General features: G+C 35.0%; 2 protein-coding genes and 2 long non-coding RNA genes across 22 annotated transcripts in view; 2 read left to right on the forward strand and 2 right to left on the reverse strand.

Moving 5' to 3' along the window:
• The first annotated feature begins 481 nt into the window (after positions 1-481).
• On the forward strand, positions 482-59,136 carry LOC141377051 (uncharacterized). 19 transcript variants are annotated; one of them, XR_015506317.1, is made up of 9 exons: positions 493-562; positions 678-829; positions 20,640-20,843; positions 22,848-22,885; positions 25,555-25,642; positions 25,914-26,050; positions 53,631-53,894; positions 55,966-56,079; positions 58,051-58,973. It is a non-coding gene; the product is annotated as an uncharacterized LOC141377051 (long non-coding RNA). The 19 variants fall into 19 exon arrangements; XR_015506321.1 differs by having other exon boundaries at positions 20,640-20,694; XR_015506318.1 differs by lacking the exon at positions 678-829 and adding an exon at positions 9,695-9,833 and having other exon boundaries at positions 498-562.
• Positions 37,238-41,649, reverse strand: nkx3.3 (NK3 homeobox 3). The gene is given in 2 exon segments (NM_001013324.2): positions 37,238-38,300; positions 41,168-41,649. Coding segments are annotated over 2 exon segments (723 nt in total). The 5' UTR covers positions 41,433-41,649; the 3' UTR covers positions 37,238-37,842.
• On the reverse strand, positions 49,004-51,685 carry nkx2-3 (NK2 homeobox 3). The gene is given in 3 exon segments (NM_131423.1): positions 49,004-50,000; positions 51,154-51,499; positions 51,606-51,685. Coding segments are annotated over 2 exon segments (966 nt in total). The 5' UTR covers positions 51,494-51,499; positions 51,606-51,685; the 3' UTR covers positions 49,004-49,374.
• A 7,763-nt stretch (positions 59,137-66,899) lies between the features above and the next one.
• Positions 66,900-72,089, forward strand: part of LOC137487340 (uncharacterized) — a 5,481-nt gene continuing 291 nt past the window's right edge. Inside the window, exons 1-3 of the long non-coding RNA XR_015506349.1 lie at positions 66,900-67,231; positions 67,704-67,880; positions 71,815-72,089. The exon at positions 71,815-72,089 is cut by the window's right edge and continues 291 nt beyond it. This is a non-coding gene — a long non-coding RNA (uncharacterized LOC137487340). The remainder of the gene's footprint in view (positions 67,232-67,703; positions 67,881-71,814) is intronic.

Genomic DNA, 72,089 nt, shown 5'->3' on the forward strand with positions numbered 1-72,089 from the left:
TATAAAAAATAGGCCTATATATATATATATATATATATATATATATATATATATATATATATATATATATATATATATATATATATATACATATGTATATATACAATGCGTACAGTATTTTGAATCTAAAATAGATTAAGGAGAATAAATAAATGACTATGTGAGAATGAATAAAAAATAATAATAAAATCAATTTAATAAATAGACAATCTGTGAAATAGCCTAGCTGCCATCGCGCCAAAACAGTCGTGGCAGGTGATTTTATGTAAATATTGGGGAGCATCTCGTTGCGTCATAATGACGTAGTATATCAAACCTGCTGAGAATTTTTGAGTATTCTAATTTTGATTAACTAAAAACATTTAACCACCTGCAGCAAATATAGAGCGCGTCCTTTTTGTTCAAGTTTATGTCTATTTTGCAGTATATGGTTAGCGCCCGCGCCTGCGTTGTGAGGTTGTGAACAAACGCACGCGCGCGCGGTCATGAATTATTCTGGAGCGCGCGCGCGTGCGTTTGTTTACAACCGTTTGACCGTTTGCTGAGGCTGTGAATATTGAAGGTAATAACTGTTATTGTTGATTAACTTGCTTAGTCCTATCATTTTGTCTCATAAGACTTAAGTGTACATTTTAGACCCATCATTTTTTTTTTGTTTTGTATTTTTGTTATTGTAGGCTATTAAGTTTTTGCACTTGGAACAGTTGACAAACGTTACAGTTCTAACGTTACACGAATCACCAAAAACCACGAATTCAGCTAAAAAATATAACAATTCTACTGCCTAAGGGACAAAGAAACTCTCCTACACATTTTCGACGCACTGAGTGTGAGTAAAATAACAATTTGTGATTAACTATTCACTTTTGGCTAACGTTATAACTTAATTAGGCTACAACAGGTGTCATACGAAAAGTGCTTTGAATTTATTTTTTTCCTAAGTAAATAAATATCATACGTGTTTGCCATGTTTTACAGATGACAGTAACTAAAATGTTGTTTGTTTACTAAAGAATCTCATCAGGCATGTTTAGAAAATGTATTAAGGATGAATTTTAGGATGATGCAACCCCAAATAATATTTTTTTCTTTGCCACTTTCCATATTTTTATATATATGAAGAGTTTAGATGCAAAAACCTCTAAATGCCGTCTGAAATGTTCTTCTAAAATGAGAATTGTTCTCAGCCTCCCATGTTTATGTTCAGTTATTTCACAAAGCAATGAAAATAACTTATTCGTCACCATAAATGTAAAATTACCGAGCCAGCACACAAAAGTTAGACACAAATGCTAATTTTAGAAGGAACTATTAAATGGCTTTTAGATGTTTTTGCATCTAAAGTCTTCATATGCGGTCATGGCCGAAGTGATTCATACCCCTAGCAAATTCCGACTTAAGTTTTTATTCTCAAAGTTCTCAAAAGCTCAAAGTTATCTTTTTCACAGTGATGCCTCTTATGCAATACCCACAAGTGTGTTATTTATGTCAATAAAAGTAACTTTAAGTCTTTAATTTATTAGTAATTACAGGTCAGATTAGGTGTTTCTTTGTTGCATAAATAGCCTACGGTATATCTGTTAGACTGAATGAATAAAAAATCACCTATATTGTCATTTAATTTTCACAAACACAATTGTTTTGTTTTTTGAAACAAAAATAATAAACAGTTGCATTAAATATGCTTTCTATGAAAATCTCTTTGATGTGGAAATCAAAATGGAACATAAACATTACCTTGTGGGCTTGTAAAACATGAGAGTAAATAATAAGGGATTTTTATTTTGAGGTGAACTATCTTTTAAACCATAGAATCAATGGACACTGTAAACGGTTGGGCTTTAAAATACAAAATCTGGGTGGTTTCAATTGCAGTTGCAGATTTTTTATATTCTCTTTATACACTTTTCCAGACGTACGCTCTTGTCAGGTAGACATCTGTTCAAACAGTGAATGTTAATGAACACTCTTTGAATGTCTGAGTGTGTGATGGTGTGTTTCACCCCACCCCGGCGTTCGTTTATGTCTCTCCTCCCATCCGTGTCGCGGGTGGCCCGCACAAGCTTGTCCACAATGGTGCTGATGAGCTTCCTCAGCAGAGTCAGTGTAGGGATTATGCGGAGGTGTTTATGGTTCCTGATCCATCCACTGATCGACTTCTTTAGAGATGGTAAATGAGGTATTTGTAGGGAATTAGGTGATGTTATTGTTGTTTTAGAACATGTGCCCGGGCTGATGTTTGATCAGCTGAGTCAGACAGAGACTTGGAGTAGTTTCCTAAGTGGGAAAATGTGAGAAAGTGTGTGTTGCTTTAGTTGTTGGACTGCTGACAGACAGTGGAGTGTTTGCTTTTTCTTCTAACTCCAATAAAGAGCCCTCACAGTCTGGTGGAGGATGTGTCTCATGAGACACTTGTTTGTTTGGGTTTTTCTCCATCGCTTTACCACACACGCACACACACACATATGCTGAAGAGGTTTAAATTTATTGCATTTGATGTGAAGCATTTGATTTATGCAAGTTTCCATTAATTCAAAACTACAAAATACTTGGTGATCCATGATGTGTTCAGTGCATTATCTTCATTCTCAAAAGTGTCACTGGATTGTCCAGAGCTTCTTTAAGTGTCTTGTGCACAAAAGTCTTCAAACAGTTATTGATGCTCTGTGAGGCAATCTGCAGTATTACAATCTTCTGTAGGCATTGGATAGAAATGAGTTGAAGAACAGATGTACCTTGATGTAATATTGGAAAAATAAATATATTTTTTAATTTACCAAAGTGAATGCATTTAAATAAGGGCAGTTTTTGCAAAATAAATAAATCATTAAGCTAAGTATTATTTATTATTATTTCTTTACTTAATGTTTTACATATTTTGTTCATCTTTATTTATTAATTGCCTAACATCTCACGATTTTTTCCATTTTAAGTTAGTGTTTTTTTAATGAAGTGCAATAAAAAACTTGCAATGTTCATTCATTCGTTCATTTTCTTGTCGGCATAGTCCCTTTATTAATCCGGGGTCGCCACAGCGGAATGAACTGCCAACTTATCCAGCAAGTTTTTACATAGCGGATGCCCTTCCAGCCGCAACCCATCTCTGGGAAACATTCACACACACATTCACACACACACTCATACACTACGGACAATTTAGCCTACCCAATTCACCTGTACCGCATGTATTTGGACTGTGGGGGGAAACCGGAGCACCCAAAGGACTAACAATGTTTGCGAAAGTAAAACTACAGATTCTTTCAGAGTTGATCATTGAAACCTTACAGGGTTATTTCACCCAAAAATGTAAATGCTGTTATTAATTACTTACCCTCATATCATTTCAAATCCTGGAGACCTTCGTTCATCTTTGGAATACAAATGAAGATATTTTAGGTTAGATTAGCGCTACCTGATCTTTCATAGATCTTCCGAGCCCTGACTTCATTGTCCAGAAAAATTTAATGTGAGATGGGAATCAGTGAGTTGTTCGCAACTGTAACTGGGTTGAATGAGATTAAACTGATGTTGAAATCCTTTTTAAGTTTGAGTTATTCCAAAAAAATTGGCTTAAGAAAATAATTATCAATAATTAATAATTATTCGCATATAAAGTCTTGTAGCAATTACTGCAGTAAAATTTACATACCTGTACTCATAGAATGTAGAAAAAGTGATGAATGAACTGATTAAACTGAAGTATTTAAAAGAAAGAGTTAAATTTTTTTTGTTCATTTAATATGTAATATGTGTTTTAATAGGTTAATTCACCCAAAAGTGTCTTTTATGCGCACCCTATACTGACACTGAGGAGAAGAAGTTTTTTAAATAAGCCATTGGGCTCAATTTCACGATCTAAACACAGGGTTTAACGCACTAGTGCTCTTTGGGTATGTCTGAATTCCCTTTTTACATTATTAGAATGGGAAAAAGGGTTGTACTATTCTCTTATTGACTTATGGGTGTGTTTTGGTTATAGCATGCATTAAACCAAGCAGAGTCTCATCTTCCATTCCTTTTACATTTTACATTCACTTTACTGGAGTTATTTACATGGCAGACTTTCTAAGTGGAAAAGCTGAACAGAAGTGAGGAAATAGATCTGCTCATGCGTGAGGTTAAATTAAGCGGACCATCTACAGAATAAGCCAGATTCCACCAAAGCCCCCTGAGACTAAGGGTATACTCACACTAGGCAGTAGGCACAATTGCATTAAACCGTGCTGGGTGCGATTGTATCTCCTCTCCCCTCCCAGGGCTCGAAATTAACCTTTTTGCTTGGTAGCACCGGTGCTCCTAACTTTAAAAATGTAGGCGCATTAGCCAAAATTTAGTCCCACCCTACAATTATAAGCCTCGTCCCTACAAGTTTTATACAAACATATTTATTGCATTTAAAATTAACACTAATCAAACTAACAAGCAAAAAATTTATATACATGCAAGCGTAAGGAAAATGTGTCTCAACGAAATCTCGTTATCACAAGAAAATTGATTTTTATAACATAACTGAGTGACCAAAGCATACACGGAGCGCTCACCGGCCCTGCACGCATTGCTTGACATGAATGAATCTGTTAAGGATATAACTTGTGCTGCTCTCACAGGTGCTGTCTGATATTGCACTGATGCTTTTGACATATACAGTGCCTTATTATATACATATGTCATGTTAATAGCAATACCGGCCTTTTCATGAGTAGCGATATTAATTTACCCAGTGCAAGCCCGTTTGCGATGGTGTACGTGGTGTTAAATTTGACATATAGCTGCCCCTTGCACGGCGGACAGCATCTGGCGATTATATGAAGGATTAAATAGAAGCTCTCGTGCTAGATGTGGCAAACAGTTACCTGAAAATTCCATCCCAGACTTTTCATAGCAGACTCGAAGCCAACGTAAGTCTTTTATCCACTCTTCGAAAAGTGTAGATGGTGGATTAACATTCAGCACATGGTCACTAGTAAGATGTGTCATTATTTGTTACTTTAGATGCCATGGTTTCTAAAACAAAATCTGTCAGTTTTATCCTTATTCTCATCTTCAGCGCTTTACAATGTTTCGCGGTAGTAGTTCTCTCTGTCATCCCAAGCCAGAAGGCATTGACTGAGTGATTGACAGCTGATATTTCAGTGCTAGAGAAGTGGTGGGCCAATAAGAAGAGCACGAAGGCGGGGCAAGCATTACAGACTTGGGTTTGTTTACTGCAGCAAGTTGACATGACAACTGTTTTAAATCATTCCTGAAGGCTGCATTTTGCGTTTTCAAGTGCAGACAAAGAGCTTAGAGATGCATTCTGCGTGAATGTCTCCCGAATCCGCGCATGTGGTGAACTTTTTGGTCGCACACAACAATTTTATGAACTCGCACACATGCTCCCAAATATATTTTGAGGTCGCATAGATAAAAATTCAGGCGCATTTGCTACCAAAATGGTTGCAATTTTGAGCCCTGCCTCCCCTCCTCGGCCTGCACTCACACTGTATTTTACTTTCCGAGCCTGAGCCTGCTTACGTCATCAATGATGTGACTGTTCAGTTTACAGGAAGAGAAGCGATCTCGCTCTCTCAAAAAGTAATTTGTGATGCGGTGGTATACAGTCAAGTCTTTTGCTGAACAGATTCACCACTTTTGACGCTCATAAACTTTCATTAAGTCATCGCGCTGCACATTTATATAGAAAATACGATTTTTAAAAAATTGTAATCCTTTAATTTTTTATGTAAAGATGTTTGTGCTGCTGCACATCCCTGTGTGTGTAATAAGCAACGTGTGTAAGCAAAGTCGCCTTGCTGAACTTCGAATGAGTTGGGACCGCTGCTGTCTATCGAAGATCAGGAATTTGTGTTCTGGATTTGTTTTCTGAGGATGAATAAAGGTATCAGGGATTGAAACGACATGAGGGTGCGTAATTAATAACAGAATTTACTGTTTTATGTCAAGTAGAGCTGCACAATTCTGGCTAAATTGAGAATCACAATTTTTTGCTTAAAATAAAGATCACGATTTTCTCACGATTATGTAGATGTAAAATAAAGGTATGGTAAAAACAAACATACGGCACAACATCGATAATAATATTATGTGTAGGTCTACTGTTTTATATAAATAATTCTATTCTACTTATAATAGTTCTGATGTTGAATTCTTATGTTTGAGATATATGCTTGCAATCTGTCATATTAGACAATTCAATTCACTGGTAAAATCAGACATTTGCCATTATCAGATTATATTCAACATTATATAGGCCAGAGTAGTTATACTGACATTGTAAACATTTATTTTTTGTGCACAACTGTGTGTTCACTATGAAAGAAAAAACATCAAATGCTTGTCGTAATCATAACTCTAAAATGCGATATGATCATTTAAATGAAGTGCACACTTTCGGTTTCATTTTGACTGCTAAGTGCTTGTTCATACTCCGCGCACGGCTCCCAAACGATCACTCTGTCACAAACTGAATATTAGTTGCAACTGTATTACCTGTTACTTGCAACATATGCAGGTTCTGTTCATTAAAGTTTGTTATCACTCTCTGTGATAACAGCTCACGGTCAGCAGCTCATGTCACGTGTTTTACCGATCACGAAAACAAATATGACTGACAGAATCGTAGAAATGCTGGATTAAGATCATCTAGGGGGTCGAATCGCAATCTTTTAACGGTTAACTGTGCAGCTCTAATGTCAACTAAACTTTTAATTTCAAATAACAAAATATTCATTAATTTTCCTTCAGCATAGTCCCTTTATTCCGCTGTGGCAACTCCTTTATTCAGCGGAATAAACCGCCAACTTATCCAGCTTATGTTTTTACACAGCGGATGCCCTTCCGGTTGCAACTTAGCACTGGAAAACATCCAAACGCACTCATTCACACTCATACACTACGACCAATTTAGTTTATTAAATGCACAGTGCATGTCTTTGGACTATGCGGGAAACAGAAGCACCCGGAGGAAACCCACATGAACACAGGGAGAACATGCAAACTCCACATAGAAATGCCAACTGACCCAGCCGTGGCTCAAACCAGTGACCTTCTTGCTGTGAGGCGATAATGCTAACTACTGAGCCACCGTGTCGCCCCAAATAACAAACATTTCATACAATAATGTATAGTGCAATGAAAAAAATATGATACTTTGGTATAAATAAGAAATACTGTGACCAATTAAGAATACTTGTAATATGCAATAATGGAAAATACATATTTCGTTACTGTTTATGAGATAAATGGAAGCCGCTCACCTTAGATGAAGCCTCTTCAGCAGGTGTGATATGAAGATTCCTCTCCCCGAGGCTGATTTTACAACTTAAACACACACACACACACACACACTATCATATCATTTGAACTGACAGCTGCTTAACATTATCCAGAGCCCTCTGTACCATTGAAATGATCCACAACAGCCACTTTACCAATGCTGTCGATTATGTCCAGCTGTGATTTATACTAATTGGTCTGGTGTTTTGCCATTACCGATGTGTTTGCGTGTGGTTTGACCCAAGTCGAGACCACTTGACTGTGAACTCTGACGTGGTGGTCATCTTCTTGTGGCCTTTTATACAGAGGTCTCCACCTTTGCGTCTCTGTAAACGCACACTGTCTTCACTAATATAAACTATTTAGTCTGGAAGTGAAATCTTGTAGGCATCACTGCTATAATGCAAAGAATAGCAGCTCTTTGGAGGGTAAAACTATTTTATTGAAGAAAATATACTGTCAGTTATATGTCTGCATTTGGTGTGATTACTACTTTCTAGCTTTCTATATGTACAGTGCATAAATGAGTACCCTTAAAGATCTCCGTATTAAAATAATATTTTCTGTAGAATGCTATATAGCACAAATATATTTGTATTATTACATTTAGATTAGCCAAGTACGGAAACCAAAACTGGAGTTAATCTAACAAAATAACTTAAGTAATTATGGTGCAAAAATGAGTACTCCCAAATAAATATGTTATGGAAAATATTAAATAAAATGTTAATAAAGAGGAAAAACCAAGATAACCCAATTGTGTAGTATGTAAAATCACTTATAGTGTTACAAAAGACATGTTTCAATTACAGTATATACAGCGTATAAACTAAATTTTATACGCTGTATATGTAAACATATTCATTTACATTTATTTACACTCTTGATTACTTTATGGGACCTTAAACTCTGATCTGACATCTTTTGATGTTGAAAAATTGAACAAAGTTATTTTTTTTGTGTGTGATATTTGTAGTAGTTTTAAATGATATATTGTTTTGGTTGGTCATGTAAATAACCTTATAATAAGCAGAGAAATGAGCTGGCAGTATTTATTTATTTTTTTTGCTATTTTAAAGATATGTATATGTATTTCATGTAAAATATATGGTTTCAAACTACTAACAATGCCAATAAAATTCACTTTATAAAACTTGAAGGATTAAATGTTCCAACATTATAATTTGATAGAGCAGAGAACTGGTTCCATAAACAAATCTGAAATTGTGAGATCTTTTTAAAGTGTATATTTTAAAATATAAAGCCTATTTAAAAACATATTTAAGCATATTATCGTTTAAATGTACAGTGGTGATAATAAGTTTTGAACACATCACCATTTTTCTCAAAAAACATTGACAAGGAGAAAAAAAAATGAACACATGAAGAATGGGAGGTGTTGAATGGCTGTGAAAGCCTAGATAGCCATTGAAATCTCTCAGTAGTTCTTCAGCAACTCTCTGCCCTTCATCATTGCAAATGAATATTAGCTGCTTCAGTCTAAGACCTACTTTACCAGGATGATGAAGATGAAACCAGGGTGGACATTTCAGCAAGACAATGATCAAAACACAGCCAAGGAAACTCTCAAATTAATTCAGAGAAAGAAAATCGAGCTGTAGAATGGCCCAGCCAATCACCTGACTTGATCTAATATAAAATACAAATTAAAGATCAGATTTGATAGACTAGACCCACAGAACCATCAAGATTTTTACACAGTTGAGCAATACATATGACTTTATTCTACATATGAGAGGCATCTTTGAGCTGTCATCACCCAAAAAAACCCCAAAAAACTTTTATATAAAATATTGAAAATATTTCGGTGGTTCAGTGCTTCTTCTGCCATTTTATTGTTATTACACACAACTAATATTTCAGATTTTTTTTTTGTTGTATTTTTATGATTGTATTGTTTGGGTTTTTACTAAAATTTGGATAAATTCTGTGCCAATAAATATTTTTTCCCAGTAAAAAAAAAACATTATGTGTTCAATACTTTCTTTTCCTGCTATATTTTTAATAAGTTTTGGTAAATTTAAGAAATGTAATAGTATCAAGATAAAAGCATCTTAATTAATACTTAATGACTTACTTAATTACTAAAAAGTTTTGGTGTATATTTGATTAATTTGGTTGTATTTTTGAACAATGTTTCTGCTAGGATGCTCATGTAGGATAAATGCACATTTACTTTTTCGACCACAAAAGCCTCTGATCTTGTTTTTAGTATCAAGGAACCACTTATCAGTCCTGGTGAAAGGCGTATGATTAATCAGATAGATGCACTTACAGTTTTGACAGCAGTAACTGGCAGGCCTGCAGGCTTTGAGGAGACGCTTGTGTTTACCCAGTTTTCCATCACATATCTGCTTTCAGACCCACACACAACTCCATTTGTTTTTTTTCCCTACAGCGAACACCTCTCGGTCCCTTCTCCATCTCGATTTTTTGACGAACGCAAGCAGTTCTTCAGTCTCTTGAAAGTCCTCATTCCTGACTGTCTTGTGTCATTATTTCATGACGTTTGATTGATTGGGTTTCTTCTCTTCAAGGTAAAACAAAATGTGCCCCCCTTTCCTTGTTTTGAACCCCAAGCACAAATTAATTCATTAATTCTCAGAATACTATATTTGCTATTTGTGTAATAATAATAATCATAATAATAATAATAATAATAATTAATAGAATCAGAATGTCATACAAATTTTATGTATAATAATTAAAACCAAAAAAAAAAAAAACATGACGATAATTAAAAGATTTTCACATCCTTTGAAAACGTGTAATGGCACCTTTTTAATAGGAATTTTCTAAAAGCTTTAGATTTGTCTAGGCATTAATAGTCTTAAAAAAGCTAAATTTTAACTTCCAGCCAGAACGTACTATGTAATCTCAAAAGTACCATAATTACAACATAATTGCTTAATTCACACAGTTGACTAAAAATGGAGTGTAAATTGCATCAGTTCAAAATTGTATAGTTGAAAAAACAGACAAGTTGCATTGATGTTTTTAAAAGTCATGTAATATACTTCAGTTTTACAAACTAACCTTGCAATATATCAGTATTCAGAACAGAAAGATACATGAAAGTATAATAATATAATTATAATTTCTATTGGCGGTCACTATACTGTACTGATTGTGTGTATATATACCATTATTACACCCTTAAAACTGCTGTGTTTTCATAACCCAAAGTTGGGTCATAATTTAAATTTGAACATGAATTGAAAAATAGAATATTTGTAAAATATTTGACCCAGTGTTGGAATTGACAAACCAGCATTTAGAAAAGCAAATTTGTGCAAGCATATTTATTTGAAGTGAAACTGAAACGAGAAGCATGTGTGAAATTTGCTTTACAAATACCTCCAAGAGTCTTGTTTGGCTGAAATTCATGCATATCTTCTTTGTACAGGTTTTACTTGCAAACATTAAAAGCACTACACACAAAAATGATGTGTTAATTAAGTGTTTCCCTATTTTGTGATTCAGCGTTTTCTGTTTATTTACGGTTGTGAATTGCATAAGCCTTGATATTAGCTCTGTTGGCTTTTTATGTTGAAAATTCAACTCTGAATGAAAAAAGTGACATTTATTGTCATTTTAGTAGTTTGAAATCTTATAATTTATAAGATATAATATACAGTATAAAGAAATAAGTCTGTAAAATAATAGAAAATGTACTGGCAGTTTTTGCACCAACTCAATGTCTCAATGTGTTTAATGTTCAATTCTATTCAATATTTTCCATATTTTTTATACATATATAGCCATGTAAATACAGTTTCACAAGATGGTTAAATAGCTCTATAGAGATATATAGAGATATATATATGATAGTTTTTCTGGGGAGTCTAACAATATTCAGGTACAGAAATTGAATAATCGCAATGAAAAATGTTTTTCTTTGTCTCATTTCTAGTTAAAATATCTAAATAAAAATTCCTTAAACATGTAAAAAAAAATATTGTTTCGCTTTAAAATTCAGATGAAATAAGGCAAAATTAAGATTTTTTTTCCTTAAATGAGCAAAATGATCTGCCAGTGTGGTAAGTTAAATAATTTTATTTTCGCTTTGAAATGTAGATATTAGAAACAAGTAAGTTCTGTGTTTTTTTATTTAATTAAATCATATAAATTCTGTATAAATACAGTCATTGAATACAATTTTGTAGCTATAATCCAGACATTACGTTGCATAACTTTGCAATGTGACTATTGCGGATGCGCACATTGCGATATTGATGCTGAAATTATATATTGTGCAGCCCTTGTGTGTGTTAGGGTTAGGTGTGTGTGTAAGTATATGTATATTCTAGAAATACTGAATTTGAATGAATTTAGACTTGGCATCATGGTGACGCAGTGGGTAGCACAATAGCCTCACAGCAAGAAGGTCGCAGGTTCGAGTCCCAGCTGGACCAGTTGGCATTTCTTTGTAGAGTTTGCATGTTCTCCCCGTGTTGGAGTGGGTTTTCTCTGGGTGCACCGGTTTCCCCATAGTCCAAAGACAAACGCTATAGGTGGGTGGTGTACACTAAATTCGTCGTAGTGTGTATGTGTGTGAATGAGTGTGTATGGATGTTTCCCAGTACTGGGTTGCAGCTTGAAGAGCATCCTCTGTGTAAAACATATGCTGGATAAGTTGGCGGTTCATTCCACTGTTGCGACCCCTGCTGAATAAAGGGACTAAACCGAAGGAAAATGAGTTAGTTATTGTTATGTGATAGTTTCCCAGCTAACAAACAATATATTTAATCGCTCTAAAAATTCATAATTATATACTTTATTGTATAACATAGCTGTAATTTAAATGATCAGAACTTTAAATTCCAAGCTTTGGAGCTGAAATATTGTTGATTTTTAATTTAGGAATGTCCCATATTCATTCCCTGACCACTTATCTCGCCTAAAGTGCAGAAATATGATTTTTTTTTCTTCTTTTTCCCCCCGAGAGTGGTCACTGGATAATGTTTAGCTCTCACGTTAAATGTGATGGGTGAGAGGTAGTCTTTCCTTTGGCAAGGTTTTTGATCATATCTCCGTTCTCTCACAGCAAGCGTGTTTTGGATAGACAGTATGGCGCCCGGTCGCTTCTGTGTACATTACGGACAGACGTGCAGCTCTCGGCTGAGAGCAAGACCTATGCTGGATCTGGATTCTCAGAGTTCTGCTCTGCTGAAGAATCCCATTGTCTGTCTTGCCGTGAGTGGAAAGCGCTTCCCAGGACTTGCCTTGTCTAAATAAGCCATGACAGAGTGGACTCCCTCCTGCAATTGCCTCTTGGACTCACTTATCTCTGGCAGACGCACTCTCAACACAAACCAGTGCCGTCTCTCTCTGTCACACAGCCTAATCTGTAATGTCATGGTTCACTGAAACACTCCCACCGACTCTCCAAAAACTGGCACTCGGATTGTACATGGACATTTAAAATGTTTGAGTTCCTTTCCATTTTTAAAATGTTGTTTAAAATCCTTTATGATCATTATTTAAAATACAGTTAGTAATAAATATTAAGCAATTTTTCTAGTGATACAAAGCTCAAATTTAGTCCAGCCTTTAGAGTAACATGATCCTTCAGAAATCATTTTTATATAAGCAACATTTATTACTGTAATCATTGTTAAAAACAAATGTGGTGCTTAGTATTTTATTGGAAAATGATACACTTTTAGAATGCTCCATGCATTATTACAAAGTAACCAGTTACTATAATTAAATTACTATCTGCTGAAAAAGTGAAGTAAAGGATTACTTCTCAATTCTAGAGTGTAATTTATTTAATTACAGGTACTTGTACTTGCCTAAAACACTACATAAACTCAACAGTTCTGTATAAATCAATTTAGAGAAACTGAGTAATGGTATTTTTGGTTGCAGAGTAATTTAATTATTCAACAAAAATATTACAATTATCAGTTATTAATAATACCGCTTATTCTTAACACAATAAAAACGTAATTACTTTGAAATGTTTTGTGCTTTTATAACGTTTCAATTTTCAAGTATTAAAAACCTAAAAGGCCCTGTTTTACTCAAATCTAAAGTTTCTATTGTCTGTGCAATTGTCTATGCAATATTGTCTTTAAACAGTTTTCAGTGAATTTATTATTAAACTTCAAGTATATATATATATATATATATATATATATATATATATATATATATATATATATATATATATATATATATATATATATATATATATTTACCAGGTTAGGTTAGTAGCCTACTTTGTTCGGTGTGCAATCTGACACAATGACAATGACACAGTCATAAAAATTAGGCTTCTTTATTTTGTTCTCTTGTCAAGACAGATCTAAAACAGATCTAAGACGGTAGGGATTAAGCCAAAGATGTTTGTATAAGTCTTATTTTTATCCACAATATTTTAATCTTATTTTTATCTTATTATCTCTGATTTCTCTCCTCGGAGCATCTGACATCATGTAACGTTACCTCAGGACATGCATTAGGGCTTAATTCTACGGTAATACACCTAAAACACGAAATGACGTGAAACTCGTCAGTTACAGGGAAGTGTTTTCTCTCGTTAATTACAGGGAAAGAGTTAAACTAAATAATTTATCGATTTGACGCACATCATAATACCAGTCATACATGTAAAGTACAAACAATGTCCTTCAATTCGGTCTTGTCCAGCGGCCATCATTCGTGAATTAATCTCCGTTTGTTCCATTGCTCCGTTTGTTAGATGTTTGCTCAAGCTTTCTTTTAGCGAAAATTGGCGATTGTTTGTTGATTTTGCGTTAGAGTCAACAATCGCGAAATACTAGGTATTATGCATAAAATGTTATTACCAAGTCAAAAAGATTGAGAACCTCTGATCTAATGCACTTAAGGTTCCTCTGTAGTTTTGACCACATGACTGAAAAACATATTATTTAATGTCCAGGCAGAGTTGGGTTTAATTAAAGTGACTGTAATGAAATATAATTCACTATAGTTACTGTAATTAAATTTCTTTTCTGCTGAAAAAGTAAAGTATGTGTGTGTGTGTGTGTGTGTGTGTGTGTGTGTGTGTGTGTGTGTGTGTGTGTGTGTGTGTGTGTGTGGTCCACCATTGTCATTTTGGTTAACAAGTTTGCACATGTAAAATAAATACCATTTTCACTAATTGTATTTTACTCTTAAACCTTCTATATCTTAAACCTATTGTTTACAAATACTTTACCCCTTACTCTACTCGCACAATTACCAAACAGCCATTCAGCAATATATCTGCTCCATTACACAAGCCGCACGTGCACCCGATCTCTCAGACTCTCTCCGTCTGTTGAGTGCCTAAGCTCATGTTTTGGAAACACAATCTACAGGTCGAGCCCCTCAGCAGCAGCGTGTGCACCTGTGGAAGATACTGACAGCCCAGGTACAGACCAGAAGAGAAAACAGGCTCACAATCCTCCAGTGATGCTGTTCTTGCTGCTGACAGACGGCCTGTCTCGTCTTCAGTCTGCTGGCCTGTAGGCATGAGACTTTATTCACACCGCTTGTTTGCACACTAGTCGTCAAACACTTTTCTTTTGTACCTGTAGACAATCAGGAGACTGTGAATTATTTGGCTGAATATTAGGTATAAAGTTGACAGATTCGTTTATAATTCGTGCTGTAGCACGGGCATGATACTTAGCGGCTTCATTGTAACAGATGAGCTGGAGCTTTGTGGATCTGTGAGTCAGACAGAAAGACTGAAACACACCTGCCCTGCCTTTACCGTCCGTCCCTCACCGTGTGCTGAAAACTGCACTCTCTCTGTCTGTCGTTCTTACTGTGTGTATCTTGACTCTTCTTCAGTTTGATGAAGCTCATGGCTACGCTAAAGTACATGACAGCTTTTTGAGTCTGAATTGTCAGCCTTCTTGATTTATTAGCCCCCTGTATATTTTTTTCAACATTTCTAAACATATTGGTTTTAAAATCTCATTTCTAATAACTGATATATTTTATCTTTGTGTGACATTTATTAAAGGCTTAACTAATTAGTTAGGGTAATTAAGTCAATGCATAACAGTGGTTTGTTCTGTAGACAATAAAACATATTGCTTGAGGGGGCTAATAATATTGACCTTAAAATGTTTTTTTTAGTTTAAAAAAAATAAATAAATTAAATAAATTAAAACTGCTTTTATTCTTGCCAAAATAAAACAAATAAGACTTTCTTCAGAAGAAAAATTATTATCAGGAATACTGTCAAAAAATTCCTTGCTCTGTTAAACATCATTTGGGAAATATTTTAAAAAGGATTGAAAAAAATTCACAGGAGGGCTATAATAATAATAATAATAATAGTAATAATAATAATAATAGTAAGAATAATAATAATACGTTTTTATTTATATAGCGCCTTTCCAGAGCTCAAGGACACTTGAAAAAAAGATAATACAAACAGACATTGAAAGACACAGTAAACACGTAGAGACAACATTAGGCTCACAAACATACAAGAAGTCAAACATAACAAACTGGAAATACAGAACAAGACCTAGGAGACAAATATGCAGAGTACAGGTTGATCAAACAAAGTGGTCAGTTTATCAAATCAGAAGTGTAGCATTCAGAAAACAAGGGATTGCTAAGTAAAGATTATCAACAAAAACGGAGTGAGCACGGTAGAGAGATGCATTGTGTCCAAATTGCTTGTCCTGGAATCTTGTCACGTCACGTGTACTTAGGACACAGTGTTACTTTAACTATGGATTTATTCAATACAATAATACAGCATAAACAGTTTAGTTTTTTTGGAATTGTTTTAATTTTTTATCTTTTTAAAATTCTATTTATATTATATTATCATATTTTATTGGCTTATTGATATTTTTTGACTGTTAAACGTTGGCACTTTTTTTGATTGGCTTAGCATTAGATTAAATATCAAAGAAAGTCTTTATTTAGTTTTTAAAAATATTATACATTACTGTTTTACAGTATTATGCATTACTAAAAAAAATTCACAACACAAAAAGTGTTGTTTAACAGTAAAGAGTAATGTTTTTTCAACACATTTTAAAAGATAAATGTTTTAATAACTAATTTTTAATAACACATGTATTTTGTCTTTGTCGTGATGACAGTACATAATATTTTACTAGTTATTTTGCAAGATGCCATTCAGCTTAAAGTGCGATTTAAAGTTAGATTAATTAAAGAAGTCATTGGGCAACAGTTGTTTGTTCAGTAGCCAAATGGAACAAATTATTAATTTTGTTGTGCGTTTTTGTCAAATTTGAAATGTTTCTTTTTGTATTAATTCAGTTTTAACTATGCATTTTTATTTTAACATATGTTTTATTTTACTGAATAATTTTACTTTAATAAAAAATGGGGTTGTTACATTACATATCCCCTATAAATTATGGCCACCAAGAAAATATACACTGTAAAGCCCAAATAGTCAAGGTAACTTAAACCATTTGAGGAAACTGATTCCAATAAACCATTTAAGTTTAAAAACTAATCCTAATAAGTACTGTAAACTTAATCTATTTGAGTAAATGAAGCAATTGGAGCACAAAAAAAAACAGTAAATGAAGAGAACTCAACCCAACTACTGAGTTTAAAACTCTTTTCAAATGAGTAGAATTAACTTTCAGTAAATTTTTAATTAACTACACTCATTTTATTTGATAAAGTTGACTGTTGGCATATACAGTGTAGTTTTTAAGAGAAAACCTTTATGCTGGCATTTTTTTTTTACTTGAGATCACCTTAAAGTTTGTCTATAATTATGAGATATTCACACAAAAAAAAAAAAAATCACTTTTTTGTTCATCTGATGGAATTAGAAATCCCCACATTGCACATTAAGGCAGTGTTTTTTCTTCTTCTTTATCTGTGAGTCTGAATATGCACCCAGTGTGCACTTGGATTTTGTTTGCTCATGTTTTTGCAGTGTGTGAAGGCCTGTGTTGTATTGTGTCACTGGTTTAGACTTGTGAAACAGGATATTTCACACCTACCATGAAATAAAAGAAACTCATGCAAGGCTTGCCGTGAACAGAGAGCTTCCCCCAATAAATCCAGCTGTTTATAGTTGCGAGACACTCTTAATGGCCTCTAGTCTTGAGAGCACAGCTCACCGTCTTGCTCTCACAAAAGTGATATATTAATGCCACACAGAGAGTTGGCATTTACGCATGAAGACAGTTGTGAAAATGAAAGGAGGGATTGAAGAGAATGGGCTGGTCTTATTTATTTGAGCTCACCTACACAGAATCCCTAAGATGAAAATAAACGAAAGAAGAGGTCACGTGATCAGAGGTATGATTTTAATGTAAATATGCTGCTTGGTTGGTGATTTGAGAATTTAAATTAATTCGAGGCTTCAAATAAATCAGTTCACAGAATCGTTTACCCTGAAATGAAAATCTTCTCATCATTTACTGGCCCTCATGTCATTTTTTAAAAAACCCACATGATTTTCGTGCTTGAGTGGAACGCAAAAGGAGTTTTTTTATAGCTGAATGTCAATGCTGCTTTTGGATATGGACGCTTGAAACAGACTGAGATAATGCATTTCCACAATTGTACTTTCATTCAATCATTTTCTTTTCGGCTTAGTCCCTTTATAAATCAGGGGTCACCACAGTGGAATGAACCGACAACTTATCCAGCATATGTTTAACGCAGCGAATGCCCTTCCAGCCGCTACCCAGTACTGGGAAACACCCACACACTCTCATTAACACACATACACTACGGCTTATACACTTAGCTTATTAAATTCACCTAACTCATGTCTTTGGACTGTGGGGGAGACCGGAACACCCGAAGGAAACCCACGCGAATGCAGGGAGAACATGTAAACTGCCCACAGAAATGCCAACTGACCCAGCCTGGGCTTCGAACCAACAACCTTCTTGCTATGAGGTGACAGCGCTACCCACTGAGCCACTGTATTGCCAGTTGTACTTCATTTAAGCTAAAAAGATTTTCTAAAACATTTTACAATTTAAGTGACCTAAAAATGCTGTGTTGTCTCGGTCCAAATTTGGGAAAACTTGGACAAACTCAACCAGTGGGTAAAAATATTATTTTTAAAATGTAACCCAGAGATTTGTGTTTGTTTATTTATTTATTTTATTGTGTTTTTTAATCATTAAGTCTGCAATAAATTATAAAACAGTTTCAAGAGTTCACACTTAGATATTGGCATTAATAGCAGGTTTGGCATCCTGTCCCGGGAGAGAACTCTGAGCTCGGAGATAATTGAACCCAGGGCTCCTGCCTGATCAATGAGCATGTAAGGGGTACGAGATTAGGTAGTTCTCAAGAGCTCCCCCGGGTAAAGAAGGAAAAGGGGAGATGGGGTGGACAGGGGGATTCTTCAAAAAGTAAAGCTAGACTGGCTATTTTTAGTGAGCTTGGAAAAATCCGATTGGTTTATTATTACAGATGAGAGACCAGCCGCGATTAATCATATCAAGTGCTTCTCTCGAAATTAAGCCGCAGTCACACGCCACTTTTCTACCCCATGGACATCTATTCATATGCATGCGAATGCGACAGACTGGAAACGCAAGTTTGTGCGACAAGTTTCGCAGTTTGCTGCATTGGAAAGTTCAATCTTGGTCAATTCTGACCTGCGAAATCGCATCACGTGACTGCCTTAGACCAATCAAAGATCAAAACATGACCTCTCTGTACAGAAATTTAAAATCGCTCACTTTTTAAAATGTCTAATCATCTTGTTTCATCCTGCCTCTTTTCGCTGCACCGTACTACAGAATCTTGCATGCTCAAACTCGAGTGTGACTGTGTATTAGTTTGTGAAACTGAGACACTGACTAATAAAGTGAACTAAAACCAAAACCATAAAATAAAAAGCATTTTGCTTCTTGAATAAAATAAATAATATAATTATATTATAAGAAATAAAACAAAATAAATAATAAATTAAATAAATAATTATTGAAATAAAAGTAAATATAATTTTAAGTTAGTTGTCAAGAAAATATAATTCCTTTTCATTCAATTTAACAACTACAGAAACCACGTTAAAAGCTTTAGACATAAAAAATACTCAAGATAATGCAAAACAAAAGCCAAAGAGGAATTAAAAACTGTTAATAAAAATATATACTAAAATGTAAGAATGCACATTTTATTTTTGATGTTCCTGTTCACCACTTTAGTAGACAATATATTTTCTGCTTCAAGCTCAAGTCAAGCAGCACTTTCAGAGTGAAAAACAAACAGATGAAACAGAATGAACAGTGCTGACACACTGAGTTCTTATGAGGAGAAACGCAGCCAATGCAGGAAACTAAACATTAATTACACCAGTATCTACAGCCTCAATAAGCTCGCAAAAACATATCCACATGCACGATCTTAACTAGGGTGGTATTTTTATTTTACTTGAATTATTTTCATGTTTGTGTTTTATTGACTCTCAAAGCACTAGTAACCATTGACCTGCATTTTACAGATCTCCAAAGACCAGCGGTTAAGCTAAACATATTCTTTAATGTTTTACATCTAGAATGGCCTATGTACAGAAACAGCAAGTTTTTGTGTAAACTGTCCCTTTAAGGCCGCACAGAAACTGACATTGAGCTGATTTTGAGTGCAGGTGTCCAACACTTTCTCTCTTCACCCCTCCAGCATGCCGTTTTTTTTTCTTGCTCTCTTCACAAATAACTCTCAGAAAGAAAACAAGCACACACAATCTCTGTCAAGAGCCTGAAAGAGAAGCGTGTCTGCTCTTCTGCAGAGCGAGCTGGGCTTCAGGTGTAGAGGGGTCTCAGCTGGATGGACAGAACAAAAGCACACTGGACACAGCTGTCGGCTCTGTGTTGACCTGCAGCAGCAAACCAAAGGCTGTCTGTCATTGACACATTTCTTTGCTTGCCTCGACGGGTCATTCCTGATCTGTTTAGTGAGATGCAGTAAAATTCCCCGCTTGCCTTAGTCCACTTTGCAGTGATTCCCAAAACTTGTTCTTGAAGTATTCCAGGACTGGACATTATTAGTGTCTCCCTTGTGACATTTCCAGGTTTCTCAGTAGAAGAAGTGGTCATAGTTGGGTAAACATAGAGCGTAGTGAGCGGGAGAATACAACAATTCTTTTTTTTTACAATCATATTTGCTGAAATAATATAATACAATAAAGCTCATGATCCGGGCAAAGCAAGGACATCGGGACACCATTCCAGACTGTGGAGGAGCGGATGTGTGCCAAATCAGAGCTGGTGAGCAGCCCTAAGAGCTTCTAAGTGGAGGGCCTATCTCTGCTCTGATAAGTCAAGTTGTCTTGTGTCAGTGTTTTTCAATGCACTCCTTGTTTTTCCTTATCTGCGATAATTAAAACATTGAAATTCCTTTCACAGGGCCCGGGGAGTGAGAGACGGACCTGTTGGGAAGCATCTTGTGGAAATGTAACAGGTTGGAGCATATCAGAGCCCTTAGCAACCCATCAATGGCCAGAGGAGTGTAGAAATATTCGCCCGCGGGTGCCAGAAAACACTGTTCCCACACTCACAAACACATCACACAGCCCAAAAAGGCTAAATGATTTTCTCCAGCTTTTTATGGTAAACAACCAGTCTGTGTGCATATTTTGAACTCAGCATGTATAATTTCATATTTGCTTTGAGGGAGATTTTTGTACACCACTGAGGAGTAGTAAGCATAAAGAGAAATCCCTGATCTTTACAAGAGGTTTAGTTTTGTGGGTTTTCCATGGATAGAGGTTTCCAGTTTGTGGAAAGTTATATCTTTTTTTAAGCAAAAAGTACTGTTATGCTCAAAGATGTACATGGGTACATATGAACAGAAGTCTCTACCTTTCTGCATTTGTTTTTTTGCAAACAGACAAGGTTTTCACGCTTCTTGAAAGTACGTAAGACATACGGATTTAAGGCCTGGAAAGTACTTAAAATAAACAGACCCTTAAAAGTTCTTAAATTATATTTGAAATTAAATGTGTTCATGGTTTTATTTCAACAATTGTACTCAGTTGTCAAAAACAGAATGAAAAAAACTGAGAAATTCTTAAATTAAAAATCTTACATTTAAATCTTCCACAATAACACTGACAAGTAAGTAAAGTTTATTCATAGACTAATTTCGAGAGGAGCACGTTATTGTGATTGAACATGGGTGGTTAACTACACATGATTCACCAGACAGATGATTCCTAACTGACTAAAAATAGCCAGAGTTTCTTACTACAGTTATCTTTACCTTAAAGAATCTCTTCCACCGCTACTTCTCCACCTTTCACTTTATAGGGTGGTACGGTGGCCTAGTGGTTAACACTGTTGCCTCACAGCAAGAATGTCACTGGTTCAAATCCTTAACAACCTAGTTGTTGTTTCTGTGCAGAGTTTACATGTTCTTCCTGTGCTCGCATGGGTTTCCTCTGGGTTCTTCGGTTTCCTCCCACAGTCCAAAAATGTGTTAAAAGTGAATTGATCTATCTAAATTAGCACTATAGTCGAAATCTTAACCAGTAGTATATCTCTATATAGAAATTATAGTCTGCCATCAACCCTTAACAAAGGGGGGAGTTCTCGAGAGACCTACCTGAGCTCAAACTCCCCTCTCGCCCTGCAAACGAGAGGAAGCCCCGAGCTCAAGGATCTTATGAGCTCAGGGCTCTCTCCCGGGACAGCATGCAAACACGCTGTATAATCAGTAATCAGCTAGGTGTGAACTCTTGAATGCACATTTTATCAACAAATCAGAAACCTCAGTTGGACATCACCAGTATTGAATTCAACACATTTTTATTAAGAAAATTTGTTCTTTGAACATAAAAACAAAAAATGACTACTTTTAATGTAAATATTAAGTGTAGGTGAAATGTTAAGTACGCTTGGGGTTTGAATTAAAAGGTGGTTGGTAAAAAATTAATGGTGCTTTAAAAGTCCTTGAAAGTCCTTGAAACTGCTGTTCATGAAAGTGTGGGAACCCTGGACAAATATCCGCTTGTTTCTGTAAGTGTGATGTCACGCACAGCGGCTTCTGGATCCAAGCACTATATCAAACTGTATGGGGAGACTCAACAAATGGTAACAATAAGCATTTACAAAGCAATGTAATAGTTTCGAAAATCTTGATTGCAATATATATATATATATATATATATATATATATATATATATATATATATATATATATATATATATATATGTTTATATATATAGAGAGAGAGAAAGCTGATGGCTGCTGATTGCTTTTTTTGATTAAACCAGCTGATGTAGTCAGCTATGATGTGCATTCTGGGATGAGAAAAAGGTTTTTGACCGCAATTATGGCAGGTTGTGGACAAATGTGGAGTTGCGAGGAGGTCCATACTGCTTGCTGACTTTTCCTCTGCTTTTTCTCTCTGTGTTTCTCACGCTTTAATTTTGACCAGTCAAAATGCAGTTCAGGAACTTGGCTATCCAAAAGTCTATTGGTGTGAAAGCACCCTAACCAGACTTTAAAGCTAGCTGAAAAAAGTCGTTTTTATGTGCAAAATTATTTGTAAAACTATTCTAAGGATTGATTGTGTTATCAAAAATGTGACCAGAAACAATTTTTCTCTGCAGATGATGCCATAACACCCTCCTGTCCTGACTCAATTTTGGTATAATAAAATGATCAATAAAAAGTAAGCCCTGTTCCATAATATGCATTTTAATGTGTCCTTTACACCTGACAGGACTGTTTTGGTTAAAACAAATGGTGATGTGGTTGTTCTGTTAAGTCCAAAGGGCCAACACTGTCATCAAAATCTTTCTGCACACTTAAGAAGTGAAAAGATGAAAAACATCTCAACTAACTAAAAACTGGACATAATGTCACAAAATGTGGCTACAGAAAATACAGAAGCATACCTGTCTTAATGATCATAGTTGTTCATTAAAGTTCAAAACAAGAAAAATGTCTGCTTTGTGTATAATTTTGACTCCTATAAAGGTTCCATGAAATTAAAATAAGGTTTTCTAGATGTTAGTATCTTTATTATTAGTTTTTAGGACATCTATAAGTTAGCGCGCACCAAAACAGTGACTAAATTTTGACGTTTACAAGATATAAAACTGATATAAACATGTAAAGCTATAAACATGTATAGTTTGTCACTCCTGTCTGAATGGATTAATGGTTTTATTTATGTCAACTCATACTTCATTTTCTCATCAAATCTTGCCCAATCAAATGCTCTCTAGCATCTGACATGCCCCACCTCCTTCAAGATGCTTCATATTTGATCCACTTGAGTTCAATCACTCTTACTGGCAGAGCGGTGATGAAACAAAATCCTATTGGCTGCTTTTTAAAAAGGGGAGGAGGGACACTATGTCCCACATTGTCTTTGTTTTTTGTTTGAGATTACGCCAAACATCAAATTAAGATGTATATTTCAAAGCACTTCACGGGACTTTTAAACATATTTTGTTAACTATTTGTGAGGAATCAAGAAAGGGTGCTTTCACACTAGCACTTTTTGATCCTCACCCGGATGGATTTGTTTGAGGTCAAAGTTTGGTATGTTTACTAGTGTGAACAATGTCTTCTGAATACTGGTGCGTACCCGTGAATCATACCCAAGTCCGCCTAAAAGAGGCTGTCTGGGGTACGGTTTGTATGAACTTTGTATGAACCGGTTCACCTCTAATATGAATGTAATCGTACCAAATATTAAAACTAATATTAATTAGTTTATATTAATATTAATTAGTTAAAACTATTGTTTTCATAACGTTCATTCATGTGTGTATGTCTGTGTATCATGTACCGTACCTTGGTATCAAGCGGGGCTGACCCAGTGCAAATACAGTGATAATGCCTCTGTATGTTTCTCCTTCAAAAATGACTTCTGCAGACATTGCATGTTGTTCTAAACGTTTTAATATTTTTTGCGGCAGAGAGACGCAAGTGGCTCTCTGTATGTAACTAAAACAAAAAGATTCAGTAAAAGCAGACCAACTGCGATGTGCGTACATCTCTTCATTTTGGCGCCTTGGCTTTTGTAGCCATCAACAGCTGTACACACAACAGCAGCTTGATGTGTACCAGGGTTCAGAAAAAAAAAAAAAGATGGTGTGTACAAACCAGCTGAGAAGGTGGCAAGGGGGGACAATCGAACTGGGACCAGGCAATCAACCCAAGTGTGAAAGCACCCTCATAAAAATACCATCACATGTGCACACAAGTGTTTAATCAGGCCCACAGCATTGTTCTAGATATTTAATTGCAAAATCACTATAATGAAAGTTGTTTTTTGTCTTTTGCTTTGGTTCTATAAACAGGTTTCCTACGGTCATGGTAAACCTGGAAAAGTCATGGAATTTAGACATGGCATTTTCCAGTCCTGGAAAAGTTTTGGAAAAACAGTAAAACCCACAAAGTTTTGGAAAAGCCATGGAAAATAGATATCTGAATACTTGAATATAGGTTATTTACTTCTTTTCTGTCATTGTGCAACAGAGGCCAGCTAGTAGGTGCTCCTCTGACCTCTAAAGATGCTCTATCGACAGATGCTAGAGACCATGGTTTTCAGCCTCCTTGTTAGAGCAACAGACTCCCTTGCGGAAGGTTGCCGGTTCGATCCCAGCTTGCAGGGGTATGGGTGGTGTAGGTCTGGCGGGGTTACACTTGGCCAATCACATACTCTCGCATTATTAGTGCAGTGTAAGCATTATATAAATCAATTTTAAACATATTTAAATATAAATTGAAACTAAATAGATTGTTGCGTGTTTTACCTTATGCTGTAATAACTTTGAACATGCATTGTTTTTCTTTTACCATGCATATGTAGACATTGCGGGCGAAGCAGTGGCGCAGAAGGTAGTGCTGTCACCTCACAGCAAGAAGGCCGCTGCTTTGATCCTTGGCTCAGTTGGCGTTTCTGTGTGGAGTTTGCATGTTCTCCCTGCATTCGTGTGGGTTTTGTGTGAATTGGGTTGGCTTAATTGTTCGTAGTGTTTGAGTGTGTGTTAATGAGTGTTTGTGGATGTTTCCCAGTGATGGGAAGGGCATCCGATGTGTAAAAACGTGCTGGATAAGTTGGCGGTTCATTCCGCTGTGGCGGCCCCAGATTAATAAAGGGACTAAGCCAACAAGAAAATGAATGAATGAATGTAGACACTGCATAAAACATGAAAATCATGAAATTTACTTGCAAGTCTTGGAAAAATCATGGAAAGTCATGGAATTTTAGTAGTAAAAATGTGAATGAACCCTGTATAAATGACTGTTTGAGCACTAAGGGAACCAACACCAAATGTTTTATTTCCTTCTTTTATTCAGACCACAAGGACCAAATATGTCAGAAGTACACGTGTGAACACACCCTGAAAACATCCTGAGCGTTTGAGCTATTTTGAAACCACATTAGGTGAGCTTTATCATAATCACTGCATCTACAACATTCTCATCCCTAAAAGAGAAACATTTATACATTGAGGACTTTGACATTAATTTTTCTTAACCACACACTTATAAAGTGCCATACATTTAAACCTGTGGAATTACACTGTCGTACTTGCCGTTAGAAAGCTCAGTGTGTGTGTTTTCACAGAAGAGAAGCAGAGCTGATGGCTGATAAATGCATTACACTGGAGGAGAGTTCATCTCTTATGGTTTTACTGTAAATGTTTACATTCCAGCATGCCGCGATGTTATCAGCTAATCGTTTTTGGAACAGTCTGTGGAGTCCTGTGGGTCGGATTATTGGTGGTGGTGTTGGGGGGGATTCGCCTGAGGAGACAAGGTCAATGTGAAGCTTTACTCACTCCAAACAAAGGTATTAACTTTGGGCCATTTCTTTCCTCTTTCATGCCCTTTCTGTAGACTAGGTGAATGCATTAGAGTCCACTTTTCAAATGTGAAAATGAAGCTTCGTGTTACGTCCACCTGCCTGACAATTATGCATTTCATTGACAGTTGTCTTTTTAAATATTTAAGACACTTTTCGATCCCAGCTTTTATAGACAATACTGTTTTAGGTTAACCAACTTGAGTAGGTTGATTTCCATTAGAAGTGAGTTCGCCTAAAATCAAAATGGATATTTAATTTGTTAAATTGGAGTAATTAGTTTGTGTGGATGTGTGGATGTGGGTGTGTTTAACAAACAAGAGACCACTTGAAAATTCTCAGTTTCTCTTGATTTATTTGTTATAGGTTTTGGTAAAAACAGATTTTTATTCTATAGATCTGATAACAGTTAATTAAATCTTTTTTTCTTTAAAAATTTATGTTCGAAAAATCTGGATTATTTTACCAAATATTGTTATCTTAACTCTTCTGAAATAAAACATTGGTAACTAATATGTTGACACTACTCCGATGATTTGAGGAAAGTAATTCCCTCAGTTCATTTGAGTTGACCAAATGGGGTCTCTTCGTTGGATTAAGTTAAATGTTTAATTGCAGATAACTTAAAATAGCTAATAGACTAAACTTCCAAATTTTTTTATAGGAAACCCACGTGAGCACGGGGAGAATGTGTAAACTCTGCACAGAAACGTCGGCTGGCTTTGTAAGGACTAGAACCAGTGACATTCTTGCTGTAAGGCAACAGTGCTAACCACTAGCCCACCGTGCCACCCATCTAGGAAAGGAGGAGGAGTAGGAGTGGGAGGGGGGATTCTTCAAAACAAAGATGGCTGTTACATAGAACTCAGGGTATTTATATTGGCTTAGGAATCGTCTGATTTGTGAATCATAAATTGAATAATGCGGGACCGGCTGGAAACAATCATGAGCATTTGATCCTCTCGAAATTAGTTTATAAATAAACTAATGTTAATGTTAATAAAAAAATAATGTTAAGTTCAGATAACTTAAAATATTAATACAAATTTTTTTTGCTGCCTAATGAATAAGTTAAACACACCTGTTTATGTTTTGATGACAAAACTTGGTATTTTAATTAATATCTAGTTATATTAACTTAATATCTTTAGTATTGACAACAGCAGGGTTTACAGTGTACTGGGTTGTGGCTGGAAGGGCTGGGTTGCGGCTAGTTGGCAGTTCATTCTGCTGGGGCGACTCCTGATAAATAAGGGATTTAGGCGAAGGAAAATGAATGAATGAATGAAAGTAACACATTGGTTGCATGTCTTATACTCTAAATTACATTTTTTATTTTTAAATTTGGAAGAAATGGCATCAATAATTTACAGAATAAATCAAAAATCATGTCTTATTCAAACAATTCACTCCAAATTGTAAATCCAGACAAACAAAATCAAATATGAATCTAATTACTTACCCTTTTTTACAACAACTACATCAGTAAAGTAGTTTTTACTACTGTACATCAGTAAATGTGTGAAGGCGGGGCGACCTGTCGCTCACATAAGATTGACCTGTAGCAAACCACAACCATGCAGTCAGTCCCAATAGGCAAAATCGAATCCCACCTTATGTTTGGTTATATTCGAGAATCATTTTCACTTTTATACATCACATATTCAGTTTCATGCTAACTTTTTATTGTTATTATGTGTGAATGGCTATCCAGAAATTATTCGAAACAACCTGTTTGAAAACACTCATTACCTTTGCAGTTCCTTGTATGTTGACAGGTTTTATGATGTAATGGTGAAAGTTAGACCTGATTTCTGTCTTTTCATTGATATTGGATTAGGTTGACTCTTTTTGTTATGGTCTTTATTCATCTTTACACAACTAATTGAACCTAAAGTGAGTACTTAGAATTTAGTGTAAAAATGCTAGGCCACATAAAACAGTATGTGTAAATGTAAAAATCCGAAAAATTATGTCACTTCAGGTTTGGTTTCAGTGCCACTTTGCTATTTTAAGATACTTTAGTGAAGTAAAAACAAAATAAAAGAATACCACAAAAATAATTATGCTTTTAATGTTGCTTATCAATAGTGGCTCAGTGGTTAGTGCTGTCGCCTCACAGCAAGAAGGTTGCTGGTTCGAGCCCAGGCCCAGGAGTTTGCATGTTTTTCCTGTGTTCGCATGGTAGTTTACGATTTCCCCACAGTCCAAAGATATGTGTTATAGACTAATTGAAAAAACTCAATTGGCCATAGTGTATATATTTGAATGAGAGTGTATGGATTTTTCCCAGTACTGGTTTGCAGCTGGAAGGGCATTCGCTGTGTAAAACATATGCTGGATAAGTTGGCGGTTCATGACGCTGTGGTGACCCCTGATGAATAATGGGACAAAGCCTAAGGAAAATGAATGAATCAATAAATAATTGTTGCTTATCAAGCAAAATATGTGTAACTCTGGAAGTGTTTACATCTCTGAGAAACCTCTACATCTACTTTTCCTCTCAGACTCTTTGTTCTTCAGAAGCTGAACTGGGAGGATCCGACTTAAGCTTGATGTGATTTGAATGAATACTTTATCTTACCTGCTTTAATATCCCCACAGATGAACGCCAGCGTGAAACATGGTAAAATAACAAATTAGGTTTTTTTTTCACGTCAGTTTGAGGCTTAATTGCTGAGGGGTTTTGTTGTAGCAGGTAAAAAACGAGCATGTTGTGGGCGAGCTCTCCTTTTGTTTTCTTTGTGAGGGTTTTTGAGTCTGCACAAATCGTCTGCTTTACTCTGTTTACATACTTTTTCACGATACATTTTTTTGTATAAACACAGACGTCCGTATGGTGCTCAACTACACCTTAATTCCTCTTAAGAAGCTGATGTATTCACATGTTTGTGTTGGGGACTGAAGTACTGTAAGCCCTGTGCTTATAAAGGCCATCAACATTAAACAGTTTCAATCATAAATAAAAGACTAGTTAAAGTAGTTTTACATATCCTGCAGTTTGGAGTGTTTCAGTTCGTTTTCATTTAAAAACTGTTGGTTGCAACAGAGGCTCATTAATCATGGAGATCATGAATTATGTAGGCAGTAGTATCTTTGGCTGCATTTCTTTTCTTTTTTAAAATGAACACTATGGGACGGTATGACTACTTTTCGCGCTTACTAGCTGACCACTTACCTTCATGTGGACGGCTTTCAAACTGTTGTCCTGTAGCTCGCCATGTATGTCAGCAGGTAACTACGACAATGGGGTTCGAGTCCAGTGAAGAACAGTTCCAGAAAGTGGGTAAGACAAAACAGAAGCCAAATAATAAAATAAAAGTAAATAACAGAGTGAAAATGCGGTAAAATCTGAAAACATGGTAAAAATCAGGCGAGGGCTTTATGGATTGCTTTTTAAAACTGTCGGTTGGGTTTAGGGAAGTGGGTGAGTGAGTCAATCGATGCTTTTGAAAACACTATTGGTTGGGTTTAGAGGAGGAGGAGGATGGGTCAGTCGATCAGTCAGTCAGTCAACAGTGGCCTCTGGTAGATTTAACCGAGAACAGCAGGCACAAAGGGCACTCGCGGAAGAAATTTGAGAACTGACGCAGCAGTCTCTAGCGGATTCGCAAAAACCAAAAATGCAAAAAAAAATAAAATAAATCCAAATTCAATTCAGTATGAGCTGCAGAGGCTGCGCGGAGCGGGAGTCACCATTAGCGAGTGGTGCGGACAGCTGAAAGCATTTGGATATGTTTTGTAGAAAATGCCTTTTGTACAATGCACTGTAATCATTAATAGGTATGCAACGATTTGCTGATTTCACTATTAACTGCACTTTAATTCGTCACAGTTAATTAATCGTAAAGGCTTCTCTAAGCCGCATTTCTGTTGACAAGTTGCCAACTGTACGCTAGTTTAAAGTTCAAAGTATGTACACCGAGGCTAATACACACGCACACCGGATTAACTACAGCATCGGCCATTCCCATATCACATCTTTTCCGCTTGCAAGTTTGTTATTTCTAATGTAAGAATGACAATATGCGCGCACAAGCGGAGCAACGCGCTTGTGTCTTTTCGGGCACACGCAGTAGAAAACATCTCACGGTGAGAGTTGTGCATGCCTTTCAGTGCAATGTTAACAAAAGATTTGTTAGACGAATTATTATTAAAATTATTATGCATGAACCCAGATGATAACAACAGTTAATTTAAATAGCCATAATTGATAATTCTTCAAACTATATAAACGTACAACCAAAATCTATATTGTTGCATCACTAATTGTTATGCTGTTTAAAACATAACATATGAATGTGTCTGAATGTAGAAGAAGCCTACTTCAGCAATGCACTGCTTTTGTAGTGCGAAATACAACATTTTTAATAACAAGAAAAAATTGGACAATGCAGTTGTTTTAAAATACAATATGTTAACATTTTAATGTAGCAAAAGTCAACGTGGGTGCCTTTATGAGCACAAATACAGCTTATGGGCTCTTATATGCAGTTGTGTCATCACTCATATAGCAAGTCATATTTCTCCGGCCCTTCGTTTCGGATGCTTTTCATGAACCAGCCCCCATGCCAAACTAATTGAAAAGCCCTGCTCTAGTGTGAAAACGGCTTTAGTCACAGTCAGCAATGCATTGTATTTCCCATAATAAATGTTCACCTTGATCTGATCATTCCTTAATTCATTTTCCTCTCACTTAGTCTCTAATTTATCAGAGGTTTCCACAGTGGAATGAATTGCCAACTATTCCAGCATATGTTTTATGCAGCGAATACCCTTCCAGCTGCAGCCCAGTACTGGGAAAAACCCATACACACTCTTATTCACACACTCGTACACTACTGCCAATTTAGTTATTTAGTTATTATAGTTATTCCAACATTTTTTTGGACTGTGAGGGAAACCGGAGCACCCGGAGGAAACCCACGATATGCAAACTTCCCACAGAAATGCCAACTGGTCCAGCCGGGACTCGAACCAGCGACCTTCTTGTACTGAGACGGCAGTGCTAACCACTGAGCCACCGTTTCACCACAAACAACGCTGATTACAGTAAAACAACTGAAGTCACATAGGGATATTTTGACAATGAGTTTGGTTCCTTTTCCAGTGTTTACAAAAGATATTTATTTTGTTGCTAACAAGATTCATCACAATGCTAGCATGATTGTAGCACATTTGAACACATTGATCAAATATTTGAACACTGCTAGAAAGTGTTTGAGCATGATTTTTATGCATCTATGACAAACTATGTAGTTTTTTTTTTTGTTAAAGTACTATGCTGAAACTGATATTGTAGACATTATTCAGATTAGAATGATCTGCATGGTTATTTTTTCTCTTTGCAGTTTAGCTGTTACTAAAATCCATGGGTTGAGGGGTAAAACAGTTTATTTTGGTGATGGTTTTCTTTCATAGTTTTCCAAATATTGTTAAAGCATAACAGTTTATTACATTTCATTACAATTGATGTTTTATTTGGGCGGCACGCTGCGCTGCCAGCCATAAAATTAACTGATGACACACAGGTGGTTGAATAGCAGATAATTAATCTTATATCCCATATTAAAATCTGATATTTAGCCATATATGAACACACATATATACATATATATATATAATTATAGCTGATATATATTTGAACGTACAGGTGAAGTTAGAATTATTAGCGCCTCTGAATTATTAGCCCCGTTTATTTTTTTTTCTCAATTCCTGTTTAACGGAGAGCAGATTTCTTCAACACATTTCTAAACATATAGTTTCAATAACTCATTTCTAATAACTGATTTATTTTATCTTTGCAATGATGAAAGTACATAATATTTTTTCTAGATATTTTTCAAGACATTTCTATACAGATTGAAGTGACATTTAAAGGCTTAACTAGGTTAATAAGGTTAACTTGGCAGGTTAGGGTAATTAGGCAAGTTATTGTATAACAATGGTTTGTTCTGTAGACTATCGAAAACATATAGCTTAAAGGGGCTAAAAATTTTGACCTTAAAATGGCTTCAAAAAAATGTAAAACTGCTTTTATACTAGCCAAAATAAATCAAATAAGACATTTTCCAGAAGAAAAAAATATTGTCAGATATACTGTGAAGATTTTCTAGCTTTGTTAAATATCATTTGGGAAATATTTAAAAAAGAAAAAAAAATCAAAGGGGGGCTAATAATTCTGACTTCATCTGTATATGTAATTCCAAAAGCTGAAAAAAATTTGCCATTTTTTTAAATATTTTAAAATATGTTGCTTATATGACATATTTTATATCTGTGAAATCCAATTATGAACTTGTAAGTCATGTGTGTAACTTACATATATCACCACATATCTGATTTCTAAATGGGAGTTATTCTTGTATTAATTAATACTAATAAAATTAGTAATAATTCTATTTTTTTATTTTGTATTTAATTTCTGAAGTGACTGACGCAAAAACGGAAATCCACATTTCTCTCTGAAATGTCTGTCAAGCTATGAACAATATATGGCATGTTACTCTGATTTCATCCATGAATCTGAACTGACAGTGTCAAACACATGACTGCGCTGGATGCAGGTCTCAGAGGGGATGGATGCTGTATTTTGGTTATATTGAACCACTTTCTCCTGCAGTTATGAGGGTGTTTTCTCCTCAAGCGCTCATGATTAATGTGCTCTGGGCTTCAGCCAGGTTCTGTTGTGCAACATAGACATGGTCTATTGACAGTATCTGAATCATGCAGATATCAGGCAAGGGCTGCTTAAACTCATGTGAACTGCTTTATGTTGGGATGGTTGAAGTAGAATCCATGCTTATGCAACTCATTTATAAGTGCGTTAAAACAGCTGACTAACCCTTGAATGTGTGTATGAAAGCAGTTTCAGTAATGGAAAAAAAAAGGTATATGTAAATTCCCAGTTTTTCGTGTCCATTTATGTTTTAAATTGCATTATGGGACTTTGATCTTTCATCAGATAACTTTTGATATAGAACAGTTTTTGAAAAGTTGACATTTATTAGCATTTTTAATAGTTTGAAGTAATGTCTTGCTTGGGTTGTTGTTGTAAATTATAATACAAAAACCCAGTTATAAACTTTCAGTACTTTTTTAGTTATTTGGTGGACTTAATACTATGTATTATTTATTATACAATTTTAAAACTAAGGTGGCATGGTGGCTCAGTGGTTAGCACTGTCGCATCACAGCAAGAAGGTCACTGGTTCGAGTCCTGACTGGTCCAGTTGGCATTTCTGTGTGGAGTTTGTATGTTCTCCCCGTGTTCAGGTGGGTTTTCTCCAGGTGCTCCAGTTTCAGTCCAAAGACATGCACTATAGGTGAATTGGGAAAGCAAAACTAGCCATAGGGTATGAGTGTGTGTGTGTGTGAATGAGTGTGTATGGGTGTTTCCCAGAGCAGGGTTGTGGCTGGAAGGGCATTCACTGCGTAAAACATGCTGGAATAGTTGGTGTTTCATTCTGCTGTGGTGACCCTTGATAAATTAGTAAATAAGCTGAATGAAAATGAATGTTTAACACTACTAAAATGTCAATAAAGGTCACTTTGTTAAACTACACAGTTGAATTTTCAACATCAAGAGCAAACAGAGCACAGATCAAGGTCATGAAATAAAATTCAAAATCGTAAATAAAACGAAAAACATTAATATATCACAAAATACAGAAACTAATAATACACAGATATTTTTACAGTCGACATTTAAACATATTTAAATGAACACTTTACTTGGAAATCACTTCACATGTTAATTAACAAGCTAATTTGAATGGCTGAAGTTGTTTAGCAAATGCAAAAATGATCAGCAGATGATCAACATCAAATTTCAGTGTTTACTTCAATTTTTTAACAGATCATGCATGCAGCTTTGATTTCATGTTTATTTCAGTATTTGATATATTTATTCATTCATTCATTCATTTTCCTTTGCCTTAGTCCCTGACTATCAGGGGTCACCACAGTGGAATGAACTGCAAACTATTTATATGTTTAACTAGCACATGTTTTACGCAGCGGCTGCCCTTCCAGCTGCAATCCAGTACTGGGAAGCATACTCTCATACACTATGTCTAATTTTTAGTTCATCCGATTCACTTATAGCGCATGTCTTCAGACTTTGGGGGAAACCGGAGCACCTGGAGGAAACCCACCTGAATATGGGGGGAACATGCAAACTCCACAAAGGAATGCCAACTGGCTCATCCGGAACTCGAACTGCTAACCACTGAGCCACTGTGCCGCTCTGATACAGTATATGTATTTTAAGAGTTCACACTTAGCTGATGATTGATTATAAAGTGTGTTTGGCTGCTTTCCGCGAGAGAGCACTGAGCTCATAAAATCCTCGAGCCTGGAGCTCCCTCCTGTTTGCAAGGCGAGAGGGGAGTTTGAGCTCAGGTAGATCTCGGGAACTCTCCTGCTGTAGTAGCTAATGAACAGATAGTGATTGCTCTTCAGAGATAACTACTTACTAGGAGCATGTCTATTTGGATTAGTCAATTAACTTAAGTTGCAATCATAAGCACGTGATCCTCTAGAAATTAGCTGGTAAATAAACTTTGCCTAAAATGCAATTAATAGACATTTCTGAATAAAAAACAGATATTTGCACATATTTGATTCAAAATTCCCCCATGTTGCACACTCTTTTGACAGCATGTTATCTGGCACGTAAAAGCACTTCATTTGTTTGACCTCAGAGATACTGTCATTCTCAAGCACAAGACTGCAGACTTTTCAAAACAGTCTGTCCAGCACTGTTGTTCTTTATGAAAATGAACTGCACAGTCTCGTATGCTAGGTCAGAGACAGGGTAGATTAAAGATAATTTGATATTTCAACTGTATCTCTAATCCCATATTGGCTGTCATTCAGTAAATTATTGTAATGCTATTTCAAACACATTTGTGGAGTGTTGTAGCCTCAATGCTAGATTTTGCTCTTGATTTATTTCAATTGGAATAATTACGTTTATGTACCCAGGGTGTTTTCACTGGCTTTTATGTACTTGTTAGCATGTCAGCTGTCAAGCTAGTATCCACAAAAAACGTTTTGATAATTTCTTCCTCTCACATTATTGCCTTTAAGTCATTAAACTTCACATGTTGTGTTAATAAAACCTCTTTAAGCTTTGTGCTTCTGCGGTTAGATTGTTTCAGACACATGCAGTTTTTTTTTTTTTTTTTGCTTTTTTGTAACTTCATGATGTGTGTGTGTGTGTGTGTGTGTGTGTGTGTGTGTGTGTGTGTGTGTGTGTGTGTGTGTGTGTGTGTGTGTGTGTGTGTGTGTGTGTGTATCTACAGTGCTCAGCATTTGTGAGTACACCCTCCACAAATCTCTCATTTAAATAAATATTTTCCATAGGATTCATTCATTTTCTTTTCGGCTTAGTCCCTTTATTAATCAGGGGTCGCCACAGTGGAATGAACCACCAACTTATCCAGCATATGTTTCACACAGCGGATGGGAAACACATAAATTTAGCTTATTCAATTCACCTATAGCTTTAAATTGTGGGAGGAACCGGAGCACCCGGTGGAAACCCATGTGAACACGGGGAGAACATGCAAACTCCACACAGATACGCCAACTGACATGAAGCCAAATCTGGAGCTAAACTTGCATAACAATTAAGATGATGGCCCACAAGTTAGTAGCCCAAATTTATGTTATGGAAAAATATTAAATATATATTTTTAAAAAGAGCAAAAATCAAGAGGAACAGAAATATATAAAATTTTGTTGAAATGTTGTAGTTTGCAATTTTTTGTGCAATATTTCAATAATTAAATGTATTATCTTTCCATTTCTAAAGATGTTTGGTGACTAAAATGTTATTTTATTAAATATATCCATTTAATAAATCTGCTTCGTTCAAATGCACCAAATGATATGACCTGTATTCACTGAGAAATGCATATATATATATATATATATATATATATATATATATATATATATATATATATATATATATATATATATATATATATATATATATATATATATATATATATATATATATATATTTATTTATTTATTTATTTATTTATTTTTATTTATTTTTTTTTTATGTGGTGTACTCTTTTATACTGAGCACTGTGTGTTTATGAAAAACCACCTAAAATCTGTTTTTCTGGATTTGTTTGGATGAAACTCTCTCTGTGTCTGTAAACTACAAATAAAATTTCTTCCAAATAAAAAAATGTTATTAGCTGATTTTTTTTCTTTCTTTTTTTTACATAAATGAACAAACTAGGATTATGTTTAGTTTAAGACACTATTGTCAATATGTTCAAGTTGTCTGTTTAGAACATTTTATATAATATATGAACAAATACTATTATTAGGAATTTGTTAGGAATTTCTATACAGTGTTGAAGGTAACGCATTACAAGTAATGCGAGCTATGTAATAATATTACTTTTCTAAGTAACAAGTAACGCATTTCTTAAAAAACCAAACAAGAATAATTCAGTTACTTTTTAAACAATGTAACTTAAGTTACTTTTAGATTAATTAATACACTTTTAAAAATAGTTTGCTGAATTTAAATTAATGTGATCACTTTAAATCACACTAAATGAGAGAATAAGCTCCCCATGGGAACAGACAGAAACCAAGATGTCAGGGCCTTACATTTCTGTGACGGAAATTTGGATTTTAGTCTCAATGGACAGTGATTTTACTGAACTAATAAGACAAAAATACAAAAGTAGCAAACACATTGTTTTCAACTTTCATTAATCTGTTTATATGACATGTATAGTGTCAGGAAGTTCTCAGACGGTAACGTTATTCAAATTTTTAAATTAGCTTTTTTTAAAGGTAAACGGGGCTGTAGGTTATACAGTGTGTTGTTAAATGCAGAGCTCCTCTATTAAAAAAAAAAAAAAAAAAGATAAAATTCCTTTACAGTTTTGAATCAAGCCTTAGGCAGGTATGAAAAAGTAACCCAAAAGTAACATATTGCATTACTTTCCCTAAAGAGTAACTAAGTAATGCAACTAGTTATATATAACTATATATATATAATATTTGAATATTTTTTGCTAATTACCTAATTACTTTTCTGAGTGAAAATTATTTGAGGTAAATAATTTAAGTGACTTTGGGACAGGATTTGATTAAAATATTTTAACAAATAATGCACTATAGAGTGGATTTTCCATGGTGATGGAAATAAACAACTTTAATCAGTGAAAAAATACTAACAGAAAAACTCCCCAAACTATAGCTAAAACACATTCCATAACAAAACGATTCACCTGCACTTAAAAAAAAAATCTAACATTTGAACATTTTCAGCCACACTTAGAAGTGTAAGACTGCCTTTGAATTAATGAACAAATATCAAGTCATGCCAAACAACATTTTACAAACAGAAGCTTGTTAGGTTGTAAATTATCCGTGCTCTTTCTGACTTTGTCAAATGTCAATAAATCACGTAGATCCACCAAATTTGTTTGCAGCCACTCTTTGGTTTTCATATTTTGTTAGCTAAAGCAAACACGCCTCAAATTTTAAGTGTGCATTACCTGTCCAGATACATTTTATAGGCCACCGTTCAACAAATGACTAACAATATAATAAATTGTCTTTGCTTTGGCTTAATGATCATTTGTGGAAATTATTGATATCGATCATCAATACACCCCATAGCTCTTTTATTTGCATCTTGTTCAGTTTAATATTCAGCATTTTTAATCCCTCTGGATGAATAGCAGTTGTTTATGACTCTTTGTGTCTCCAGAATCATTCATAACTCCATTAAATCAGTACATCCCACCGCTTAAAGTGTTTCCCGAGATCCATGGCTGGAAGCAGAACATGTAGGGATAATAAGGGAATGATTGGTATAAAGGAGGAACAGAAGGACTGGGCAGATCTTCTGTGTTATATTGCCTTTGGTCGTTTCTCACTAGTACCTTCACGGCCACTCTCTTTGCAAGGGTTGTTGTGGGAGTTGTGGCGAGTTCAGCTGCCATTTGTCGCCGTTTGGTTTTGTATCTCCTGTTCTGGAACCAGATCTTGACCTGAGTCTCGGTCAGTTTGAGGGCTCCAGCTAGGTCTGCTCGCTCTGGGCCAGACAGATATCTCTGCAGGTTAAAGCGTCGCTCTAGCTCGTACACCTGTGCGTGGGAAAATGCTGCCCGAGATCTTTTCTTGCTGGATTTAGGGTTGCTGTCTTCAAAGCTGCAGCTCTGGGGTTTCTGTTGGTCCATTTCATGATCTGGATAAATGGATAAATTAGGTTTATAAATCTTTATATAGGCTCTGTTTGGAAGAATAATCAATAGTGCATTATAAAGAAGCCCATACTAGGGCTGAACAATATATCATTTGAGTATTGATATTGCAATGTGTGTAGCTGCAATATTCACATCGAAGGATTAGATTATTTATTAAAGATTAAGAGATTATTAAATTTTCCATTTTTTTATTATTTATACATTGATGACCATGTTATTTTACATTTGATTGTTCAAGTTCTGTACTTATATACTGTTAGACTCCACAGAAAACCATTAAGCACAGTTTTTTTTATTTATTTATTATAATTTATGCAAATGCACAGAAAAAGTCTTGATAATCCCTGTCCATCTAAATTACTAAAGTATTTTCAAATTAAGCTATTCAAATCATCTGGTGGAATTATATTCATCTTGCACAATATATATTGAAGCACAAAAATAAAAATAACGCAATGTCAAGTTTTTCCAATATTGTGCAGCCCGTATTGGTGTATAGGCATGGAACGATAACTGGTTTCAAGGTTTATCGTGGTTTGGAAAATAAAGGTTATAAAACTGACTAAAATGTTCTTTTATGACATTTATGCCGTTCTTTTTGTATATGTAATAATTATGTTGTATACAGACTATTATTTTTTACATGTTTTTACAACTATTTTATTTAGTTTTTTTAGGGCAACTGTATCTTAAGGAGAGACAAACAAAAGCTACTGTTCCAAAATATTTTAAATGTTTCTTAAAATAAAATATATTGTGTTCAATGGAAGCTGTTGTTTATTTTACCCAGACATTAAAAAGAGCATATTTTAGAAGAGAAATCCCAATATCATAATACCGTGAAACCGTGATATTTTTATCCAATAAGTTATCATACCCTCTGAATCTTATACCAGCCAATGCCTTAATTGGTTTATATATGTAGAGATATTTACAATAATCAGAAATTTTTCCTTTGATTCTGAACATGTTTTTGTGTTATTTGTCTTACGTTTTGTTATAATACTCTGGCGTATGTGTCAAAAAAGAAATAGGTACTGTGGTAAAAATGAACTAAAAAAAGATTTTACTGTGATTTATTTAAAATACCCACTAAAATATCATTCAGTCTAATAGTTTATTTACCAAAAAATCTTGTCAGGCATATCTAGAACAAGAATTGTTTGATTACACACTAAAAGACAACATATAAAATGGCAAGCAAATGATTTTCAACTATTATTACAAATAGATCAATAAATACATTCATTTGTTTAGATATAGAAGTGAATAGTGAAGTTTAAAAAAAGCTGAATTATTTACAGTGACTTTAAATGATTATGAAATAATTTCATCAAATAATGCATAATAGAGTGTATTGCCTATGGTGATGGAAATAAACAACATTAATTAATGTAAAAATGCTAACTAAAAAAAAACTCCCCAAACTATAACAAAAACACCCTCCATAAAAAAACAATGCACCTGCACTAAAACACAAACAACATTTCAACATTTAAGCCACACTATTTATGAATTACAACCTCTAAATATTAATTTATTGTTATTTTAAATTACTTTATTGCTTATTGCTTATTTATTTATTACTGTTACTTTATTATTTTAAACTACTGTGTTTTACTCATTTTTTTATTATAATATTTAATATTAATTGATAAGAGATGATTAAAAGTTGTAAATAAATTGTTGTAATCATTTTTTTAGTTTAAAAATGTATAATTAATTTAAGTAGGCCTATTAATTGAGAAGTATTATAAAAACATTGACCACTTATCACCATCCACATTACACAATTTTAACCATTTTGTAATCATTTTAATGTTTTAATATATAGTATATGCAATTGGAAACAAAGAAATACAAATGTTGCAAATTTAAAATAACAACAATGATTGGTTGCCTTTAATTATCATTATTCTTAAATCAATTAGACAGGATAACCTACTGACAAGTGTTGATCCTTGCTAATGTAATCATAAATACATTTTTGTGCAAAATATTTACGGGTAATTATTAGACGAAACCAAATTTGCAAAGTATATAAATTCAGGATTATATGGCCTACTTTGTGATTGATGGATGTTATATCACAGAAGAGAACATGTTAACGGTTTCTGTTATTTAATTTAGTTTTATTAGATACACAAATACTGACCTAAATTAGTATTTAAATGTTTTTTTTTTCCAAATCCTGACCTACAATTTTTAAATCTGGTTAGTTTATATGTTTTACATATTTATGCCGGTGTATATTTATATTACTTAAAATGATTTATAGGACTCTCTTGAAAAGAGATTACAAAGGTTTTTCTATAAAATAATGTTATAAGTTACGCAAGCTGTTTCAGCTTAAAATTTTAAGGCAACAAGGATTTTTTTTACATTGTTCAATGCTTCACGCCGTTTTCAATTGAATTAAAACGCTAAATCAAGTGAGGCATAAATAATATTATTGCAAATAAAATATGTTAAGTTACCTTTAGGAAACATGGCATATGTCAAGTAGCCTACCTAAATCTAATTTACTTTTAACTTTTTATGTTCAAAAATGTATTTAATTTAATCGATGTGTGTTGGGACAAGATGAATGAGTTTGTTTGCTTTATTTAGCGTATTTAAAAAGAACAAATGTTGACCAAAGTGCTTTACAAAACAACCAACATGCAATATATATATGCAAAACAATTTAAAATTAACAAATTACTACCAAAAGCAAGAGACAGAGTTGTGCGGAACCCCGGTAATGCGATGTGCTTTTTTCTAAAAAATACTCATCTGTAGAATGTGAATATAAAAAACGAGTTTCGCAACATTACATCGTACACCTGAAGTGATGTTAATGTCTCACCATGTCGCCTTTCCAGTGAATTATCTTCTCCTGTTGATTCTTCCTCGCATGAATGCTGGTCTGATGATAAAGACTCGAGCACGAGCACGCAGGAAGAGATGCGCGTCTGTGCGCTTTCGGCTCCGCGGTTCACCGGCACAGATGAGCCTGAGTCCTGTGTCCTTTTCTCTCCCTCGTATTCCTCATCAAAACTGCCGTTTTTCCCACATTCATGTCCTTGGTTTAAAATATTGTGGATGGAAAAGGAGGTTCGGTTATTCGCCATTTAAAACATTTACCTATCCTTCTCGCCGGTTTTATGTCGATGGAGTTTTGCGCGTCTATCTGGGAAGCTCCTGCGCGTTCATGACAATAAATTAGTCCGCAGTGTAATTGCTTTCCTCTCTGCGTGTCATTTAATTGCGGCAAAACTTCTTCCGACCCAATCAACAGGCAGTGTCAGAGAATGTCATGTGCACATCAGTTCCCTCTCTTCTCTTTCCAGACGTTTTGCCAATAGGATTTTTTTTCTGGATCGCTTCGCTCCTCCCTCTGAAATAGACGTGTAGAATTGAAGAGCCATCGACATGTGTTTACTACCACACGTTCTCTGGCTTTGTGATATTATTCACTTTTTATTCGATGACAAATAAGGATGACCGCGAATATTAGCAATTTTGTAGATTTGTTTTTAGGCTAATTGTTGGCTACATTTTTACATTAAAGTTGCTTTATTGTTTTTTTTTTTTTTACTTTATTTTCTATTGTACTTGTTTTTGTATTGTAAAAACAGTATTTAGGCCTATACTATTTTCTAAAAACATGTTTTTTAAGTGTTTAGAAAAAGTGGCCAAAAATAATTGCACGTTGCATTTACGATTCAGAAACCTATTTACGTTCATTCATTCGTTCGTTTTCCTCTGGCTTAGTCCCTTTATTCATCAGGGGTCGCCACAGCTGAATGAACCGTCACCTATTTAAAAATTTCTTATATTATACCGTCCGGAATGACAGTGTGCATTTTAATACGTGTATAGTGATTCTACCTGACACTGAGTAAACGCGATGACCTTGAGGGTCTAAATGAACCCCTCTGTTTTATGGTTATCTGGTCCTCCCACTTGTCGGTTACACCACAATGACATTGGCATAATTTCTCAACATTTTGTCAGCTGAATCAAACAGAATTGTGCTACGTTTTACGTTACGAGATTCGCGGCCTTTAAGTATTTTAGGTATACGCGTTTAAGAATAAAGATAAATTAATTGCATATTATTTTGAACTTCAGGGCAAAACAGCCTAGCCTACACTTCTGACACACCAAAAATATTAGCCTTCGGTAAGATCAGAAATCCCCCAAATACATCTGTTTATTTTGTATAGCATCTCAAAATCAGCATTTATCTAGTAACATAAATTTAGCCAATGTTATTTTTTAAATGTTAAACACAATCGATGTCTAGAATTAGACGAAATTTCCGAAACCTTTTAAAAGCGTTATTCATAATCCCTATTCACGCAGGTTCGTGTTTTGTTTGGCTATTTGTTAGCTTAATTTCATTTTCTATCAAATACCAAATAAAACTGATGTGATTAGACAAATAGTTTTTATAGCCAATTTTGGCAAACATAAATACATAGCCTACTGTAATTTTCAATTTGTTTCGTGTAAAACCAAAATATGAGTAGCCTATTTTTCCAGCTTTTCATTTCCCTACACTGTAAAATAGATATGTTAGTCAATTAATCTTGACAGCATATGTTTTAGGTCATACCTTATTAAACTAAGTTTATATAAGCTGTTTAAGGACACGTAGTAAAATGGATTTAAAAATTAAGGCAATCAGGATTTTTTCACAGTGTAAAAGTAATCCTTTGTCAAATTCAAACATTTCCTATTCTTTTAGTCTACTTCTATTATAAACAGTTTAAATTATAATATAATATAATATAATATAATATAATATAATATAATATAATATAATATAATATAATATTTACACTGGTTAAATTTAGCCTGCCAAGCACAGTAATGTAATGAGCTTTTAAAATCTAACTTAAACGTATTTTAAACATGCATGTTGCATTCACGAAGGTATTCAATTATGATTACAAATGATAACCTGTAAATCACATAAAGCATTAGTCAATTCAAAATGCTTTAGCGTCTCTTAACGCTGTTTGTCCTATATCTGTAATATTCATAAATCCGTCAACACCTTTTGTGAAATCTCACTCGATTCCTGTCAAGGACTAACACAGCACGGAATAATAGATGACTGCGGAAACGTAAATGTGCGTATGATGGTTACGTTTGCCACTAAATCTCGGTTTTAGAGAATAAATCTCTGTTGTAAATCTGACTGATTCCCAAAGCAATTGTCTACTTTCTCTGTGTTGTCAAGAAATACGATTGTAGCGCCTCCATGTGGCTATCTGGTGTTTATCTGCTGTCACTTATTTTAATATGTGGTTGGCCTACTTTAACCAGCTGCTAACTAGGCATATTTTCCGAGAGCTTATAGGCTATGAATTTTACTTAAATCCGCGTTTTATTTTTTTATTCTTATTAAATAATCATCCTTGATAAAGTACAGTCAAAAATGACTTTTGCTTCTTGTTTGTTTTACTTATTTCAAAGAGTTGAAACAACAAATTTCTTAAGTTGTTTTTGGGGCAACCTATTTGTTTCAAGTTCAATTTATTTACTTTTGTAAAAAAGGTTAAATAAACTTAATCGATTTGTGTTGGGACAACATAAAGGAATTGCGTGGAACCCAACATTTTGTGTATAACATTATCGGCAAAACTATAAAAAAGCAGGGTACCACAAGATTAATTAAAGTTGTCCCAACACAAATGTATTGTTAACTTAACAAATTTAAGTGGATTAAACAAAACAATTAAGTTATCACCCAAAAATCTTAAGAATTGTGTTGTTTACACTCATTTTAAATAAGTAGTTTTAACAAGCTGCAAAATAAATATATATTTTTGAGTGTATTGATATTGTGAATGGCAGGGTGCGAGTTATACATTGACAATCAGGGGGGGGGTGTTCGTCAGGGGGGGGGGGGGGGTGGCTGAAGGATGTTCGTTTGTGTAATACATGGGTCAGTGAATCAATTTTTGTATTTATTTAAATTATTCTAAATCGAAGTAAACGTATTAAGCTTTTAAGTTTATGCTGACCTAACTGCTAAACTTCAGAGGATAGCCTACTTTCGGTCAAACTAAAAAAGGCATCTAATTTGACTACTTTTAGGTAATATCTAGATACAAACAGCCATTTTACAGTCAAAGTGTCATTAGAACTTATGAATTTCTTCTCACTGACGGATTTGCGATAACCATTTACTATGATTTGTTATTGGGGTGGTCAAACAATTTATATGCTTTTATCTATTATTTCAATTAAAAATATTCTTATTATTTAAAAAAAAAACATATTAGCATTTGGCAGAAAACCATTTCTTCCTGTTAAAGGGCTGACCCCTATACACCTTGTTTTGACATCCTTCAGGGGGGTCAAGCATTAATTAGGGGGTCAATCTCCCCCAAACCCCTTGTAATTCGCACCTGGTTGTACATATTTCATGCTTTCAACAAAACTAAAAATTGTAGGATATTGAGCTTTTACACTTACCCTACTTTCTGATTGGAGTCTAATAATTTAGATCCCGTTTTCAAGATTTGTATAAAATACCCTGAGACCACGCTTTAAGAAAAAAAAGACAGAAAAAACTTGCTTGTATATATTTAGTCTATTGCTCCACATATAAGAGCTCACAAACTAAACGATGTTGTAAGTGGTGTGTTTAAAACGTTTTTAAAACAACTGTATACCGGATGCTTTTCTTTTGTTTGCTCTTCCACCACGGTTAACCAAATAAATATTACTCTGCTCTTGTTTATGTTAAGTAAACTTAATCGACATATTGGGAGGTCTGAAATGTTGTTAATGTTTTTGTCTATGAAGAAGCTCTCTAACTCATCAGGTGAGTAACATAGATGAAACATCGTGCCCGGTTGCTTATAACACTGTTATTTAGACACTTTTCAGTTCTCTTCATTTGCGAAACATAATGCATTATTGGTCAACTGAGTGGATAGATAGATAGATAGATAGATAGATAGATAGATAGATAGATAGATAGATAGATAGATAGATAGATAGATAGATAGATAGATGGATGGATGGATGGATGGATGGATGGATGGATGGATGGATGGATGGATGGATGGATGGACTTTTAAGGGAAGTGTGTTTGTGATCTTTACCAGCAGGGGGCGCTCTCCTTTGTAACACCCAGTGTAAAGGTGTTGACAGTATAAATTACATTTAAGATAACACCTAAAGCTTTGGTACTCAACCTTTGTGGATTTATTGTAAGATATGCCATTTTTCAAACAGAGATTTATGACTAAATCAAGACATTTTAATAGACCTTCATTTGCAGGCCTATTTTCCTCCACAGAAGAAAGGAAACGTGTTTATTGTCTTTATCACACATGTTGTGATGTTTGAGATCAGTAAAATAAGGCCTACAATGGGATTTACAAGCGTAACATTCAAACATGCTGTCATTTATGCTTTATAGGCTATACACTCTTAAAATAAAGGTTCCAGGAACAACCCAAAAGGGGCCTTTACAGCGGTACCATGAATAGGCTAACCTTCTTTTAGTTTCCCATGAAGCTAGTGAAAAAGTTATTAAAGGGACATTTTTCACAGTGTGAGGAACATTTTATAATATTAAAATGAAATTATTCAATAAAGAATCGTTTGTGAAGGAACCCAGCAAGCATTTTTTGTTCACTTTTAAAAGATGCCTAGATGTTGTGTTGGTGTAAACATAGTCGTTTTGGCTAAAACAAGGCTCAATTTGGGCTGTCAGTGAAAATCTAATAAACGTCTAATAAAAGGACAAAACTAGACAGTAATCAAATAAACAGAAATGAATCACTACACATAGAAAGTCTGTCTAATTTGTATATTTGACGACTAGTTGAGTTTTGGGATATTCTTCGATGTTTATGATATTTTCACTGACAGTTTTAGCCAAGCTGTCTACGTCTTAATGTCAATTAGACGTCTATTAAACACAAAATTATTTGCTGGGACACGTACTGTTAAAGTTTTTCAATAAAGACCCTTTATTTTTTTAACAGCCCATGTTTATCTGTGTTCATTACAGGTTCACTTTTTCCATTTTCATTTCTTTCATTGAAATTAAAAAATACGATGCGATGTTAATAAGTTATTCACAAACTTCCAGGTCGCTTCGCTTCTCTTTCTTACACAGTCTACCATATATTTCAACCCAATTGGGTGTAATAAAGACTAATTTTAATTAAATTTATAATTATAATTAAGTATTTTTAATAAATTGTATAAGACCAAATTTAACCCAGTGTTTTAACTAATTTGGGTTTAAATAACCCAGTACTTTAGAGTGTATATTTCCTTTTATTCTCATTTAATATTACGCTAGCAAAATAAATAAAAACTATAGTAGATAACCACAAAACCTATGCTTATTCTGGCAAGCGGATTGAGGCCAATTTTCCTGTCTTTTCGTTCGGCATATAGCCTATTGTCGTCATTTTAATATTTTGAATTTTACACATTTTTGCCCGCTGTGTACTTCAGAGGATGAATCCAAAGGCCTTATAGCTTTGACCTCATGTTCTCTTCAAATAATTATTGTTTCCAATCATCCTTTTTCCTTCCTATTTATCTCTACAGATAACCAGGCTAAATAGACGCTTTCCTCCTCCGTATTTGAATAAATAATGCACTTTTAATGTAGTGATTTTTTATAATGATAAATAAGTGCGGAATACTACGCTATTCATTTGAAAATAATATTTGAACAGCATCCAATCCAACAGATTTTCATTAAGTATTCAAAAACTTTGCGAATCTACCCATCGAGCTACTAATATTTGGCCTATGACACACTGTTTAGGGGAACTAACCACACCCGCTTCTGATATTCGTCCAGAAATCCTCTCTATAGATTCATATCTCTAGTCCAGCACTCTCATCCTGAGGCATCGCCGCACTGTCGCCATGAGTATTTACACTGAAGTGTCTGGGCCACTTACCCTGACAGCAGGTATGTCCAATGGCCTTGCAGTAGCGAGGGGATCTGTTCATCCTTGCTGTTAGTAGAGACAAAACCCCGATGACTCTGTTTACTTTTCTATTAATCTTCATTATTGGAGTGGGATCTCTGGTGGACTCGTGAATGGGCTGAAGGATAAACGAGTTACGGCCGCGCGTAATGGCCGATAAACTTGTTTCCATCAGAGCTTTGTGTTTATGAGGGAATCAAAATGATTAATTAGGTACAGGAAATAAAATTGAGTTACTCCAATGAACCACATTTTTTGGTTTTGTTTTGTATGATTTTTATATAGGCAACAAATCTATCTTTTAAATTAATATTTTAATTGGAAGCTATTTTCTATATACAGATTAGACTAAAGCCAAATCGGGAGCTTATCTAACAAAATAAGTTAAGATAACAGTTCAAAAGCTAGTACAACAAAATGTACATGTTATAGAAAAATATTTAATATAAATTTAACAAAAAGGAAAAAACAAGAGAATCAAGAAAATAGAAAAAATTTGTTAAAATTTTGTAGGTTGTAATATTTATATACATTTTTTGCAATATTTTGCTTGAATTTGATTGTATTATCTTTTAATTTCTTTAATTTTAATTTTAAAAATGTTTGTTGACTTAATAGTTTGGTGTTTAATAAATCTGTTTTGTTTAATTGCATCAAAATACATTGCCTATATTCACTTAGAAATTGATAAAAATATTATTTTTCAAACTTGGGTGTACTCAATTATGCTGAGCACTATATATATTGTGCATCAGGAGCAAAGACGCAAAATTTAGGCCAAACCCGTCTCAAATCAAGAAACAAAAATGTACACCATGCTTACTAATGTTTTGTAATTTAACTTAATTTAAGTCCCATGAAACATAACACAGTTGCAGATCGTTTTTATAGTTAATCCTATTCAAATGTCTTGTTTTAGACTTTAGGTTTTGGTTAAACACGATCATTATAGGATCTGTATTACATCGTATAATAATAACACTTAATGCCTTATACTAACTTTAGCCTGCCAGTAGAGGTGATATAATTAATCCAGTCTCACATAACACAATTTCTTTATTTGAAACTATCAGTTGCAATCCCGTATTTCTTATTAAATTGTTGTTGTTTTTTAATGCGTCATACGTTAAATTTAATTATGCTTATCAAAAGTTTTCATGTCTGACATTATATTGTGTATTGAAGTTTAAGCGTTTTTACCAGCAAATTTTGCTCTCAACGATGTGTATTAAATAAAAAAAAAGTGTAATATAGTCCAAATATTCATATTATATCCTTTTGTATTTGACAAACTAGGGGGCAAAAGAACTTTTTTTGGGCGTAAAGACTGCCTAATCCTTCATTAATTTATGCATTTTTTATATGTACATTTTTTATTTATTTGAAAGTCTTTTAAAATTCTCAGATTTTCATGAAGATTATGATTATAAATCTTGAAAACTAAATCAAAATCAAATAAATTATGCTGTTTTAATGTAAAACCATTGTCATGTTCAGTTCTATAAACATTGTAAAAAACAACTTGGCTCGAATTTGCTTATATTTTAGATAATATATTATGAAAAGTTAGTTGATCTAAATTCTAGATGCTGGTATCTTGAATCTTATGAGAATTTCTCACATTTTCCTAAACCCGTTTGACTTAAATGTCTTTCCATTTCTATAATGTGCAGTATCCGTGTTGTTTATGATATTTAACCATGCCTTTTAAAATATAAAGTTTAGCGTTTTTTTTATTTTTGCAATGTAGGTTTGCACAAAGTCACACACATCATTGTCAATATTCAGATAATAACTGCTCATCGATAAGTGCAATGAATGAGGAAGCAAATGTCTCATGAGTAGTATGGATACCATCTAAAGTTAGACCGTCAAATGTTCGGTGAATATGTTGCCCATATATAGCTGGTCCAAATTTCCATGAATATTCACGTTCAGCCATCATGGTATACTGTTGCTAGAAGAAATTCACTCTCAAGTGTATACTGAAAAGGTATAGACTATACATGATCCTAAAAACATGGCTAACTGTGTGCTAATATTGTTAAGTTGTCATTTATTTACAGGCGGCTGGGTTGCACTGGCACTACCATGCCCGGATACCCTGCAGAGTCCCTTGGCACGCGGACACGGGTGTTCCTTGCGATGTCTGCGGCTGGGAATAAGTTCCGAGGTTGTTCAAACTCATGCTCATCAGCGCATTAGTGGACGTGTTCGCAGGTAGAGGAGGAAGACTGGGGTATGTACAGCTGTAAGGGTTTGTGTAAGCGGCGTTGTTATAAGAAGAATACCCGTTATATGTGTACGGGCCTGGGTTAACCGCGTACGTGGTGTTGTAACTCTGTGATCCCGTTAAACACGGTTTTCCATCCCGCACCAAGACGGGCACCGCTACTCTCCTGGGCGGTGGTGGGTGATGGTGTCCTGCCATTTCCAGTGTTTTGTCTTGACGCTGCCGCTTGCATTTGTATCTGCGGTTCTGGAACCAAATTTTAACCTGCGTCGATGTCAGTTTTAGGGTACTCGCCAAATGTTCTCTCTCAGGAGCCGATAAATAGCGCTGCTGCTTGAAGCGCCGCTCGAGCTCGAAGACCTGCGCCTGGCTGAAGAGAACCCGCGGCTTCCGCCGCGTCCTCTGCCGCTGCGCGCGCTCCGTGTCCGAGTGCACCTCAGCCTCACACTCCGGGGTTCTGAGGATGGCACCGCAGCTCTCTGTCAGACAGGAGATACAGCATATATCCAGCGGTTAACTGACACTTGTATATTCACAGACGATTTCACATGCATGCGCAAAAGTGGGAGCTTTGCGTTGAGTCTGAATGTAGGCCTTCAATTGGAAGTTTGTGTACGCAAAGTACAGAGAAAATTACACAGACTATTTCACTATTTCAGTACAATAGAATTATACATCTCAATATAATTGCAATTTCAGCTAAATCGTATTATACTACAACTTTATCAGACGATTAAATAAGATAAATTTGTTGAAAAGGATACAGTGGTGAGTGTCATAATTACTGTATATACATGCTGGCATTACATATTAGCTTGTTTCCTACCATACATAAATGGTAAACAAGCAATAAATGTTAATTATGCAAGATATCAAAATATATACTTTTTAATATGTGTCTGGCATGGGTTTAACCGAAACCAAGAATGAGGAAATTAAAATGATGGTCATGTTGTAACAATTAAAATTCATAAATATATCAATAATACAACTTTATCATGATTGTAAAACTTAATTACATACTTGAAGAATTATTTAACTAGGCTATATTTGAAGACGAGTTCAAAATACACATATAGCAGGCCTACACATCAAGTTTTAAGTTCTTTTTACAGTTATCTACAATCAATAATAGGTCACTAATCAAAAATAATATATATTTTCAAAATTAAAGATAAATTTCCACATCCCTGGGAAAGAAAAAAATCTTTGGTAGACCTAAAATGTATGCATTTTAATGCTAGCCAGTGCTGATAGCCTCAGTTAAGTTAACTATGTATTTGTGATCTATATTTAAGCTACATGGTATAAAAACAACAATTATATATTATGTACATATGTACTGTTTTTAAAAATAAAGAGCAATTTTACCTAATTCAAAACTTTAGTTGTTATAAATTAATGTTTAAGTTGAATCGACGATGCTTTTTGTTGTTGTTGGTTTTCATTATTTGTTCATTATTTAGATGTTACATTTTACGCATCAAAATACACTTAATCCTCGTCTTTCTTTTCTCGTTTTAGTACTTTCTCGTTTCTTTCTGGCCCTGACTTTTATACAGAGATATGCAATTCGACCTCATCGCCTGCTTCAACCTCATTTTAGTCAGCGGTAAAACTTAAATCACCCACTCGTTTCGTGGTCCTCAAGTTCATCTTCAAGTTTAGTGTCGACGTGTCCCAGGGCCGGGTGGACGAACATCGGCGGGGAAAGGCTGCTCTCCACTAAACTGTCCTGCATGGAGAGAGAGTTCAGAAAAGACATCTTCTCCTCGTTGTCTGAGAAGCCGGGACTGTCTCCACCTCCGAGAAAACACGACGATGGTGCCTGAAATCTATCCTGCAGTTCCGGATGCAGTTGCGCGTGGTGCGACGCGGGATGCAGAGATTGAAGCTGGCGAGTTTGCTGCTCCAGTTTCAGTATATCCTTCACAGAAAACGGCGTTGATGTGACCGGGCTCGGAAGCATCATCAGGCGCTGTTGGATTACATCTACAATGTTATTCCTGCTTCAAATGGCAGCTTCGAGCACTAAGCCTTGTTGAACAATTGTTTAGATAAGCAACAATTTCAAGTAAACATACCTAAATGTGTCGATTAATCTCCCATTTTGTCATGGCTGCTTGATTTGCATGAAGAGAGGTGAGGACCGCCACTCATCGGCGTGAAACGGTTGTGTGTTTTTCTTGGAGTCCGGCAGCACAAGGCAGTTCTTCTGCCCGGTGATGTCACGTTACCGGGGCGGGATGTAATGATCCTTCCTACAATCCATAGAGGAAACGCATATACGGTTTCACACAAGCAGAAAACAGACTCTAACATCACACATGCATCCTTCAAAATAATGGTTCTTCAAACATTTAGCAAAGAACATCATCTTATCAAGATATTTTTTTTACTTTACAGTTTCACAGTTATTGCTATATGATTAAAAATAATTCCAGTGACGTTATATGTTTTTAAAACCAGTTTCTATTCGAATAGAACTAAAAGAATGTTCTTAATCGAATCCATTCGAATTATTTTATATTCTAATAGAACGGTTAATATTAAGATCCTGTTTTAATAATTCCGAAAGCTGCTGGCTAAGTAAAGCAATAGTCTAGACTTGATATACAATATAGTTGAAGAGTAAATCCTCCCTAAAGGTCCTTATGAAAATGTAAATCATGTTAAATGACTCATGATATATTCATCTGCACAATGCAAATTCATTTGTTCCGCACAATTACTACTATTTTTCGTAATTCAAATGACTCTTCTACCATTTGTTTTTTTATCAAATACTAACTTATTACTTATTTAACAATTTATTCAATAATTAAGATCCGCATTTAAATGCAGAATGTCTACCGACCCATGGTTTCTTTATACACTCTGAATAATTAATTGATTAATTCATCATTTATTTAATAATGATCTACCTTTGAACCAAATGTGTTTAATGAAGTATGCTCTCATTACACACTTAACTCATAATTTATTTAATGAAGATCCACATTTGAACCACACAGATAGTTGCTGAATTGTTTTCTTAACGCATACACACTCTTAATAATTAATAAACATCGTTTGAAATAAATTTTAAGTCTTGTCATACAGGATACTTCTTACTTTATGCAAGTTTTTAATTTTAAATATTGTATGGGGTTTTAAGGAACTTCAAGTGTTGTATATATTTTATATAATTTCCATTAAACCATATATACTTCAGTGCATAACCCCCCAAAATGTCTCTTAAAAAAACAGGTTGCTGATTATTTACCTTTGATTTTGATATTAAGCGCGTATTCTGCGAGTTTTCTCTAAAAAGGACGCTTAACCCTGCTGCTGCCATTATCCCATTCAGATCTGACCTGCTCCACACTTGTGTGCCATTAGACAGTCAAGCTGGAGCAAAAACAGCTGCAGACTTTTGACAATTAAGCAGCAAGCGGATTTAAACATAACTCTGTTTGTGTGTGAGAGACAAATGGTGTCTCTCTCCATGTGTATGTGTGTGAGAGTGCGTCTGCTTGAGAGAAAATGGCCGTGAGTAGCTGTCTAAAAATAGTTTTTAAAATAGAAAATCAATTCTAAGAAGGGCAGATTTCCTTTAGTGGTCAGACTTACTGTATCATAGTTTTCTTTGGAAACGCAATAGATTTATAAGTTCAGGGAGAATTAACGAGTCGCAGATTCATTTTCTAGTCATTCGCTGTTATTTATTAGTAATAACAGTAGTGGTATTGCTGCTGTTCTTGGTTGTTTTATATCTTGGTATTAGAATGCAATGATATATTCTAAACGTTATAATTATGGTAATGTTTTGTAAATGTAAGTGCTTGAATTTGCGTTTCGAGCCTTTTACGCAAAGTCAAGTCGACACAGTAATAATTAAACCGTATCTCTATAAAATATTGCAAGGTTGTCGCGACCCGCATGCCTCAGATTGACTAAAATTGAAATTACGCAAAACAATGTATTTTTCACTCAATCTATTATATTCTTTATTTAAAATTGGGTTTTAAATGTTAGGGCCTATTCAAATATATATACTTTACGCAGTAGCACATCATCAGACTGAAACAGAAATCGCACTTTTTGAAATCATTTTCTCCATCTTGTAGGTATCGATCACTTATAGTGAAGAGGAAACCTGTTTGAGGGCGCAATGATGCGCATCGGTGTCTCTCTGGGCTCCTGCTCCGGCGCCAGAGACAAAAGCCTCCCAGAGACTAAGAAGAGGAGAAAAGAAAAGGAAAGAGAGACGAGATTATCTCATCCGTTAGCTATCAACAGTGCTGTTTAGATCAGCTTTGTGTCCTCCCGTTCCAAGACTAATGGATCAGGAGGAAAGTCGGAGTGGAGGGCTTCTAGATCCGAGCGACAAGGTACATGTATTTCAATGTATTTGCTGTAATTTAGTCAATAATCATAACTTTGATTTATTGGGATGTTGATTAGATTGATCGATTATTAGTGGACTGGGTCTAACGTTTTGTATGGGGTTTTGATTTATTTCAGGTGCTTAAAATTATACTGCCAGGCCAGCGTCAGATTTACATATGTATAAATCAGCACCTATATTAAAATGTTTTCAGTGCATCTTGATAACAACAAACAACACATTTTTGTTCATGTTAAGCAGCATGATAAAATTAAAAATAGACTAAGGCAAGTGCAGACCCACTCGGAAAGTTTCCGATCAAGTTGTCGCGTGTTTTTATCTGATCAGTAGTGATCTTTGCCCCACACACGACTAAAGTGTGTGAGTGTTTTGTCTGGATAATAGCACCATTAGGATGAGGAGAGTCTCAGTCAAGCATGAAGCTAAGCTGACCGTGAAGAGCGCATGTCTGCACAGGACACCCCTCTGGTCTCCTGTGTCCTGATGAATGGATGGACACATATTGATGGTTCAACATCACAAAATAACGATTACTCAAACGCTTCCGCTCAGATTGCCCATGTTGATGTAGTAATTATTATAATTATTGATATTCATCACATTGCCTTAAATTATTAAACAAAACAAAGTCAAACATTTGTAGAATAAGGGCTTTTATGAACGCTCGTTGCGCAAAAAGTATATTTTGGGATCAATTTGGATAATCATATAATTTTTATCCTATATTATATCAATTTTAACTTCATCGAATGCATTATTAAATCAAGTTAGTTGCTTTGAAACGGTTTGTGCAGATAAAACTCCTTTTCGTCTAAATAAATGCGTTTTAAGAAGGTTAAAATATTAGGCTACAATAAACATAATTTCAAGTGTCAGATCGGAACAAATGCACACTTTGATTTTTACAGTATTTATCGCATGCTTTATAATTGAATTAGCTAACTTCATTTTAAATTACAACATTGCATGCATGTGAAACTTACTTTACTTATTTATCTATTTAGGCTACTGGCATATTGAGCCATGAAAAGTGTTTATTTCTCTCTATCCAGTTGAAACTAATGAATTGTTATAGAATAACGGAAACTAAATTATGCCATTTATTAAATATGTAATAATAATTATATATAATGCTACACTTTATAATAATATACAATGCTAGCCCTATTGTTACAAAATATATTATTCAATCTGAAATAAAAATGGATCTTCAACTATTCTTTATCTTTGTAGCTCGTAATTATTCACTGTAAAAAAAATATCATTGTCAATCCCTGCAGGCACAAGGACGTCAACATGACGTCAAATTGACGTTGTACCCCATGTCAGGCCGACGTCAATGTTCAACCTAAAATCAACCAAATATCAACGTCTAATCATGTTACACATTGACGTAATGTGTAAGTTAACATTATGACATCTTATTGGACATCAAAGTAACGCTGGCTGGACATTGAATTTTGGTCACCTGACGTCATGATCCAAATCTAACCTAATATTAACATCTTATGTTGTTTGCCTGCTGGGATTAGTCATGAGAGCATATATTTTTTTAAATTCATTGTAACTTACTAAACTTAGTTAATCATGTCATAACTCCATTTTTAAGTTGTTTTAAGTTAGTTTAATGTAATAAAATTTCAGTGGACTCATAAGGTTAATTTGATTTACCTCAAAAAAATAAGACAACCAGGATATTTTTACAGTGTAGGGGAACCAATTTAGGTACTACAATTTTGGGTGGTTAAGGTGCTGTGAACCACTTAAAGTAGTTTACTTTTTAAGCCAAAGAACCACAGTCTGTATTCAGTTTTTTAAAGTGTCATCACATTCAAAGTTTTCCTTTAGCTGTTCCAGTACCATCAGTACATTATTTATCTTAAATTCCCCCTTCAATATTTACTGGTGATTCAGTATCTAAAACAAGATTAATTTTAGAATGAACTTGAAACAGAAAAACATACTACCCAAAACAGTGACACTAAAACATTTGCGTGCCGATGCCAGCCCTAAAACAAAAAAGAACAAGGTTTTAAGTCTATGTTTATGCAAAGGAAGAGCCTGTTTCCTGGACCTAACAAAACCCAGGCCTTAGCACCATGACAGTGAGGCGGTCAGCAGAGGGAGGGAGAGGCCAATAGATCATCTACATCTGGACACTGGCTAAGGTTAGTTGTAGTAGAGGTACTGGAAGTGGGTCAAGAGCCTGCATCTTTTCGGACCATCAACTGCTCCTTGACATGTGCAAACTCAGACACAACGAGAGCTGTGAACAGGAGAGTGTTCAGGCGCGCATCCAAAGTCTGTGAGAATAGAATGTGAATTCATGTTTATGAAATCTGACTGCAGGGAGATGAGAATATGGTTTATGAATATCTGCTCTGCAAATGTGAACACAATGTGAATGTAACTAAATGTTTTAACCACTACATCAATAACTTAGTGTAAAAACAAAAAACCTGGCTAAGCAACTTCATGACAATTCATACTTGCTATAGGCCTTCATTCTTGCTTCTTTCCCAAAAACAAGAATCCTCAATTTTCGAACGAATGACATAGTAAAATTAGTAATTTATTTGCTTAACAGTTACATATTAATAATTAACACAACATCTTCTCTTTACACAAAAGTTCATTATTGTGTTGTGGAATGACCTCTTTTAGATTTGAAATGTTATTGTAAAACAATTGATCACTGAAGAGTTACCTTAGAGTGGTTCTGCTATGGCATCACTTCAAAACTTCAAAAATAAAAAAGATTTATTTATAAAAATTATATTTTAGTCACCAAACATATTTAGAAATTAAGATTTAATACAATTAAACATAAGCAAAATATTGCAAAATAAATTACAACCTACAACATTTTAACAATTTTTTTTTCAAATTTTTTCTTTGATTTTTCCTCTTTTTAAAATTTTTATCTAATATTTTTCTAAAACATGTAAATGTGAGTATACTACTTTTTGGACCATTATCGTAAGTTATTTTGTTAGATAAGGTCCAGATCTGTAGATTTTATTCTTCTAGCTATATGAATTTGTATTTATTTGGATCCCCATTAGCTATGCCCTGAGGCATGGGATCCTTACAGTAATAAAAATACACTATTCTACATAACAAACATTAATACACTCATGCAAAACAATACTTCTCAATAGCTACACGTTATCTGAGTAGCCATTCAAAATCTTCTTCAACAAAATTAGTAAGCCCTTTTTAATTTTTATACACCAAATACCCAAAGTATTTTTTACTTTTAAAAGATGTCTAATAGATGTCTAAATATTGTCATTTTGGATAAAACAAGGCTAAATTTGGGCTGTCAGTGAAATTCTCATAGACGTCCAAGAATAGGCCAAAACTAGACTAGTCATCAAATAAACAAAAATGAATGACTACACAAGTCTGCCTATTCTGTACATTTGACGACTAGTCTGGTTTTGACATATTCTTAGACGTCTGTTAGATTTTTACTGACAGCCTTAGCCTCAGCCTTGTATTAGTCAAGATGACTATGTTTGTACGTCTATTAGACGTCTATTAAACACAAAATTGTTTGCTGGGTTAGAATTTCCAGATATGCCTTAACATCCTATTTTAAATTAGCCATAATTTTAAATAAAGTCAGTCACGTTATTGCACAAGATGTTGAGGAAACTTATTTAACTTTTTTTTAATTATTGTTTTCGCTGAAAATTTCCAGTCAAATGGATGACAAATCTTACAATAAGATATTCACATTTTAGCATAACATCTGTAAACAAAGTAACAAAAAAGGAGAAAGAAGAAAGACAAAACAAATAAAGATCAAGAGCGGGTATACATAACATTTACCATAGGGAAAAAGAGTTTAGCTTTTAGAGTATTCACAGTTCTGGACGCTTTACGACTTGAAAGTCCTTTAAGAGTTTTAAAATAAAATTTAAAATCAGCATTAAAATGGAAGGTGTTAGGCTTCCTCTCTGACTATTTACAGTTGTGTATGAAACTTGCCTAATAATATCAACAGATTTAACATAAACAGGAGATTCTTATCTATATCATTTTTATCGATGTAAAATATCTCTTTTCCTAATAATAAATCTATGACCAACTTATTTAACAGGTGCTAATATATTACACAAATTATTTTACAGTGCACGCAGGTGAAGAGTTGCCAACATGGGAAATTTCCTCATACTGTTCTCAGCAGGCCCAGAAGGCCTTCCATATTTATATACACAGCGCGTATCTGAGGAGCTGCAGATCCTGTTAGGTCCCGGAAGGTGAGGCTTATCAGCTCCTGGTTTCAGGCCGTGTGCTTCGCCAGGCCTTGAGACCTCGTCGGGAACCATTGTGCATCTGACCGAGCTGTATGACTGATAGCCTTCCCCGTTTCGGCCTCAGACGGGGAGGAAAGGAGCTGCACCAGACATTCCCTGTCACACAGCAGAGCTTTGAGTTAGGGAGGTCTGGTCTGACGGAAGAAATCCACCGAGCTGCTCCCCCTCTCGCCTCCTGGGACCAATAAATTAGACAGCTGTATTTTCCCTCATGGCCTTAACCCCGCAGGTGTGTGTTTGTATACATGTGCGCAAATTACCGAGCGTTTAGCCCGTGATGTGTGTGACCTCCGCCGCGGATAATGTGCTGAGAGAGGAAGGCCGTAACCTAAATATTCGATTACAACAGACAGCGGTGATTAAGACGCAGCAAAAGCCACCGTCTTCGGCTAGATTTCCTCTCTTTTTTTGTCTAAACATTCCCTGGGCCGTGCCAGAGAGAGGCAAAAATAAAAGGAAAGGTTGCTTCGAGTTCATCTTGACCGCTGGTATGCGCACAGTTTACAAAGATTGTCATTCAAACAATAATACAATTAATTTTATTCAGATTTATATGTTGTTCGTTTGGGTATGCACACCACATGACCTTCCACTGGATAAACATGTTGCGAGCGGGGAGACTGTGTTACTCAGAGCAGCCAGTGTGGCGTCTCCCATCAAACTGACAATTTGTTTCTGTTCGAGCATGAGTTCCCATTCATTCGCCGTCGCAGCTGTAAATAAAAAAAGGAAGCTTGTTACTGCTCCTGCGTTTTCCTTGGGTTTGGAAAAGCTCGTCTCTGTTGTGAAACATACGGTTGAGAGCAGCCCCTGAGACTGCAGGCATGGGAATCCCTTGGTTTGTGCAATCAGGCCTAGACAATCACTTGTCTTTTTTACATACTAAAGGCCGAAACACTGGTTGAGATCAGCTTTATTTCATTTAAACTACTAGATTTTTGACTTAGTTATAGGGGCTTTCTTAAAATGTTGAGACTGGTTTGTGAGAAAGAGTTGTGACCTTGAATGTAGGCATGGGTGGTATTAGATTCTGCCGGTATGATAACCTTGGAAAAACATCACAGTTTCATGGTATTATAACTGCTGCTCTAAAATATGTTTTGGGTAAAAAAATGAAACACTTTTTCGCCTTTGAACATAATATATTTTATTTTGAGAAACATTTATAATTTTGGAAGAGTAAATTAAACATTTATAATTTTGGAAGAGTAATGTCCGGCTAAATAATTCAAATGAATCATTGACTTGTGCTGTCTCCATTAGTTTTAAAAACACAGATTTCTTTACAATTTAAAACAGCACCTTTGGATATCTTGTCTGCTGAAGATACTGTTTTCCTAAAAACAAACAAAAAACAAACAGTTTAAGTTTAGGTTAAGTTTAAAACTTTATTAATCCCCTTGGGGTAGTTCATTTCGACTTGGTGGTGCTTCACATATTGTATAACAAGAATGACACACTTAAGACCATAAACATCAACACTTAACAACAAGTTCAAAAAATAAATAATAGTCCATCGATTTACTACATTTATTACATAACCTAATTGCTTAAGGCACAAAAGTAAATTTATAACGATTTGTGGAACATTTTATTGTCCTTTGACGTCGACCAAGGGGCATCCACTCAAACATAAATTTGTCATACATATGTCGTAGGAACGGTATAGCAGAACATTTTGGAGGTTTTAAATCCTTGACTTTTGCAAACCGCAATATACCTTGAAAACGGTTATCGTCCCATGCCTACTTTAGAGAAGGTAGGGTTTGTTTTTTTGACTGGGGTTTTGCATAAACATTTTGGGCTCGCCAAAAACTCTTCAACTGAATAATTCCTCATCTCGTGTGCATTAGAAGGATTTCTTGGAGGTTAGAGCATATTCGTGGAAGCATAAGCCAATTAAGATTCTTTATTATGAAGTGTGCACAGTGATTGTTTCCAAATCAAATGGTGAAGAACAGTTCCAGAAAGGGGGCAAGATAAAAACAGAATACAAAAAATAAAATAAACAAGTAAATAACAGGGTGAGGATGTGGTAAAATCTGAAAACGCGGTAAAATCAGACGAGGACTTATCTTTTTGTGGATTGCTTTTGAAAATTGTTAGTTGAGTTTAGGGAAGTGGGTGGGAGGATTAAGCAACACAATTGATTGAGTTTAGGGAAGGAGGAGGGTGGGTCAGTTGATCGGTCTGTTAGTCAGTCAGTCAACAGTGGCCTCTAGTGGTTTTATGCGAGAACGGCATGCGCGAATGGCACTCAGAGACATTTGAGATCTCAAAAAGCGAAGACAGCGTCCTCTGGTGGATTTGCGCATACAAAAACTGCAAAAAAGTCTACTGTAGCTCCTGGGACATATTTGGCGCTCTCCAGAAATGTTTACAGAGATGCGTCATAAAATAACTATTTTCTTAGCGTGTGGAACATTTAAAAAAATCTAGAGCCATTTTGCACCAAATATTCTGTGCAATTGGGTTTTTGATGGCTGATCTGGTTTCCATAAAGAACATCTTAGTGAAGAGTTTAATAAACTAAATATAAATTTTCTACTATTTAGAAACGTTTGTGGATTGTAAAGGCTCCACAATTGAGTTTTAGCAAGCAAAACTAAAGAAAACAGTACTTAAAATATATAGCCTATATATCTTTTCCATTGTAAATAATAATTTGTGTAATTAAAAGTTTCTTTTTTGGAACCATTAAAGGGATAGTTCACCCAAAGGTGATAATGGTCTATAATGGTCTTATTCTCTCTAATTTAATTCATTTAATCATTAATTTTCCTTTGGCTTAGTCCCTTTATTCATCAGGGGTCACCACTGCGGAGTGAACCGCCAACTTATCCAGCATATGTTTTACACAGCGAATGCCCTTCCAGCTGCAACTCTTTTCTGGGAAACATCCATACAAACTCATTCACACACATAGACTTTGGCCAATTTAGTTTATTCAATTCACCTATAGTGCACGTCTTTGGACTGTGGGGGAAACCACCCGGAGGAAACCCACATGAACACTGGAAGAACATGCAAACTCCACACAGAAATGCCAACTGAATCAGCTGGAGCTCGAAACAGTGGCCCTCTTGCTGTGAGGCGACAGTGCTAACCACTGAGCCATCGTGTCGCCTCTCTCTATGTAGTTTTCATTAAGTTTCCTTCTTTTGTTGAACACAAAGGAATATATTGTGAAGCATGCTGGTTGCTGGCAGGCATCTACAACACACATACTATGAAAGTCATTGAGTGCCAGCTACCAGCATTCTTCAAAATATCTTCTTTTGTGCTCAACAGAAGAAAGAAACTCAAGGTTTTGAACAAGTGAAGGGTGAGTAAATGACAGACCTTTCATTTTTGGGTGAACTCTTTAATGCCATACAACAGTTGTCTCTTTTGAAGATGCTATCAGTTTGTCAGTTACTCAAAATTGTCAAATAAAAATTTATTTATTTCTATATTTGCTTGAAAAATGGCAGCTTAACGTGTCAAAAGTATTTATAACAGACATTTTCTAATATGGCTAGTTCAGGTTTGGTTGATTCCTCAGTTGATGGGTCATTTTTTTAAACAGATTTAGCTACTTTTATGATTAATGAAGATACAATTTACATTTTGTCAACATACTTGAGTCAAAAGGAATAGATCACATTTATTACCCTGAATGTCTATATTTGCTTGGCTTCTAAAGAAAAAAGGTAGTATGACAGTGTGAAGGATGAAAAGAGAAGCTCTCAGAAGTATTCACAGCAGACGTGTAAGAACTTGCAATCCTCCAAGTTGTCAGGCACTGTGATTGCGATGGATTTCTTTCTCTGCCATGACTTCACTATTTATCGCAGAATAATTAGAAGTATTAGGGTGCTGTATTTCAGAGAGCGTAACAGATGTGGTTTCTTGTCAAGTTTGCTTTGCGATGATCACAAAACCCCTCAATCTCACGGCATAGAGGTGCAGTTTGTTGTGTTTTCAAATACTGTAGTTTTACGAGCGACAACACAAAGCCTCTAAATCTGGGGGCTCATGTAAATAAAGGCTAATTGTGGACAGCTGCATGTATCGGCTGACATTATGACATGTTTGTGGTGAAGTATGAATTAAGACAATGTTTGTACGGCCTTTTCTTGTATGTTTATTTGTTCCTTTCAACAAGACGTAAACCAATTGGTGGCAGCAGACGTGTAGACATGAGGAGGCTTCACTTCCCCCCATTGTTTGAAGCGGTCAGATTGAAAAGTAGTCAAGGTCACGATTGGAAGAAGAGGAACATCTGTTGGGCTTGTTGACAAGAGTGTATCTGCGTTTTGCTACAATGAAAGTCGTAGATGTAAATGTGTTCGGCCTTCAATAAATAGGGTGTGACCTGCTCTGTTTGCATAGAACTGTAATGGATTAGGCTTTTCAATGAGTAATGGCACTTTAATCGCACTTAGCAGCACTTATGCATCATACTTTCATTCATATTGACATACAGGGCTGTAACCGCAATAGACATCGAGGAGGACTCCACTTCTCAGATTAGTTTAGATTTGCTGGATTCTTCAGATGATGGTTATTTCTTAGATGCACATGTCTTATTGTTTTTTTTTTACTGATTCATATTTACTGGTATCTAGGATATACATTTTATGTATAGATCCTTTTAGTATATTTATTTCAATTTCTTTTTATGTGAAGAACTTAGAGTTTTGTCCCTAACAATCATGTGCATCCACATGCAATTAAAAAACAGACTTATTACACTATACATTTTGTAAACTGATTAAAATTAAAACTTTATTTTACTAGTTTATACATATTTTATAACAATGTCCTTCAGCTGTTTTTTAACAGCCAAAAGTTAGTCTACTTGTGCAACCAAAGGGCATTCAGGGTAACAATAGAGTTGAGGATCCACATGCAGTTTTATTAATAAGAGTGGTCAGCAGACAATGGTCAGTAGGTACAAACAGGAAAATAAGGGAAATCCAGAAGTGTAGTTGGAGTCACAGGCAAAGAGGTCAATCCATGCAGACAACGTTAACAAGGGTACAAGGTAGCGGTCAAACACGTGATGACTAAACAAGGTGAACGCTTTGTAATGTTACAGGTATAAACCAAGAAGACTCAACAACGTGTGTCAAAGTGAGGTGTATTAATACAGTAGTCCTGGTCATTAGTCCTTACGAGTATCAGCTGTGTGTGTACAATCATGGTTGATCTGGAACAGGTGTGTGAGCGTGGTGCCTGATGGGAAATGTAGTTCATAAAGTGACAGAATTGTAGTCTGGGTGATGGTGCATCTTTACCAGTGATCATGACAACTTGACTTACTGTATATTGAAATATGCATAACAGTCTGGAAATGTGATCAAAATGTGAACAAATCAAAATGTGCTTAAAACAGTGGGATTAGGATTTGATTTTTTTTGCATTTACTGTAGTTAGCTACCACTAGAAAGACAAAAATGATTTTACAATTTTTAAACAACTAATTTAGTTTAATTTCAAAATATTTAAAAAATAGCATTTAATTTAGGTAGTTAACCTGAAAAAAAAACACACAAAAAATAAAACTTTTAACGCATAATTTTCATGTAATTTAATTAAGAAATAACTAAAAATTTTATTTAATTAAATTAATATAAACAGGATAAAAAATTACACAACACAATTTCATAACTAAAAACTGAAAACTATTTATGCATTTTGACATGTTAAATCTCAACAGCTTTTTGGATGCTTGAAAATGTACATTTTTGGTAAAATTTTATCTTCCCGGTGGCCAATCTTTATTGATTGCACATTCCACCAGTAAGAGTAGAGTGTGAAGGTTTAATTAGCAGAGTAATAGTAAAGTTTTGCTTAAAATATTGAGTTATTACCATTATTGGTGACATATCAGAAGTCAAAGGAGAACAAACTGTTTGTGCGCATTTCTCTGGCGCATCTGTGACCAAGAAAGCAAGTCTTTGTGATGTGACCTCAACTCACCTGTTTCCAGCAAAACTGTTCGCGAGATCAATATATATGGCCAGGCTGATATAGCCAAAACTTTGGTCACTTGTGCTTATGACAAATACCGGTTTCAATTGAGCTAGCAAAAAAAAAATCATTGGCTGTGGACAATGTGAAACATGCATTGTTTTCTGACATGTCCACCTTTACCGTCTTTCCCACATCTGGGAGAGTTACAGTGTAGAGAATCCCCAAAGAAGAGTACCACCCAGACTGTTGCATGCTCAGAGTGAAGCATTGTGGTGGATCAGGGATTGGTTTGGGCTGCAATATCATTGCATTCTTTAGGCCCAATACTTGTGCTAGATGGGTGCATCACTGCTAAGTACTGCCGAACCATTCTGGAGGACCATGTGCATCCAATGGTTCAAACATATCCTGAAGGCGGTGTTGTGTATCAGGAAGATAATGCATCAGTACACACAGCAAGGTGTTTTGATGAACATGAAAGTGAAGTTGGACATCTCCCATTGAGCCACCTTTGGGGTGATTTAAAGGAGCGAGTCAGGAAACATTTTCCTCTACCAGCACGTAGTGACCTGGCGACTATTCTGCAAGAAGATTGACTCAAAATCTCTCTGGCCGCTGTGCAGGACTTGTATCTATCATTGCCAAGGCGAATTGGTGCTATTGCCACAAAAAGAGGCCCTGGAAATGAAGGAAAATGTCAACTCTGTTACTCTCTGTAACTGTTACTGGTTTAAAATGTTTAACAATAAGTTAAACAACAATGAGTTGAATCAAATGTTAAACAGTTTGAATTATTTTACATTAATAATGGATTCACTATACTGTAAGTTATACATTTGTTGCAGTAAGGCAAGCTAAGTTTATTAGCACATTTCATACACACTTTCTCTTTATATGGCTCAGTGGAAGCATTAAAGGGATGAACAGGAGAGGTGACAGAATTTAACCTCGACCTATGGTCACCTATACTGACATAGTAACCTCTCCCTTCAAGGTAAGATTTAAACCATTTGCGGACCAACCCAGATAGCGCAACTCAGTTTTCCAACCTATTAAAAAGTATGCTGTGATTGACAGTGTCAAATGCAGGACTGAGATCAAGCAATACCAACACTGTCAGTTTGCCTGAATTTGTATTTAGGCGGAAATCATTGATTATCTTTATAAGGGCTCTCTCTGTACTATGATGTGCTCTGAAACCAGATTGAAAATTGTCTAAACACCCTTTAGAGCTTAAGAACTTGTTAACCTGGTTAAAAACAACTTTTTTTAACTTCAGCTAGTACAAAATGCAGCTACCAGAGCTCTTGCCAGGTCTAGAAAATATGATCATACCACCCCAATTTTATCCTCCTTACACTGGCTGCCTGTTAAGTTTTGTATTGATTGTAAAATATTACTTCTTACCTATAAAGCTTAAATAATCTAGCTCCGGTTTATCTAACCAACCTCCTGTTTTACTACAATCCAACCTGCTCTTTAAGATCTCAAAACTCAGGGCTTCTGGTGGTACAGAATAGCAAAGTCGAGTAAAAGAGGTTGAGCCTTCTCATTTATAACTCATTTATTAAACTCTGGAATAGCCTTCCTAATAATGTCCGAGGCTCAGACACACTCTCACAGTTCAAAACTAGATTAAAGACCTATCTGTTTAGTAAAGCAAACACTCAATGCATCACATAGTGGTATGATGCATGAATGTGCTAAACGCAGGTTTCTGTATCTCGTTTATATACACTTTGAACAGCAGCTACGCTAATTATTCTCTTTATTCTCTATTTCAACCTAGGGATACTCATCCCAAGACCCCCAGAGATTATGCAGCTCCACTCATGCGATCCATGACCTGTGAAGAAATGATCCCAAGGTTTCCACAATCCCGGACCAAGCCTTAGCAGCTTTTGTGGTGGTCATGGAGGAGTAGAGAGCATGCGTCTGATTCCTGTGAGACTCCAGGGAGAGACGAGTCTTTGCTGACGTCCAGCGTTCTCCAGTCTTTGGCGCCTAGACTGCAGCTCTGCACAAGACGTTTAGCTAGTGAAGAAATGGTCGTGCCCAACTAAGCCTGGTTTCTCTCCAGGTTTTTAATCCTTCACTTTTGTCAGCTGGTAAAGTTTTTTTCCTCGCCGCTGTCACCACTGGTTTGTATAGTTCAGGACTTGTAGAGCTGTGTATCGATGGATTTGCTCTTCAGTGTTTGGACTCTCGGCAGTAAATATTAAAACACATTGAACTAAACTGAACTACAGCATTGAAAACTGAACTGACACTGTTTCAATTCACTATAATTTTCTATGTGAAGCTGTTTTGACACAATCTACATTGTAAAAGCGCTATAGAAATAAACATGAATTGAATTTTTCAATGATTTTGTTAATGAAAGGGAGATTTGAAATTGTAGCTGAAGAAAAAACATTCTGAATTTGTGCTTGCACTCTTGCCTCAGTAGCAAAAAAAAGTCGAGATTGAATACTCTCATATGAAAAAGTGTTGGTGGATTTTTTTAGTCTATTTCTCCAATGAAAGCGTATCTCTTACCCTCATAACATGCTCACTCGGGATCTTTAAGCGGTGTCTCCTGCAACATGTTTCCTCCCCTCTTTCTTTCTTCCCTCTATTTCTTTTTTTCAAAGAGTGACTCATGATATTTAACCTGGCCTACTTTGCCGAGCTCCACCTATAGCAGCTCCCTTTCGCTCTCAGTAACAGAAACATCTCAGATCCGCAAAACTCAGAATGCAGGCTGGGGGGAAAACATGGTGGTCTTTCAGTCGAGTCCATCAAACGCAATTGATGAAACTGGCAACAGAAAACAAAATAGGCGACATGGGGTTTAGAAAAGGCTGTCAGTCAGCATAGGTGCGGTGACCCGGAGCGCTGAGGCTAATGTAACACGTGAACAACACGAGAAGGTCCCAAGCTGGAATGTGCCTCTGTGTACATGTTTGCTATGAGCTGCCGACTCTCCGTCATGGTCCGCGCATGTTTTTGAAGTCGAGGAAGACTTCTCAAATTCAGCCTTTTGAATGCTTGTGTATGTTATTGCATTTGTTTGTATTTGGAAAGAGTTTTTAGGAATGGAGCTGATCATTGTGTAACATTGAGTCATTATTTCAGATTTGGAACAGTTTATGGACATTGTATCGCTGCATTTTCAATGTTTGTTTTTGTTACTACAAACGTATAATGTTACAATGTTACTACCAGTGTTAGGTAGAGTTACTTTGTTTGTTTTGGAAAGAGTTCCTAAGAATGGAGCTGATCATTATGTAACATTTAATCATTATTTTATGGATTAATTCTGCATTTTACATTGTTGTTATTGTTGTTGTTATAAAACCACACATTTAATGTTACAATGTTACTGTCAATGTTACTTTTAAGGGAAGGTTACTTTTAAAAGTAATATTACAATCTAAGGTAACTAAATGTTTTATTTAGTTACTTTTTAAGGAAAGTAATGTGAAAGTTTGGTAACAAAGTATGTTTTTTTATTTTATTTTAAGATTAGGATAGGAGCGACAGGGTGGCTGAGTGTTTAGCACTGTCGCCTCGCAGCAAGGAGATTGCTGGTTCGAGTCTCGGGTCAGTTGGCATTACTGTGTGGAGTTTGCATGTTCTCTTCGTGTTCACATGGGTTTCCTCTGGGTGCTTCCCCACAAGTCCAAAGACATGCACTATAGGTAAATAAAATAAACTAAATTGGCTGTAGTGTATGAGTGAGTGTGTGTGTGAGAATATTTCCCACTACTGGGTTGTGGCTGGAACGGCATCCGCTGTGTAAAACATATGCTAAGTTGGCGGTTCATTCTGCTGTGGTTACCCCTGATGAATAAAGAGGCTAAGCTGAAGGAAAATTAATGAATGAACACTTTAAAAAACATTGAGTTATTTATTTAACCCAATGGTTGAGCATATTTGGTGCTTTGTTGGGTATTTTTACCCTAAATTAGATTTAATAATAACTTAACCAGTTGGGTTAAATATTTGGTGCTTTCATTCATTCATTCATTTTCTTTTCGGCTTAGTCCCTTTATTAATCCGGGGTCGCCACAGCGGAATGAACCGCCAACTTATCCAGCACGTTTTTATGCAGCGGATGCCCTTCCAGCCACAAGCCATCTTTGGGAAATATTTGGTGCTTTGTTGAGTTTTTGTTTGTCTTTATTTGGTTATTTATTTAATAACTCAACCAGTTGGGTTAAAATTCTAATTTCAACAGTCAACTCATTTAACTGACCAGAACAGCTGTATTAATATGCATACATAATGTTGTTTTGTGTCGTAAAGTTTATTTTTATTTTTTGTAAAAAAAACAATGAGTTAACTTTTTCCTTAATGTTCTCAACAAAAATCCATTGTGGATTTGTGGAACCCAGCATTTTTTACAGTGTAACTTCAACAAATGTCCCAGTCACAACCAACACCTTTGACCTATATTGCAACCTATATTCAGTATATCAGTAAAAAATGTGAGAATGTGTATGTAGAGAAGAATCCCAAATTGACATAATTTGGAAAGAATGCACTTAAATAATCAAAATATGGTTTAATTGTATGCTTGGGGTGTTATGATAATTACCCATAGAAATACGTTTTTGGTTAATCTTCTCGGAAAATTTACAGCTATTAATGTTTTTCTAAAAACATTATTAAGACAGCTCAATAATATGGAGCACCAAAATCTATTGATTTTGACATCATACATGTTTCAGATGAAATTCTAAAGCAATGTTCCCATATTGTCACATTTCAAGTGATAAAGGTTATTTTTGCATTCAAAGCTTAAAAAATGGTTGTTTTGCATGACTGCATATGCAGAGGTTACATTTTCATAACCTTATTGGAACATAACAAAAATGTTTTTAAAACTTAATTTAGCTTGTTCTTGGAACATATTTTAAGTTCTCTAAAACTTACAGTATGAAAGAATGTTCTTCTAGTAATGCTTTTAGAACATTAATTTAATGCAATGGTTCAGAATGTTAGTGCTAAAATGTTTATCTAACATTATTTATGTTTATAGAATTTTGTATAAATAATACATTAAATTAAATGTTGATTCACATAACCAAGCAAAAACATATTTTATTTCATATTTGAAATTTAAAAGATTTTTACAATACAAGAAGGAAAATAATAGCATTTTCAAAATGATTAGAAACATCATCAAAATGGTTTTAGAATATTGTAACAATAAAGTTTTTACAAAGTTCTAAATAAAGATTTATCCAGCAAAATGAATTAAACTTTAGATAAATAGTAGTCTACACTCAATATTTGTTATCTTAAGTGTTTTTGTTTTTTGTTCTTCCATATTTGAAGTATTATCTGCTCATTTAGGAATGTACAGTGAACATACAACATTCCCATAATATTTGTTAAATGATAAAATGGAAGTTTCCCTTTTAGGTGACACAGTGGTTCAGTTGTTAGCAATGCCGCCTCACAGCAAGAAGGTTGTTGGTTCGAGGCCATGTTGGCATTTCTGTGTAGAGTTTGCATGTTCTTCCTGTGTTCAGGTGGGTTTCCTCCGGGGGCTCCATTTTCCCCACAGTGAAAAGACAGGCATATAGGTGAATTGGATGAACTAAATTGGCCGTAGTGTATGTGTGTGAAAGTGTGTGGGTGTTTTCCACTAGAAGGGCATCCAAATGTGTGAAACATATGCTGGATAAGTTGACGATTCATTAAGCTGTGGTGACCCCTGATGAATAAAAGTGAATAAAACTTAATTTAGCTTGTTCTTGGAACATATTTTAGGCTCTAAAACCTATTAACAAATGTTCTTCTAGTAATGTTTTAATATCATTAGTTCAATGTAATTTTTCAGAATGTTAGTCCCAAAATGTTCATCTAACTTGTTTTATATTCGTTTCATGCAAAAGTAACAAATGTAGTAGGTTTGCAAATGCCATAAATGTTGCATTTTATATTCATGTAACCAAGACCAAAAACATTTTTTTATTTTTAGTTTAACATTTTTTAATATTTATAAATCTTGAACCTTAAACATTTCAAAAATATTCAAAAATAAGGTTTTCAAAATTTAAAAGGAGCATCATCAAACTTTAGGTAAATAGTAGTAGTTTACTGAATATTTGTCATCTTAAGTGTTTTTTGATTGATGGTCATCTACAATATTTTAAATATTACCTGCTCATTTAAAAATGTATAGTTAATATACAAAAGTCCATTCCCAAATTGTTTTAAAATTGTTAAAACGGGATTCATCATTTTACATTTGCACAATTAAAGATTAATATAAAAATAATAAATAATAAATGCTGTACATGTGTTGTTCATGATTAGTTCATTTTAGTAAATGCATTAACTAATGAACCTTATTGTAAAGTGTGACCTAAATAAGGATATTCAAAAGAAGTGTTTTTATAATTTAATGAGAGCATCTGTAGAATCTTCTTAGAACTCACTTAAGCTGGTTCTTAGAACATATCTTGTAGTAGCATTTATAGAACATTAGTTAAATTATAAAGCTCTCAGAACATCAGAGCAAGGTCCTGGAAGTTTTTTTTTCAGTTAAATGCTCGTCTTTTAAAATGTTACTATTTGTTTCAAAATGTTATAAAATTCACTTTACATTCAAATAGAAAATGCTGTTATTTGTTTGCAGAATATTCAGTAAACATTCAAAAGTAATGTTTGGCATTAATTCACCTTTGTGCAGTCTTTTATAAACATTCTCAAAAAGAGACATTTTTAAAGTTTAGGGTCCAAGAACACTTTTTTTTTGTTAGCTTGGGTTGTCATGAAATAGCTTGCAAGACAAAGACATCAGTGATTTGTTCATTCACTCATTTTCTTTTTGGCTTAGTCCAAAATTGAATATTTTTCCCTAACATAAATTTGGGCTACTAATTTGTGGACCATTATCTAAAGTTTTTTGTTAGATTAGCTCAAAGTTTGGCTTCAATACTGAAAAATATAATATATATGAACAAATATAATATTGTACAGCCTCCTATAGAAAATAGCCGACACTGTGGCTAAAGACAAGCGCTATGTGAATTAAATAAACTAAACTGGTCGTAGTGTATGTGTGAATGAGTGTGTATGGATGTTTCCCAGTACAGGGTTGCACCTGGAAGCGCATCCACTGTGTATAACATATGGTAGATAAGTTGGCGGTTCATTCCACTGTCGCAACCTCTAATGAATAAAGGGACTGAGCCAAAGGAAAATGAATGTTTGGCATTAATTCACATTAGTGCAAACAAGACTTTTATAAACGTTCTCAAAATTAGACATTTGTAAAGTTCAGAGTTCAAGAACACATTGTTTGTTAGCTTGGGTTGTTATGAAATTGCTTGCAGGACAAAGTCATCAGTGATTTTATTCCAAAAAATGCAGATTGCTATCAGAGAAAGCGCACAATCTGAGATGTGTTGTAACTGTGCTTGACTGATTCAGTATTTCAGATCAGTTATTGCAACAATATAAAGTTCCAGTGTTGTCATATGTGTTGGGTTTGCAGCTCTCTAATGCATCTCCTTTGATATGGCATTAGCTGACTGAAGCAGCAAACCATTCCCCAGGAGGCTCTTGTGTCATATGCTTCTTCTTTTTCTCTCTCTCCGTCCGTCTGTCTGTCCTCAGGCCAACAAACTTCATGCTGGGAGCTTCAAATCCCATAATTACAAAGCTGACAGTTAACACGCAGGTAAGCTCCCCTCGCTGACTGGCAAAGAATGCAAACATCTTGAGCGTGGGGTGGAGAGACGGAGATGCAGGGCTTGCTGCAGGTGGAGAACTTCTACTTCTCCAGATCTGCTAGGGGTTGTGAGGGCATCAGTGACAGGTTGGTTTACCATATGCTGAACACTAGAACTTAGAGTTAATAGAGCAATCTTATCTTAAATCAGTGTAGTATC

This window comes from Danio rerio, chromosome 13 (assembly GCF_052040795.2).
Source record: "Danio rerio strain M-AB ecotype USA chromosome 13, GRCz13ab, whole genome shotgun sequence".
In the NCBI taxonomy this organism is placed as follows: domain Eukaryota; kingdom Metazoa; phylum Chordata; class Actinopteri; order Cypriniformes; family Danionidae; genus Danio; species Danio rerio.